At 40.3% G+C, this 72,089-nt stretch overlaps 1 protein-coding gene across 2 annotated transcripts; it reads left to right on the forward strand.

The window, feature by feature from the left end:
• Positions 1-5,027: 5,027 nt before the first annotated feature.
• Positions 5,028-49,510, forward strand: n4bp1 (nedd4 binding protein 1). 2 transcript variants are annotated; one of them, XM_061722333.1, is made up of 12 exons: positions 5,028-5,561; positions 15,165-15,392; positions 15,502-15,675; positions 19,350-19,846; positions 26,516-26,864; positions 27,753-28,088; positions 30,474-30,709; positions 37,172-37,302; positions 39,263-39,359; positions 40,005-40,112; positions 45,222-45,323; positions 46,195-49,509. In XM_061722333.1, exons 1-12 carry the CDS (start codon positions 5,247-5,249, stop codon positions 46,538-46,540), a joined length of 2,919 nt encoding a protein of 972 aa, XP_061578317.1. In that variant the 5' UTR covers positions 5,028-5,246; the 3' UTR covers positions 46,541-49,509. The 2 variants fall into 2 exon arrangements, with proteins under 2 accessions (XP_061578317.1, XP_061578318.1); XM_061722334.1 differs by lacking the exon at positions 15,502-15,675 and having other exon boundaries at positions 46,195-49,510.
• The last annotated feature ends 22,579 nt before the right edge of the window (positions 49,511-72,089 follow it).

Below are 72,089 nucleotides of genomic sequence, written 5' to 3' on the forward strand. Positions count from 1 at the left end.
AGCAATCTTTTTTTTTATTGAATAATTGTGAAACGAATATACCTCCATTGAGTTTCCATCTGAGTCATCAGTTACAGCTCTGAACCACTAGAGGGAGCTGCTGTCTAACCGGTCCTGCACCTGGACTGATCTCAGGGGCCCGACTATCTCTAGCCGGTATCTCTCAACCTCACGCACAAGCTCCAGCTCCTTCCCCCCCAGCGAGGTGACATTCCATGTCCCCACTGTTAAGTTTTAGTCCGGGGATTGGGTCGTCGAGGCCCCTCCACGACTGCTACCCAGTCCACCATGCACCGGCCTCTCATGGTCCTCCCTGCGGGTGGTGTGCCCACAGGAAGGCGGGCCCACGTCGCCGTTTCGGGCTGAGCCCGGCCGGGTCCCACGGGCAAAGACCCGGCCACCAGGCGCTCGCCTACGAGCCCCAACCCCAGGCCTGGCTCCAGGGCGGGGCCCCGGTGACACCGATCCGGGCGACGTAACGGTCCTTGTTGTTTTCCTCCTCATGAATGGCTTTTGTGAACCGCTCTTAGTCTGGCCCGTCACCCAGGACCTGTTTGCCATGGGAGACCCTACCAGGGGCGTAATGCCCCCGACAACATAGCTCCTAGGATCACTCGGGTACACAAACCCCTCCACCACAGTAAGGTGGCGGTTCAAGGAGGGGTTTTATATATTTATTTTATTTTATTTATTTTTTTTATTTTATTCTTCTTAAACGGTTTCATTGCTGTTATTTCTTTATTTCTTTATTTTTTATTTATTTATTTATTTTTTAATTACTTTATTCACTTTTTTCTTTTTTCCTTCAGACTATGTTGCACTGTCTGATTATTCACGAAGAAGTGGTTTTACTTTGGTGTAAAACCACTTGGCAGGCCGTGGTGTTGACATCAATGTGCAATGTACCCCACTCTTTGTATTTCATTTATTTATTTTTTTTAAATTTTTTTTATGGTTATGTAACCCTTTTGTTTATGGTTTGTTACTGAGTGCAACAAGAACTCAGATATCTCAACACTTTAACAACAAATCCCATTTATTGGAGGTATTTGATTTAGGAATCATTGATCAATGATCAAGCCCCCCCCTTTCCTTTTTTTTTTTTTTGGCTGCGTCAGCTCAATATTTTCACCAGCTTCAAAGGGTTGTATTGATTGTATGCTACCACCTATTTTATAAAAAGACTTTTGAGTTTATTTCTATTTGATTTTGAGATCATAATACTCCTTTTTACTAATGCTTACGGTCACTTTATGTCCGAATGGTCTTTTGGTACCTTTTACTTACTTTGTATATACGGCGCTTACCCTATGTTTCTCTCTGCACTGTTATTCATAGATAACTCTATCTCTAGGCATCTCACTGGGGAGATGCTGTGGGTGGGTCGCTGGGTAGGGGCATGTTTTGCTTTACCGTTTGTGTTCATTTTATTTATTCATTTATTTATTTACCCCTCCCCTTCTCTTTCCTTCCCCATTTTCTCTCTTTACCCCTTTCTTATCCCCCTCCTCTCTCCAGCCCTTCCCGTCCACGACTCAATTTCACATCCAAACTGGCCTTTACAAACTTAATCTTATCTTGCACTATTTACCGTTACACTTTTGCCTAAATGAGTGTTGCATCTAGTGAAAAAACAGTTACATTTATTTCCTGGAATGTCAGGGGGTTGAACGGCCCTGTTAAACGGAACAAAGTTCTCTCACACCTCTCACTTTTAAAGGTCGGAATAGCCTTCCTTCAGGAGACCCATCTTTGTAATTCTGATATCCCTAGGATTCGACGCAGCTGGGTTGGCCAAGTATACCATTCACAGTTTAACATTAAGAGTCGTGGATCTGCCCTCTTGATACACAAAAACATCCCGTTTGTTGTCAAGAAGGTCGAGTCTGATGCTAGAGGCCGCTTTGTTATTGTATTGGGCGAGCTTTTCAGCAGACCAGTCACTCTGGTGAATCTCTACGCGCCTAATTGGGATGATAGTCAATTCTTTATTAAATTGTTCTCTACAATCCCAAATCCCATGCATTAATAATTGGTGGAGACTTCAATTGTGCTATCAACCAAAATCTTGACAGGTCGTCGTACCCCCACCCAAGTCAGCGACAGTTATACAAGCGCTATGTGATCAATATGGCCTCTCTGACCCCTGGAGATTTCTGTTCTCTTCAACCAAAGCCTTTTCTTTTTTCTCTCCGGTCCACCACTCCTTCAGCCGTATTGATTACTTTCTGTTGGATAATAATCTTCTCCCCTTAATTAAAAATTGCTCCAATAATATGTGTGCAGACAAGGTAAAAAAAAAAATTGCTCCTACGATAGTATTGTCATATCAGATCATGCCCCAGTCTCTTTTGAATTGATTATACACCAACCTCCTTCTTTTTCGCCGTGGAGACTTAACCCTCTCTTACTTACGGATGACAAATTCTCCCAATTTCTGACCTCCGAAATCAAAGCCTACCTAGAGTTTAACCACTCACCTGAAATCTCTAGATCAACCTTATGGGAGGCTCTCAAGGCATACATCCGAGGCCAGATTATTTCCTATTCTTCTAATAATAGGAAACATGAGGTCGCTAAACTTAAAGAGCTATCGCAGGCGATTCTTAGATTGGACGAACAATATGCTCGATCACCTGACCCTGAGTTGTATAAGGAGAGGCTGCGCCTTCAGGCGGAATATGATTTACTATCAACTTCCAAAGAGGAAGTTTGCTGCTGAAGAGTCGCCACAAATTTTATGAGTACGGAGAAAAGGCTAGCAAGCTCCTAGCCTCCCAGGCTCGCTCATTCACCTCATCTCGCTTGATTCCTCAAATTAAATCTCCCACAGGCTGTTAACCAACCATAAAGACATAAATGACTGTTTTTCTAAATTCTACATAACCTTATACTCTTCAGAATGTCGGAATAATTCATCCCTAGTTGAATAATTTTTCGACGGCATACAATTACCATCGGTTGATGAAGAACTAAATTCTAAGCTTGATAATCCCCTGACTTTACCAGAAATTCCTGGAGCTATCACGGCTATGCAAAGCAGTCAATCCCCAGGCCCGGACGGATTCTGTGTCGAATTCTTTAAAAAGTTTTCTACGCTACTATCTCCACTACTTCTTGCTATGTTCACTGAGTCTTTTGACTGTGGCCATCTTCCAACAACTTTAACCCAGGCCTCTATTTCCTTACTGGTCAAAAAAGATAAGGATCCGACGCTCTGTAAATCTTATAGGCCCATTTCTCTCCTTAATGTAGATTTCAAGATCCTTGCCAAAGCCCTTGCTCGCCGGTTGGAGACAGTGTTACCCTCTGTAATTTCCACCGATCAATCTGGCTTCATTCAGAAGCGCAACTCCTCTCATAATGTGCAACGACTTTTCAATGTTATTTATACACCTTCCCGGTCTGGCGCTCAAGAAGCAATTGTTTCCTTAGATGCTGAAAAAGCTTTCGACCGGGACGAGTGGACATATCTCTTCACTTCAATGCAGAAATTCGGGTTTTTCCCCTAACTTTGTGCCCTGGGTGAGGCTGCTGTACTCATCTCCGACAGCCTCTGTCTGCTCTAATAATGTTCACTCTCCGTACTTTCAGCTACAGCGGGGCACAAGGCAGGGCTGCCCGCTCTCGCCCCTTTTATTTGTAATCGCCATCGAGCCACTAGCTGCATCCCTATGTCAGTGTCCATACTTCACCGGTATCACTCGGGGCGACACAGAGCATAAGGTCTCATTGTATGCTGACGATTTACTTCTTTACATCTCCAATCCCACTCTGTCTGTTCCACATATCCTCTCTATTCTGCAGAATTTTGGTAAGCGCTCTGGTTACAAACTTAATTTCTCTAAAAGTGAATGCTTCTCCATCAACACACCCGCCAACACTCTGACGGCCTCTATTCCATTAAAGAAACACAAAATGGATTTAAATATTTGGGAATAATGGTCACACGATCTCTCAGCGCGCTCTTCAAACATAACTTTTGCTATATATATATTGTTTTTCGGCACTACCTTGTTCTCTATAGCTGATGTAACATGAATTACTCCTATGTGGCATCAATAAAGTTCTTATTTTTGCCATCTGAGAAAATTAAATATATTATATTTGGCGCCTAACTGTTTCCCAAGTATATTAGTGCGAATGAATAAATGAGACGTAAAACGTACATTTCTTTGTAGAAAGGCGCTTTATGAAAATAAGTCAATTTACTTGTATTAGTTCACAGCGCAGTCTTGCGGCTACAGATATATGCAGGGGTGCACACAAGCCGTTACTTGAGGGCTAGTCTACGGCATGTTTTAGATGTTTCCCTGTCTTCAACACACCTGATTCTAATCACTGGTCGTCATCAACGTGTCATCAAGGTTTACACAACTCTGTTGGTGACACAGCATTGTCTATCAGGGTTGTGTTGAGGCAGAGAAACATCTAAAACGTGCAGTAGACTAGCCCTCGAGTCCCGGCTTGTGTGCACCCCTGGATATACAGTATGTCTATGTTCAGAAGTGTTTGTTTTTTTTTCTTTTTTATTGAAAGACAAGATGCAAACAGCACAATCCACCGCCAGGGGGAGACATACATTAAGCGGCGGAAAATCAGGACACAATGAAACAATGAACCACAAAAATACATTGAAAAGAGCACATAAACGTAAGGTCTTGATGGCCTTTGCATTGGTGGAGAGACTAATGGTTCTAATGTATTGTTTGACCTCATTTTCAAAAATACAAAAAAGAGGCTTTTGATTAGTATACCGGGATTTATGAATAAACCATTTTGTCAAAAGTATAAGATTAATAATATAAAATTGTTTTTTTTTGACAGAAGGATAGTAAATGAAGCCAAATAATACATGTTCAAAGCAAAGGGAGAAATGTGGTTCAATACAAACACTAATCAAATTACAGATATGGACCCATAATGTTGTAGTGAAAGAGCAACTCCAAAATAAAATGTTCAGAAGTGTTCCGGATCTTTGGCGTGACTGCGCCTGCGCTGTGACAGGACTGTCGCGTGTCGATGACATCATTACCGGGACTTTCCGGATACGTCAGGCGGAGCTTCCGAGTTATTAGTTCAGCTTCTCTGTGTTTATGTCGTTAGACGGCGGAAAACGTCCCCGCCGAGCTCCGAGACCCCCCTCAGCGGAGACCATGGTGCCGACGGCCGCTCCCCGGGCCGCTCCCGGGGCAGAGTTCTGAGTGTTTGTGGCCGGGTGGGACGGTCGCAGCGGGAAGTGCGGCATGTCAACAACGCGGCCTCTGCTCGGAATGCGGCGAGTCCCCGAGCTCGCGTACCCGGAGCAGCCGGCGGCCAGGCTCTCCGCGCCGGCCGCCAGGCCGCCGCAGGACGGGCCCCCCACCGTGGACGAGTTCACGGTCCTGGAGGACAAGGAGGAGGAGCTGAAGTGCGCCAGGCCCCGGGTGGAGCAGGTGTTCCAGGTGGCGTTCACCATCATCGGACTGCTGGATCACACGGGGCAGCCGCACGGCAGCCACGCACTCCGGCAGATCTGGCTGCAGCTCCGGGGGAACCGGGAGGACGTGTCCCGGGCCAAGGTGAGCTCCGCTCCGCACTCACTGGCGGTTCACAGACGAGGCAGCCTGGAATTTAGACATGGAGTAGCTACTTTGGAGCAGTGGTCCTCAACCTTTTTTCAGTGATGTACCCACTGGTTGTAAAAAAAAAGGACCTAAAACAGAGCACTGTGGCATCAGTAACTGATTTATTAAACATAAAAATATTGCTGCTACGCTTCAACCACGACTCCATCGTTGGTCCAAGTGATTGACAGGTGAAGCCAGGTGATTGACAGGTTAGGTGGAACCATCCTGGTGTGGGGGATACTCTGGGGTTTTAGGATATTAAGTTGAATAGCCTACTCCTGAAGATAAAATTCATTTTATGAATTTAGACTTGTATTTTCCTCAATTATATATGAAATATTTATTTTTAAAGGATTTTTGTATGGATGCTACTTTTTAAATATATGTATATTTTAAAATCTCACGTACCCCATGGAGTGCCTTCACGTACCCCCCATTTGAGAACCACTGATTTGGAGCACTAGATTCAGTACTGGAGTTGAGGGGGGATGAGGCCCCCTGAAATAAAAACAGTCCAAATCATCCCCCCTGAAATAAAAACGGTCTTAATCATCCCCCCTGAAATAAAAACGGTCCAAATCATCCCCCCTGTAAAACTGCCATCCCCCCTTTCCATCCCTTATGTCATTTCATCAATGAATGTGGTTTTACTGCTATTTCAACATTTAGATTCATCACCAGAAAAATAACTTATTTGACAATTTTCACCTGTTTCAAGTAAAATTTCACTTGAAATAAGTAGGAAAATCTGCCAGTGGGACAAGATTTATCTTCTTATTACAAGCAAAAAAATATTTTTCCACTGGCAAATTTTTCTACTTATTTCAATTGAAAATCTACTTGAAACAGGTGAAAATTGTTGTTTTTTTCCAGTCATGAGTCTTGTTTTAAGTGTAATGAGATTTTTTTTTTACTAAAATGAGACATTTTAACTAGAAATAGTTTAGTTTATTGTTTTGCACAGTTTTAAAAATATACAGGAAATATCAAATATAAATACTATAGGTGCAGGAAGAGGCAAATAGGACAAATATTCTTATTTTGAGTATTTGCAGTGATCCATTTTACTTATCCTGTGAAGGTTCAGAAAACTGTTTTTTTATTGTTGTGTTTTGATGTATTTGATGTAAGCCCAGTGGATATTTAAAGCTTACAGAAGGCTGCATTTAACTGCTGCTATGTCATTCCTGCAGTATTTCTGCAGGTGTTTGCTATTATTTGTAATATATTATTTTTAATCAGCACAACTCGAGTACTGGGTAAAGTCACTAACTGTACCACTCCCTGTTAAAGAGGAACAGGTGCAGTAGTGTTCACTGATTCATCAACAGCTCTGACAGCTGGAGGGAGACTTGACTGAATGAATGTTTATTCCGGTACATTTGTACTTATAAAGGGGCTACTGGATATGATCACTGCAGAAATGTGCAAATTAAAGAGGTGGTTTGACAGAAATAAATGATCTAACGTAAGTAAAACTAAAATCATGTTATTTGGTAATTGTAAAAGGGATACTCAAGTGTAGGGATGGGCGGTATGGACTAAAAAATGTATCACAATAATTTCTGGCATTTATCCCGATAACGATAAGAATGACGATTTTAAAAAAAAAAAAAAAAAAAAAAAAAAAATACCAATTCAACTCCACCTTTTTAACTATAAATCTATCACCACATTCAGTCTTTGGAGCCCCCAAAACAAGTTTTCTTAGCTTATAAAATCCCAAAGTAGAAAAAAATACAACTTGATAAATAAAGAAACAGGAGAAATAAATAAAAGTTCACTGAAAATAAAATCCAATCAGTGATGACTTCTCCTAATATAAATAAAATGTGCAAATTAACCTGTGGTTGGAACATGCCACAAATTAGATACTATTTGCAATTTTTTTTTCGCAATAGTCAAACGTTATATCAAAATCTAACAACCATTTCCTTCTGTTTTTTTGCAGACTCTGCATATAATAGATGATGTTCGTCTCTCTTTTTAAATCCAAACCAGTTCCAGATAACGGAGGTGGAGCCTCGTTTAACAACGAGCTCCTCGCTCTCAGATCCGCCTTCCGCCATGTTTGTTACACAAAAACCTCATCAACGGGAATTTATCGTTTTTAACCCGAGATGACAAATTCTTACCTTGGGGAATTTTTTTGACGGTATATCGTGAACGGTAAAATATCACCCATTCCTACTCAAGTGCAGGTGCAAGTAGAAGGTGTGGATATTGAAATAGTTCATGAAAATAACTAAGTTTCTTGGTGTAATAATAGACGATAAAATAAACTGGAAATCTCACTCAAAACATGTACAAAAAACTATCAAGAAGCATCTCAGTAATCAATAAGGCAAAACATATTCTGGACCACAAATCACTCCACATTCTCTATTGTTAACTGGTTTTACCATATTTAAATTACTGTGCGGAGGTTTGGGGCAATACTTATAAATGTACACTACAATCACTATCAATGCTGCAAAAACGAGCCATAAGAATCATTCATAATGCCGGTTACAAAGATCACACAAATTCACTCTTCTTAAAATCCAAAGCATTAACATTTACTGATCTGGGGCCTCATTTATAAAGCTTGCTTGCGCACAAAACAGGGCTTGAAAGATGCGCACGCCACCTTCTACGCAAAGGTTGGGATTTAAAAAGAACAAACTAACCAAAAAATGTGTGTATCTTTACGGCAACCCTGACCCTCCCGTAGGAACAGTCTGAAGATCTGGGGAACTGGCGACGCAGGCGCTGAGGTGGTGAAATGAAGCCAGATTCATGTCATACTCTTAATGTCATCACATATCAGACTTATAGATCCATGTACACCCAAGCCGGTGTTCTGCCGAGCTGTCCTACCTCGGCAGAAAATACTACCGTACCATCCCCGTTTCTTTTATCTCAGTTTCTTTTTTTTCAAAGGCTTTTTCATGCAAATAGACGATTTAACAGCAGGAAGTCAGAATGGGCTTCACATAGATCTATGTGTACGACGCTTTGACGGAAGAAAAAAAAACGTCAGATCACGCTTCCACATAGATACATGTTGATGTCTATGTGGAAGCGTGGTCTATGTTGTAGGCTCGCTTTTGCAAACCAATTCTGCAGAACAAAACTCTTTTCATAGACATAATATCAACCAGTTATGCTTTACCAAGTATTTACACACCAACTTAGCAACAAATGTCATGACATTTGATTTGCTGTATTGTCATTCCAAGTGTTCAGGTAATTTCAGCTTGACAATGATTTTTTTTTTTATATTTCAGTGATTTAGATTATACAGTAACCCTTGCATGTTTAAATGAAGATGCATGTTAACTCACTACCGTTTCTTGTTGGAAACATTAACAGCTTGTATGCAGACACTCAAAACATATAAAGCTTACGTAGGAAGCAGAGGCTAAATCAGATCACATTAGAGAGTAGAAAACTAGGCTGTGTACGGCTTTCTTTAAAAGAAAATCTAAAGAAAATGATGATCTGGAAAATAAAACTAAAGTATTGTAAGAAGAATTAAGAAAGTGTGTTATTTCATCATACATGCATTTCCAGGTAAAACCAGTGACGGTAAGTAGGTTGTACCTGGACCAGTTGGACCCGTGTAGATTGCATTACATGGCAGTGTATTAGTTGTACGTAGCAATTCCTGGGCTTATTTTTGGACTTTTTAACATTTTATTTTAGAAAAACAGAAGTCTGGAACTGTAAATCAAAGAAAATTCATCACAAAACAGTGATAATAATATAAATTGAGAGAAACTCTAGAAACATGTTGTAAAAACATTTTTAAATGTAGTACTGTTCATTATGACTTTAATCAGAAATGTAAAGTAGAATGTGACTTATCATATTTGATTTCATATTGGTAGCTAAGAAAGTGGCTAGTGAGTGGTATTGTTATGCAGAAATATAAAACCTTGAATTAAATGTATTGCATTTATCTACCTATCAATCAAATCTCTAGAATGGAAAGTTATGACGTGGCTTTGTAAACATCTTCATCAAACATCACTGAAAAGTTTGGAAAATATTTTACTTCAAACTATGTGGTCCAAATACCTTTTTTGGATTATTTGTTTTAGCTTTAATAACCAAATAATTCCTAAATGTGATTCAATTTCATTTAGTTCCCTGTAAATACAAGTGAAAATATGATTCTTTTTTTTTTTTTTTTTGTAATATTTGCATCAGTTTATTTGATTAGTACCGTGACGTCAGCTGACATGGTTGGCTTGGTATTACATATTTGCTGACGTGTATGCAACCTTTCCTGCCAAATAATTTACCTCTGACAATAGAATCTGATATTTTATGGGACTTTTGAACATGGGGATCTCCATATGGGAAGCTGATAACATTGCAATTTTATTGCGGTACGGTACTGTACCTAAAATTTACATAAAGAGATAAAATGATGATTTATAATGTATTTTCCCCCTTTTATATAATTGTGTCATGCAGTTAGGTTGATAAAATCCTCAGGTCTGAACTTGTGAGACAGCGTAGCATCAGTCCTGGACCAAGAGAGTTGTAAGTGAATCATGTTATTGGATGTAGAAGTTGACTTTAAATAGAGTCATCAATTTAAGAGTCATGCGAGTCTGAGATGCTTTTAGAGATTGAATACAGTAGCGCACTTACTCATGTAAAATAGCAGTCAACATTAGAGTCCCAGACTTAGTCAACGTTTCTTTTTTTGCGTGACTTCCCACACAAAAGTGTCTTTCACACTTCTGCATCTTGTATCATTCGAGACTCTTATGTGCACTTTCCCAGCTGCTTCAAGCTCTGCTAGTCACCTGAGTCTGTAATGTGGAAACTCATTTTATTATCAGTCTGGCCTGCTCACGACAAGGACCACACTGAAGTAAGAAATGGGTTCTTACGTGGCCGTTTCAAGTGGAGTCGGTGCTTCCTCTAGTTTGGGAAATCACAGCTGTAATTCCCATGACAGCTTTTATTGTTTCCCTTCCGAAGCTACAACATGTGATTTTGACCAGAATTTACTAGAGTTATTAGCTTTCCCTTTTGATTACTGCGGTTTTATGTTTCACTTGTACAGTTTCTGAATGTCATCAGACAAATAGGTTTAGATTCACTAACAGAGTCGAATTGTTGCCTTAATCCGATCAATTTCAAATTTTTAAAGGGAACCCTGGCTATTAAGACATGTAGGTCTTAAAAGATAAATGTTGGTATCAATTATAACAATGTAGGTAATATAAGTCGTAGGTCGCCATTGTTGTTTACACCGCAATGCATTCTGGGTAGTGACGTCAGACGGTGGCACCTGCTAGCCCCCGTCCACTGTTTTGACACCCAGAAACAGATGAAAACACAGCTAAACAGGTGACGGCGCACCAGAAACACAGATGAAAACACAGCTAAACATTAAGGTGACGGCGCACCTACAAAAAAGTAAAAAAAAAAAAATTAAAAAAAAAGTACAGCACCATAAAGCATGAACTATAAAAACACCATAAAACTCAGATAGACTAACAGACCACACGTTTCAACTAGCAGATAGCCGATGCTACAATAAAAACCCCAGCCAGATCTGGCGTCATTAAATTAAATAAAGATGTTCTTGCCTATTTGACGCAAAGTCTGGGCCTCCCGTTTCGTCAAAGTCCCGGGCCAGTCCCCTCAGCCTCTGGTCTGTCATCAAACGGTGGACCCAGCACCGAGGCCGGTTTTAGGGGGGGGGCAGGGGTGGGCTATGCCCACCCAAACGTGCATCCTGCCCACCGGCGTCTCCATCCCGGCGAGAGCGGAGAGCGGATGGCGGTGCGCTGCAGGCTCTAGAGCCACGGCTACGCCGTCTACTGCGTAGGCTACGCCGTTGACGCCGTAGCCTAATGCACTGGTAAGATGCGAACGACTTTGATCATTTTTGCAGATCTCCCGTGCATCACAGCACACGAGCACAAGTTTTGATCCAGTTTGCCTGAACCGAGACCTTATGGGCTCCCTCGTCAGCCTCCACAGCCGGGAGAGTGCTGCTCATCTATGTTTTAGATACCTGTCCCAGTTAAACTAACGCGGCTTATCTTCCCAGAGCCACCGTTCTACGTCATCGCCCCCAGAATGCATTGCGCAGGTAAAACATGGCGCCTCCCGCAGGTCAAAATATGTGATAAACATTGTAGATTTTTAAAGCAATTAGATTATTTTATGTGTTTCTAACAACATATTTTAGTATAAGAGAACAATTGTGGCTAATTAGGGACTACAAGTCTTAATAACCAGGGTTCCATGTATACACCTTAGCTGGGCCGAATTGAAGCTCTTGAGATCGAGTTTATACAGGACTGTCTGAGAAAATGAGAATATTGTGATAAAGTTCTTTATTTTCTGTAATGCAATTTAAAAAAAAAAAACAAAAAAAAAACAAATAAATAAATAAATAAATGTCATAAATTTTGGATTCATTACATATCAACTGAAATATTGCAAGCCTTTTATTATTTTAATATTGCTGATTATGTCTTACAGTTTAAGATTAAGATTCCCAGAATATTCTAATTTTTTGAGATAGGATATTTGAGTTTTTTTAAGCTGTATGATGATGATAATGAATCCAGAATGTATGACATTTTTGCATTACAGAAAATAAAGGACTTTATCACAATATTCTAATTTTCTGAGACAGTCCTGTATTCCCAGATAGAGATGCACCGATCGATCGGCAACCGATCGGGATCGGCCCGTAATGCCCCCATCGGCTTTGATCGTAGTTCTCAAAATAATAGTCCAAAGTGGGCCGATCAGATGAAGTTTACTACAACAAACCGCCGCCCCGGTGCGTTCCTGTATCTCAGACCCAGGTCTCCCATGGGGGCGTGGCCGGCCTCGCCGGTACAGGAGTTTTACAATGTCCGAAAAGGACAACAAATTTGCAGTTTGCAAAGTCCCCCGAGGAGGAATGTTATTAAAGAATTTCAGCACAATGAAGCTTTCATTTCATTTTATTCTTTATTTCATTCAAAAAAATAAAACAAACAATTCAATACAAATACAAATGTTCATAAATTGTGAATGAAAGGGAGCAGAAAGAAGAAGAATCTTATCTAATCTGCCCCTTTTTCCAAGAAATAAATTCACAAATAACATAAATTTAAAAAAAAAAACAAAAAAAACCAAAGTAAATAAAAAACTAAAATAAAATAACTGCCGTCTATGGGTATGTCAATCAAACTTAGCTAACATATTTCATTATATTTACTTAACATACAGGCTTTAATTGTTCTTTTGAATGTAATGTTTGATTTGGATTCTTTGTTTTCTTTATTCAGATTGTTCCATAAACTGATTCCTTTCACAGAAACACAACGTTCCATCAATTTAGTCCTGAATCTTGTTTTTTTTTTTTAAATCTCTGTTCCTTTTAAGTTATACTTGCTTTCTCTTTTTTCAATTTTTTTCTGAATGTTGATTGGTAAAGTTTTTTTATGAGCTTTAAACATAATTTGCAGAATACTATAGTCTACTAATTCATGAAATTTCAACAATTTTAACTGAATCAGGACCAAAACCTCACGCCACAAGAACAGTTTTTTCCCGTCTGCAGCTGTCCTCGTCAACAAGGCCCCGGTCCCCCCTCCCCCCTTCCCGACTACCAAAAACTACGTAAAAACTCCAATCCTGTAACTTTTGCACAGACTCATCCGGCACTTTAAAATCTCATATTGTACATTTCTGTCTATACTTTTTACCTATCCTAAGTTCCTAAGTCACTTTTGTACAGACTCACCCGGCACTTTAAAACCTCATTTTGTACATTTCCGGTCTACATTCTATTTTACTGTTTATACTTTTTATTGTTTATACATTTAATTTTATTTTATCTCTTATATATTTGTTTTTATATTTGTATTGTGTTGCACCAATCCCCAAAACAAATTCCTCGTGTGAAAACTTGGCAATAAACCCTTTTCTGATTCTGATTCTGAAGGAATAATTGATTTGTTGGATCTCTATATCGTTTTCTACTGATTATTCTCATGGCTCTTTTTTGCAAAATGAAAATTGACTGAATATAAATGTTTTACAGGCATTTCCCCAAACTTCAACACAGTTGGTCAAATATGGAACAATCAGAGTGTTATATAAAATGTACAATGCTTTGTTGTCCAATGAATCCTTTACTTTGTGTAACAGAGCAATTGTTTTTGATATTAGCTGATATGAGCTGATAAGACATTTGAAAGGTTCTCACACGGAGTATATTGAGTCTTCAAAGTTGGCTGCCGCTAAGGCAGAGTAAGAACAGGAGCGCGCAGCAACGCCATTAACTCAGCTGAACGTAACAGAGACCTATAAACGACAGAAAAAAAAGAACTACATCTTAAGGTAATGGATTCATATGCCTTGCTCATCAGCCGCTTTCTGTTGCTGCTTGGATCCGCGGTACGCGCTGGTGCGTCGTAATTATTTCACTGATGCTTTTGCAAAGCTTTTAATAATTAATTTTTATTTTAAGATTTAATTCATTTTTCCACAGGAAAACTAAGGTTTATAGTTTACAACTTGTATCAACTCTAAGAGAGTGACATGTCTACTGTTGTCTGTGTAGGTGCACATGTTGTGTTGTACATTATTGCCACAAGAAAGCTTAAGCTAGTAAACTACACTTATGGCACTTTTCCACTAGTACCTACTCAGCCCGACTCGACTCACCGTGCCCTCGTTTATTTTCGATACCCCGATGAGAAGTAGGAGGTTGGAGTGAAGCTGCTGTGACGTATTTGATTGTGTGATCTAAACGAAGAAGACAACACTAAAGATGTAGAACCTGGAGGAGAAGATAGATGTGCTGCTGGGTCTGTGGCTTGTGTTCAATATCAAGTTAAAAAATGAGAGTGAAAGAAGCTTCAAGCAGCGATGCTTTTTAATGTTTTTAGTTTGTCTCGGCGCTGCTGAAAAGTCAGCTGGAGCCGTGAGCAGCTATGAAGTGACAGATCTCCTGGTAGATCTGGTCGTTCCTTATCACCCGTCTAGATCCCTTTTTAATTCTCTCCTCAGCACCAGGTTTATGAACATCTGCACCTCAGAGTTGGATCATGAAACAGACTTTTGCTGCCATTGCCTGTTGAATAAAATGAACCAGAAGCTGCCATCATGTTGAAATCTTTGCAGATCCCAGAAATACAAAGGAAATTAATTTGACTTACCTGTTCATTGGTTTTTAGAAAAGTTTAAACAAATGTGGAATTGGATGCCAGCACCAACCCTCAAAAACTACAGGAGAGAAACATTTATTTATTACACAAGTAACACTGGGGTTTAAAGATTGTGTGTGTGTGTGTGTGTGTGTGTGTGTGTGTGTGTGTGTGTGTGTGTGTGTGTGTGTGTGTGTGTGTGTGTGTGTGTGTGTGTGTGTGTGTGTGTGTGTGTGTGTGTGTGTGTGTGTGTGTGTGTGTGTGTGTGTGTGTGTGTGTGTGTGTGTGTAAAATATAGATTGTTGGGTTGCAACAAACAGGACAGTTAAAGAAAGTACTGTAGCTGTTTAGTTTAGTGTTTGCTGACGTGTGATTGTCCTCTGTCTTGCAGGAGTATATTCGTGGACTGTGTGACCCAGAACTCCGGAAAGAAGAGCGTTACCCCGTGGACATGCATTGTATCTTTGCTGGGGCCCGAGGACTCTTCTTGGACCGGCTCATAAGGGACACAAGTGCTGAAGTTCTAATGACAGAGCCGGGTCGTCTGCGGCTGTTGGGTCGAGCTGAGCCTGTTGTGATGGCTCAGAGCAGAGTTCAGCAGTTTGTAGCACTTTTTCAAGTAAGGGTTCTGCATTTTCTGCATCCATTAAATGAGTTATAAAATCATGAAGACTGGTTAACAGTTGTAGCGTGCTGTACAGTAGTGTATTTGTGTGTACTGTGTCCAGGAGAAGAGAAGTTTACCAAGTGACAGAGAATCAACAGTGAAACGAGCGTTCAAGTGCTTTGTGGAGGAAAGGGATGATAAATACACTATGGAACTTCTGCTCCTGCCCAGTGCTCTGAAGGAGGAGTTACTGGGGCTAGTCCACAGCCCTACCAGCACAAACACATCTCCTCTGGTTGGTGTTCACCTTTTTAAACATGATTTGTAACAGTTTACGTAACCATACTGTGGTGGAAGCTGAAAGAACTGCCGTGAGTGGTCAAGAGGTGCTTCCAGATGACTGGATAACTACAGCTACTGTGATGAGGGACATGGGCAGGAGAGTCATTGGTGTGTCTTCTGGGAGGAAGGTAGTCTAGGAGACTTGCTGGTGGAATGAGGAATTGTATACAGAGAAAGAAGTTAGCTTAGAAGAAGTGGGACAGTGAGGGGACTGAAGAGACGAGACAGGAGTAGAGGGACATACAGCATAAGGTGAATATAGAGGTGGTAAAGGGCATATGATGACTTGTATGCTAGGTTAGACGGTAAGGAGGGAGAACGGAGAGCTCTGCCAGGAACATAAGGCACTATCAGGTCTTGCAAACAATGCGGAGCTAAGCCGTGTATTAGAAGCTATATAAATAAAATTTAATTGAATAGAGACTGATCTGTACAAGTTGGTGAAGCAGAGAGACATAGGAAGGATGTGCAGCAGGTTAGGGTGATGAAGCATTAAGAGGGAAATGTATTGACAGGAGCCAGAAATGTGATAGCAAGATGGAAAGAATACTTTGGGGAGTTGATCATTGAGGAAAATGAGAGTGAACAAACAGTAGAAGAGGTGACTGTTGTGCACCATAAAGTACCAATGATTAGTAAAGGTGAGGTTAGGAGGGCATTGAAGAGGATGGAGAGTGGAAAGGCAGTTGGTCCTGATGATGTACCTATGGAGGTATGGAAGTGTCTAGAAGACGTGGTGAGTTTTTGACTCTACTTGACTTGTTCAACAAGATTTTAGAGATCGAGAGGATGCCTGAGGAATGGAGGCGAAGTGTGATGGTTCCATACAATGAAGCTGTGGGAAAGAGTCATAGAAGCTAGACTAACGGCATAAGTGAGCATTTGTGAACAGCAATGTGGCTTTATGCCAAGAATGAGTACTACAGATGGAGTATTTGCTTTGAGAATGTTGTTGGCGAAGTGCAGCAGGTAGCTTTGTAGATCTAGAAAAAAGCTTATGACAGGGTGCGGAGAGTGGAACTGTATGAGAAAGTCTGGAGTGGTACAGAAGTATGTTAGAGTAGTGCAGGACATGTATGGAGCTGCAAGACTGTGGTGAAGTGTGCCGTAGGTGTGACAGAGGAGTTCAAGGTGGAGGTTGGACTGCACCAAGGATCGACCATGAGCCCCTTCTTGTTTTCCATGGTGATGGACAAACTGACAGATGAAGTCAGAGAGGAATCTCCAAGGACCATGACTGCGTTTCCATGCATCAATAACCCTTTTAAAACCTGAATATTGGCAATAACCCGAATTTGCACGGCCATGTAAACACCAATAACCCCTTTGAATAACCCGAATTTGCTCATATTCGGGTTTTTAAAAACCTGAATATGACCCCTGGTTTACTCCTTTTAAAACCCGAATATTCGGTCATGTAAACGCCAAACGGAACATGAATTTGTTTTCTGCACATGCTCTGTTCACAAGGAATCCTGGTCTTTTGAGTCCAGGAAGTTCTTATAAACACGGAGAAACGCAAAACCCCGCCACACTTTTGGAGTGAGGAGGAGACTAATCACTTTATAAATGTAATGAAGGATATGAACATTTTGGCATTTGTAGATGGTAGAAAGTACCGGGATAGCCAGATTTAAAAGAAGGTGGGCGAAAAGTTGCGCGAAGCAGCATTCGTTTTGAATTTGGATACAGGAAGAAGAAGCGGAAATGACGGGAATTGCGTCATGATGTTCTCCGCGCGTCGCTGGTTTGATCCAGATATCCCGAATGATTAATTACCATGTAAACGGAATATTCCCAATGTTTCAGTAACTGGAATATTAGCAATAACCCGAATTTTGACTGCATGTAAACGTAGTCCATGATGTTTTCAGATGACATTGTGATCTGAAGTGGGAACACAAGTGGGGGAACCCCTAGAGAGGTGGAAGTATGCACTGGAAAGAAGAGGGATGAAGGTTAGCTGCAGCAAGACGGGGTACATGTGCATGAATGAGAGGTGCACAAGTGGAACAGTGAGGTTACAGGGAGCTGAGATAAAGAAGGTGGAGGAATTGAAGTACTTGGGGTCAAAAGTCCAGAGCAACAGGGGATGTGGAAAAGAGGTCAAAAAATGTGTGCAAGCAGGTTGTAATCGGTGGAGAAAAAGTCGACAAGACATTGGTGAGACCAGTAGATGGTAGAAAGTACCGGGATAGCCAGATTTAAAAGAAGGTGGGCGAAAAGTTGCGCGAAGCAGCATTCGTTTTGAATTTGGATACAGGAAGAAGAAGCGGAAATGACGGGAATTGCGTCATGATGTTCTCCGCGCGTCGCTGGTTTGATCCAGATATCCCGAATGATTAATTACCATGTAAACGGAATATTCCCAATGTTTCAGTAACTGGAATATTAGCAATAACCCGAATTTTGACTGCATGTAAACGTAGTCCATGATGTTTGCAGATGACATTGTGATCTGAAGTGGGAACACAAGTGGGGGAACCCCTAGAGAGGTGGAAGTATGCACTGGAAAGAAGAGGGATGAAGGTTAGCTGCAGCAAGACGGGGTACATGTGCATGAATGAGAGGTGCACAAGTGGAACAGTGAGGTTACAGGGAGCTGAGATAAAGAAGGTGGAGGAATTGAAGTACTTGGGGTCAAAAGTCCAGAGCAACAGGGGATGTGGAAAAGAGGTCAAAAAATGTGTGCAAGCAGGTTGTAATCGGTGGAGAAAAAGTCGACAAGACATTGGTGAGACCAGTAAGGTTGTTTGGTTTGGAGACAGTAGCACTGAGGTAGGCAAAGCTGGAGGGAGTGGAAATAAAAATGTTGAAGTTCTCTTTGGGAGTGACTGGGATGGATAGGATCGGGACGGCACATTATATTTTTAAAGATAAAGTCATAGAGGCTAGATTGAGATGGTTTGGACATGTACAGAGGAGGGATAGTAAGTTTATTCAGGAAAAGGAGGATAAAGTGGGAAGTGTCAGGCAGGAGGAAGACTAAAGTGGAGATGTGTGGATGTAGTGAAGGAGGACATGAGGTTGGTTGGTGTGAGAGAACAGGATGCAGAGGCTGGATGGAGACGGATGACTTGCTGTGGCAACAGCTGAAAAGAAGAAGTGACTGGGTGGTCCAGTGCCTGTTGCACTCAAAGTATAAAGATTTATGATATTTATGTTACATATTAGTTGGTCTCAAATGAGAAAGGAGTAGTTTTAGTAAATAATCTAATGATTATCTTATAAACTTTCTTCCTGCTGCATTTATTTTCTACCTGTTTGTGTTGTTCCCAGAAACATTATTCTGATGATATACCACTGTTATGTTTCTTCGGCTTTGGCCATAAATATATTAGATTTTAAAAAAACAAATCTGTTGATTAATAAAGGATAAAGGTTTAGATTTGAAACGATAATATTTGGACAGAATTAAATAAGTCACAAAGCAGCAGTAAAATTGAATTACAAGTGAGATCATTTTGGCACTCGTTTAGTAGCCTAAAGAGAAAATGAGAAGACTTTATTTCCAGTAACAAGAAGCAAATGGGGAAGTACTGAATCAACCATGACTAGAGCTAATGTTCATGTTTTCTAACCATGGTGATATCTGTTTGTGTCTGTTCCCACGCCTGGTTCCACTAGGCCCTACATCCCAACATGGCCGAGGTGGAGCAGGACCGCTCCCAGAGCAGCACCCCTGTAACGGAGCTCTCCAACCGAATCCTGGACACCAGCTTTGAAGAGAAAGCCTACACGGCAGCGTCCGTAGGCGCGGCTGGCAAAGCGGGAGGTGGGATCGGCTCGGGTCCAGAGACTGTGCTACTCAACGGCACTCGGCCTTCACACAAACGGCGCTCGTCCGAGAGCGAGACTCGGGACACAAAGAGACAGTACTCCCTGGAGCGGAAAGAGGAGTCGCCCGAGAGAGCCCGGGAGCGCCAGAGGGAGAGGGACGGCCACGGCCGAGGGCCCGGGAGCAGCTACCGATCCAAAACCCCTTCGGCTTCTTCAACCTTCTCCTCGGCGAAGGCCAACACCGTGGGCGGTCCGATCATGCTGGAGTCTAGCGAGGCCGCTCTGGACGAGGGAGAGGCAGTCAGCCCGGAAACCAACCTCCGCTGCTTAGTCAACTTTTTTAGGTAAAGTGCAGAATTGCGGGAAATGTTTTGCAAATAAATCTGCCTCACTGCTATCGCTCACATGATTCTGGGATGCTGTGTGTAATCATACAGTGATGTGGGACTGAGCTAGAGGGCTGCGTTGGGATCGGGTCCCGCGGGACCCAACAAAAATCTGGCGGGAGCGGGCGGTTTGAACTTTGCAGTGGGCGGGAGCGGGCGGCTAAAAAACACACTGCGGTATCGGGATGTAGCCTAGCGACAAGATGGAAATCAATGACGTGGAAAATAAACCTCAAACAAGGTCTTTACAAAACAAAGACAAAGGCCCAGTCCCAATCCCCCCACTACCCCTACTTTTCAGCACTACCCCTAAATTTTGCGCATTCTCGGGAGGGTAATGGTGTCCCAATTCCTCTTTTCATCTAGGGGGAGTGCACATATCGAGGGCTAGTGTGTATGAATCTAGCCCTTCACAGCGAGGGATTTCAGATGCTCACTAGTTGACCGAGGGCTAGAGCAATTTCCCAGAATGCTTTTCGTCGTCATTTGCGGACTGAATTCAAAAAAAAACATGGCGGACATTTCTTATTTTTTTAGTGAATAAAATCAATATTTTGACTTAGTTTCTGCATAAAAATGCGTTTTGATTACATTTCTAGCGAGAAATATATATTTTACTTTCATAATATTCACTCAGTGAATGTACATAATCACTCGTTTGCCCGTTGTTGCGAAATCTTTTTCAAACCTCGCCAGAATAAAAGGCTGATTTATGGTTCCGCGTCACACCAACGCGTAACCTACGCCTACGGCGTAGGTTACGCGGCGACGCGCGCCGTACGCCGTACCCTACGCCATAGGCTCTGCGTCGATTTAACGCGGACCCATAAATCAGCTCCGGAGCCGGCAGCCGGCTGTACTCATCCTGAAATTTTCGGAGCAAATTTCTTAACAGGCGTAACTGTTAAATTTCATCTATTAAACCAACATTTATCTTCCTAAATGATTAATTTCAGCCAGCGGTATTTCTCCACAGAGCTGCAGGTTTCTCCCCGGGACGACAGCGCAGGTTGACCCGGCCGTGAGCGGCTGCTGCTCCGAGCCGGCGGCTCTTCTCCGAAAACATCGGGTCAAATTTCTTAACAGGCGTTATTTGGATAAACTGAGCCCAGGTTGGGGATCTTGAAGGTTACTTTTACGTCTGAAGAAATATTAAAACGTAATAAAGTGGCATATTAACAGCGCTACAGCTGAAATTAAAACAGCTTTTAGCTCTGGGCTTCCTGATATGGTGTGACGTATGTGCAAACGTAACTACGCAGTCGCTTACGTACCCGAACGTAAACCACGCAGTGACGTACCACGCAAAATTTAGGGGTGATCAATTATCCATCAAGCTCCACAATGATCATGTTAACATTAAATCCGATAGATTTGTCCAGGACATTTCTCTTGCGGGACGGGAGACGACACTAAATCAATGCATCTCTATTATTGTGCGGACAATGAATTCTCAGAGTTTTCTGGATGCGGGCGGGAGTGGAACACACACATTGCAGATGCGGGCGGTCATGGTTAGACATTCAGCGGGTGCGACGTGAAGAAAATAGTCCCGCTATAGCAGGGCTCTAGACTGAGCTGCCTTCGTTCAGTCGTTTTCACACACATCTACAGGGTAAGGGTGGGCGATAGGACGATATTAGATTGTAAAGGATTACAACGTGAAGACAATCTTTCACACTGGAGAGATCGCGGGATCGTCTACGGCACATTCTAGATATTGCAGTTCCGTGCTGATGCACGGACTCGCCTAATATATCGACGACGACGTCCACCTGACCGACCAATTGTAGCGAAAAACGAGCAGCGACGTGCTTTCCTCCCCGCCTCCTTGCTGTGTGTGTAGTGGTAGCGCATGGAGAGCGATGGCTGAAGCCAAACGGAGTTGGTCCCAAAAAAATATTCAACCTCAGTTACATGGAATTGGTTTGGATTTTCCGCAAGTGATCAAGCTCAGTTTGCTGAAGTTTGCACGGAAACCGCTCGCACGTCGAGTGGAAACATACGGTGGCCGAGACCCGCCATTGCTGAACATAAAAGTAACGCTGCAAACAGAAACAAATGCTGCAGCAAATAAAATAAACGCTTAGCAAATAAAAGAAACGCTGCAAACAAAAAGAAATGCCGCTACAAATAAAATAAAAAAAACAACGCAAATAAAAAAGCCACAACGGAAGTGAATTACCAGGGACTATTTTTGCCGATGCACCGGTGTTTTTATGTGAAATTACACGTAGCGACGTTGAACACTAACCTTTTCACTTATTTTCTCGTTCGTTGTTCTTCTTATTCCTCGCTCTTCTTCTTTTTTCCTTTTCACTCATGTCCTCTTCGTCTTCTTCTTCTCCTCTCACATAAAAAACACCGGTGCGGCGTTTCTTTATATTTGCAGCTGCGTTTCTTTTATTTGCAGCTGTGTTTGTTTTTATTTGCAGCGTTTATGTTATTTGCAGCAGCGTTTTTTTTTATTTGCAGCATTTCTTTAATTTTCAGCAATGGCGGGTCTCGGCCACCGTAGAAATACAACAAATCAGTTTTGTCCCCTGAAGAGGAAGCACCCCAGCAGTATGCTGAGAGCCAAACAGCTGCTAGCGTGAGACCAAAACAGACAATCGAAGTTGAAATGTGATATTTTTTCCATATCGACCATCGCTACTATATATTGCCCCAGTTGATATATATATATATATATATATATGTACGTACGTACTGTTAGGCGGTTTAAAAAAATGTATCTAATTAACAGGATTTATAATTAATAGCATTTTAATCTCATATCTGCTAAAGGTCCCCAAATAAAGAATTTGAATTCTAGGACATTCAAAAATTGCAGTGCATGACTAATCAATTGAATACACTAAGGGCCCGATTTACTAAGATCCTAAATAAAGAGTACTAAATTGCGTGTGCACTGAAAAAGTTTGCGCGTGCTGTTGTTGTGTGTTTTGCGGGTGATCAACTAAGATTACGTGCGCAATTGATAACAGGTGCAAACCTCAGTATTTAAATGATCCTAAGCCTTTATTTGTTATCATTTTGATGGTTGAATTGTTTATTGATTTCATAAAATATTCAAATTTTTGGAGATTTTTTATTTGGGGTTTTCATAAACTGTGAGCCATAATCACCAAAATTATAACAAATAAAGGCTTGAAATATCTCACTTTGAATGTAGTGGGAAATAAGATATTTGTTTCACCTTTAGTTGAATTTACTACGAATGAAGTTTTGCAATATATTCAACTTTTCCGACCTTCACATGTAGATTATGACATCAATAAATAAGAGCATAATATATGTCCGTATTGGTTCAATACGGAACGCAACTTTTAATTCAAGGGATGGGTGGCGAACCTAGTCACCTCGGCTGGCGCCTAGCAGCTGACTTAGAACTGGCGCGCACCAGGGGAACCCGACTGTTTAATTAAAACAAAGCATCGCAAAGGGGGTGTTGACGCGATGTGATTTCGTAAAACCTTTCTCTCAACAATAACATCATCATCTCTTTGTCTGCACTAACACCATCATTGATTGTGAATGAAACAGTCCAGGATGCCTTCATCACCTTGGCCAAAGCCTTGCCAAGTGCAGTGAGATCAGAGCAGCTGGTCAACTGGATGAAGAAGTGCAGATTACCAGGTCGACTCAGATCTAGAACCAGGTCGACTCAGATCTAGAACCAGGTTGACTCAGATCTAGAACCAGGTCGACTCAGATCTAGAACCAGGTCGACTCAGCTCTAGAACCAGGTCGACTCAGATCTAGAACCAGGTTGACTCAGATCTAGAACCAGGTTGACTCAGATCTAGAACCAGGTCGACTCAGATCTAGAACCAGGTCGACTCAGATCTAGAACCAGGTCGACTCAGCTCTAGAACCAGGTCGACTCAGATCTAGAACCAGGTTGACTCAGATCTAGAACCAGGTTGACTCAGATCTAGAACCAGGTCGACTCAGATCTAGAACCAGGTCGACTCAGATCTAGAACCAGGTTGACTCAGATCTAGAACCAGGTTGACTCAGATCTAGAACCAGGTCGACTCAGATCTAGAACCAGGTCGACTCAGATCTAGAACCAGGTCGACTCAGATCTAGAACCAGGTTGACTCAGATCTAGAACCAGGTCGACTCAGATCTAGAACCAGGTCGACTCAGATCTAGAACCAGGTCGACTCAGATCTAGAACCAGGTCGACTCAGAACTAGAACCAGGTTGACTCAGATCTAGAACCAGGTTGACTCAGAACTAGGAGAACAGGCCTAAGGCTTTAATGAGAGTACTACACAAATTGATGTGGACTATAAATTAAAAGCAAACTGACAATAATAAAACTGCTCAAAATCACCTTCCTTCTATAAAATGCTATTGGTCTCGAGTATTTAAATAGTATTGGTTAAAGTCTTCTTACACCTTTTTAACTTATTTAACTTATTATTATTTAACTTATTAACTTATACTTTAAACCTTTGGGAAGCGACCACACTGCAGAAAAGGGGCCGTTCTTAAAGGGGACCTATTATGGCATCTAATACCTATTTAAACAGGCGTTGAATGTCTTAAAAACAAGCTTTTGATAGTTTTTGCTAAATAAATTAGAAATTCAGCCTCTAAACCATGTCTTTATCTTCCCATTCTCTAACCTCATTATCTATGTGGGATTCTGAGTGGGCGGGGCTATGATAATGAGGGTCTGTGCTGATTGGCTGCCTGAATGACGTGACACACCGCTACGAATAAATGGAGGAAGCTCCGGCCGGCAGAGTTAGTAGTGGGCGTGGTATCACGCATCGGAGGCCAACCTATGTAAATCTGCTTCCCAAAGTTCCGTCTTTGGGGAGCAGATTCTGAACGGCTCGTAGATCCACATCACACTGGACGGCTCATCCGGGCGGCTGTACAGACACTGCAGAATCTGGTCTCTTTCCTCCTTCTCGGAGTTGGCAGGCTGAGGGGAGACCACTTTATATATGTTAAAGACAGAAAAAAAACTGGTTTTCACAATAGGTGCAGTGCATAGATGGAGGGGGAATATGAACTGGCCTGAAAAAAAAATTTCAGTCAAAAACATTTTTTTCTTTAATCCCTGGGTTTGCGTGTGATGTCAAGTTTGCACACGTTTTTACGCACACAAACCTTTAGTAAATCAGGCCCTAAGAAGAGAAGATTTGAAATCCACGTTTTTATTGGTGAAGTGTGTTTCATAAATGAAATTCAAAAGAAAAAGCTCAAGCACATCAGCAAACTAATTAGGCCAAGTGTATAATTCAAAAATGCAATGCAAATACAGTTAAATAAAATACGCTCAAATAGGCTCAAATAGGCACTCTCAATTGAAAATGAAAACTAAAGCTGACTCAATACAGCGATTCAAGTACTAGTAGCTGTAACGTTTACAGGGGAACTTGTCCGGACATGTTTAGCGTTGATAGGAAAATAATTTTTTATCAAATGTACAAATCACCGCGTTCTTGTTGATAGTCCCGTCTTCTTTCTTCTTATACGTAAACTTGCCGTTCAAAGGCCCAGCAAAGATTTGCTGAGTCGCTCCCCTGAGTCGTCCATGTCTGTCACCTGCTTTGTCTGGGCATGGAATGGAGCATTAAATCCGACTCCTTTAAGTTCAAAATAGTGCTTAAGCATAGACCACTCACCAGAAGAGGAATCCTCTCGACTGTTAGCTCCATCTACGATCCCCTTGGAATGTTGAGCCCTGTAGTTTTAACAGTGAAGAAGATCCTGAGAGACCTCTGCAGGAGAGGCTTAGGCTGGGATGATGCTGTACCCGAGTCAGTCTCTAAGGAATGGTTGGAGTGGTTGCAGCAGCTGCATCTTTTCAACAAATTTGAAGGCAGCAGATGCATGAAGCCAACAGGCTTTGGAGAAGTTACTTCAGCTCAGTTGCATCATTTCTGTGACGCAAGTGACCATGGATATGGAACAGTGACTTACCTGCTGTGAAATCCAGGAACAGGGAAGTACACAGTGCTTTTGTGATGGGAAAGGCTCGGGTAGCTCCTTTGGAAATGTGTCACAATCCCCAGGACGGAGCTTATCGCGGCAACTATGGCCAGCCGCATTGACATGTTGTGGAGGAAAGAGTTACAGATGGATCTTTTGAACTCTGTGTTCTGGACAGACAGCACATCTGTTTTTGAAGTACATTGGGAACGAAACTTCCCGGTTTAAAGTCTTTGTTGCAAACCGGGTTGCTCAAATACTCAAAGTTTCCTGTTGTGCTCAATGGAGGTACGTGGACACCAGCAGTAATCCAGCCGATATAGCCTCCAGGGGAGTAAAGGTTAATGTGTTCATCGCAGATACTGGGTGTCAGGGCCTCACTTTCTGTCGCGCCCCGAGAGTGAATGGCCTGTTTACCCGGATGACATATGTAGGAACTTGTGCATTCCCATTGAAATGTACATGTTTCAAGCAATTCTTGTGTCATTGCAAAGCAGCATTAGTGAAATGGAAACCAAAATAAAGTTCCTCTGGACCATGGATCTTGTCCTCTTTACAATTGTCTGGCATTAAGGAAAATAGGTAACTCCTTTTAACATAAAAAACCCTTTTGTGACTAAATGAATAACCTCTTTTTTTTTTTTTTACTTTTTTTTTTTCCCTTTTAAGAACCATGGGCTACCAGCAGGAAGTGGTGGAGCGTGTTGTCAAGGCAACAGGACAGACTGAAGATACTTTCCTCCTCCTGGAGAAAATAGTTGAGGAAACCAAGCGCTGTGAGGAGGGGAAGGAAAGTGGGGGAAAAGGGAGACCGTTGAACTCTGTGCCGACCTCGGACGCCCCTTCGTCATCGTCCTTCTCCTCCACGGTCTCTCGCTTCAGAGAGAAGGAGTTTGGCCGGTCGTTGGTGGATCCGGGCAGATCTAAAGAGAACATTAAGCCCGGCCAGCACGGCGGCAACAGCAACGGGCTGGGACACCGGCGGCAGTGCAGCAGCAGCGAGACCAGCACGCAGCAGGTATTTATCCAGTTTAGCTGTAAAAAAAGCTAAAACTAAATCATCTTTCTCCTTGTGTCATTTATACATGACACGCAATTGTTTTTCTACATTAACCAGTTTAAAAACAAATATATAAAAACATGATTTTGACAAGGTACAAAGAGGAGGGGGTTTAGCGGCTTTAGGGGCCTGTAATGCAATTACAAAAACAAAATTACAATTACAAAAACAAAAATGTCATACATTGTGGATTCATTACAAATCAACTGAAATATTGCAAGCCTTTTCTTATTTTAATATTGCTGATCATGGCTTACAGCTTAAGAAAACTCAAATATCCTATCTCAAAAAATTAGAATATTCTGGGAATCTTAATCTTAAACTGTAAGCCATAATCAGCAATATTAAAATAATAAAAGGCGTGTAATATTTCAGTTGATTTGTAATGAATCCAGAATGTATGACGTTTTTGTTTAGAAAACAAAGAACTTTATCACAATATTCAAATTTTCTTGTGTGTCTGTCTGTCTGTCTGTGTAAATCGATATAGAGCAGATGGAGTTAATATAGAGATAGTATGGTGTAAATAAGTATATTTATCTGTGTGTATAAATATATAGAAATACTCAACTATGTGTATGTATGTATGTATGTATGTATAGGTAAGCGTGTGAGTATAATTAGTTATTATAAATACTTATAAATGATAAGTTTACACTTCTTCCTACTCCTTTTTGAACATGCAATTAAGATATATGTGTTAAAGTATGAAATTCTTTGTTTTGTTGTTTTTTTTGTTTTCTTATCTTCTCTTTAATTGTTGTCTTTTTACATCTACAAAATAAAAATCTAATTGTTTGCCATCTGATGTCCTAACTTTTTCTATTTAAATACTTCTCATTTCAGGCCATTACGATCAAGAGGAGCTCCAGCGCTCAGGGCGGAGCGGGGAATTACGAGGTCATTACCATCGACGATGACGACGACGCCATCCCTGTCGATGCCAAAACGACCGACGGTAGAACGTCGCGGATAATGATGGCGGCTCACCTGGACTCCCAGTCCGGGTCTAGAACGGACTTCCTGGCCCGGGGAGGGGGCGGCGTCCCGCAGAAGGATTACCTGTCTCGGTGTGGAGCTCAGACTTTGGGAGGAGCAGTGAAAGTGGAGAGTTTGACGGCGCTGCGCAGCACACCCCAGTGGCTCACGGCAACTAATCCTTCCCTGGCTTCCACCCCCACTGTAGGTATTTAAGCATCATCCCAACATGTTTCTCAGTAGGATTTGTGAGTTTCACAGTGAAGAAGATCCTATGTAGTGTTTGCAGATTGATATAGTCATGAACAAAAAGTTATAAATCATCTGATCATAGTTCTAATACCTATGATCAGTAGGTCTAATACAGGACTGTCTCAGAAAATTAGAAGTCCTTTATTTTCTGTAATGCAAAAATGTCATACATTGTGGATTCATTACAAATCAACTGAAATATTTCAGCCTTTTATTATTTTAATATTGCTGATCATGGCTTACAGCTTAAGAAAACTCAAATATCCTATCTCAAAAAATTAGAATATTCTGGGAATCTTAAAGGAGCATGAGGCTCCTTTTAAGAAATGAGACTCTCTAGCGCCAACCTTCACCACAACGGCCGTCTGGGGTACTGCAGCCAACAGCGAAGCCGGCACGGGAGAACGGGGAGAACGTGCATGCAGCGTCATGTGACGTCACATCCGCAGGACAGCGCGGGAAATTCGGCCCCAGCACTGCAGCACATTTTGAAGCACACAGCCTGTTCAAGGCAACGGAGAGATACACTAGAGGGCTCATTCTTTTTGGTTTGGAACGCGTCATCTGACCCTATTACTAGAAAACTTACAACGTTTACGAATTTCTTTCATAAATCCTGCCTCAAGCTCCTTTAAGCTGTAAGCCATAATCAGCAATATTAAAATAATAAAAGGCTTGCAATATTTCAGTTGATTTGTAATTTAGACATAAGAATCGATTTTTAGGAATTAATATGATAATCGATTTAGAATCGGAAAATCTGATTTTTTTCAAAACAGGCCTGTTCATATAACAGTTGGTTGTCAGATGAAGAAATGTGGCTAATGCTGCATGTACTGAATGGCAGCACCTTTTTGTTTAGATGGGATTAACTTTATTGTAATTGTAGGCTTTTCTGTACACTGATCACTGACCGTGGCGCTATCTAAGTGTTACAGTAGAATCTAAATTGACTCATGGTTCATTTCACCTTAGTTTTCACTTGGTGGCATTATGATTCTCTCTCTTCACTCTCCATTCTATCTCATCCAAGTTGTTTAGTCTTTAAATGGCGGTCTTGGCGTCTGGGTATCTTTCTTTCTTTTCTTGCACTGAACAACAACTACAACATTTCCATTTGTAAACGTTGATTTATGACTGGTGCTCTATGGGGCTCATGGGGCGACGTTCAGACACTGAATAAAGGTTTCCATGCAGAAAGTTCAACTTTATGGCTGGGTTGATGGCAGTGTTAGGGACCTTTCACACCTGTCCCGTTTGGAGCAGTTGTTCCGAAACAGGGAGCGCTTCCCCCTAAAGATCGGTTGGTTTGGTACATGTGAACACAGCAATCGCGCTCGGATGCGGGACAAAACAAGCGAGCTGAGATCTCCTAGGAGAGGTGGTCTCGGCTTGCTGCCGTTCCTTTCCTCAAAACTCACCCGAAAGAACAGCGAGGTGTTTTCTGTAGCCACCGAGTTGCTAGACCCCAACCGGTGAGGGGATTCTCAGTCCTCCGGACGTCAGGCCCTCTTCTCAACCTTCCTTGATGGGGGAGTACGAGGTTTTCCTGAGAGCCCAAACTCTCGTTGCATGCACTTTAGTCACCTTCGGTCCAGAAGAAAAAAAAAATCTGTTCACAGATGGGGTCCTTTTGTGGTCGCCAGATTGTGGTGGCAAAAATTGTTATTCGTTCAATAAAGTGTTCAAAAAAGAATGTCTTGACACGTCAGCTGTCTTTCTTGAGTTTTAATAAAAGGCATTCATGAATGGAGTCACACAGTGCAAACTGATCAGAAGAGCAGTCTGTGAGTGAGTGAACTGAAGATGTTTAGAGACACGCTATCTTATTCAGCAAGGCTTTGAACGAAAGACAAAATATATGGCACCCTGACAATCATGCCTGGCTCCACCACCTGATAGTGAGAGTGGTAAATTCCAAAGGCACTGTGTCAAAGGAGATCCTTCAGGTCCTGACCTCGGGCCTGCTCTTCCTGCCCCTGATAAGGACACATAAATTGTCAGCATAGGAATGTTCACTTGAATAACATGATTGTGCATTAGTCTTAAAGCATACAAGACAAAATATATGTTATACCAAAATTTCCCATTACACGGTTGCCTTGTGAACAGAAACGCCAAAAACAAAACAACTGTATGGATTTAGCCCCTGAATCGGAACAAAACAAACGGGCCACAGGTCTGAAAGCACCCTTAGTTTCACCAGCACAGTTCAATTAAACTGGTTTTGTTTTATTTGATGCTCACAGATTCATTTTTAGCAAGTTTTAACTGTTGATTCCTCCCACTGAATAAATAAAATGTTTGAAATATCAGTTTGTGTTTGCTTTCCCCCAGGCGGCTCAGCCCATCAGCCGACCGGCGGCCTCTCCCTATCAGACCATCAGCCACGTGGGTTTCCAGGGGGGCGTGGTCCGGACACCTCCCTCCAGCGACCCCCCCGTTCCCCCGGTAACGGGGATGGCTCGTTTCCACCAGTCACTGAGGACTCCCTTCACCCTCAATCTGCCCAATGAGCCAGGAAATCCCGAGCTCAGACACATCATCATAGACGGCAGCAACGTGGCCATGGCGTGAGTTTACCAAGACACAGGACAAACTAATTAACTCTAATAATAATAATAATAATAACAACAATAAACTTTGCATTTCATACTAGCGGTGTAACAGTACACAATCACCATTGGGTCCGTACCTCGGTTTTGAGGTCAAGGTTCGGTTAATTTTCGGTACAGTAAGGGAACAAAAAACATAAACTTTTGCAAACATTTACATTTGATTTATAAAAATGAAACATTAAAAAAAAAAATATATTTTTTTTTTGTGTGTGTGTGTGTGTGTGTGTATATATGTATATTTTATTTATATATATACACACACACACACACACACACACACACACACACACACACACACACACAAAAATATATATATATATATAGTGGGAAGGTGTCTCAGTTGGTAGAGCGTTCACCCATGAACCTGAAGGTCAGTGGTTCCAACCCTAGTTCCGCCTGTGTCCACCAAAGTGTCCTTGGGCAAGACACTGAATCCCCCAGTTGCCCCCGGTTGTTAGGCCAGCGCCGTTGTGTGGCAGCTCCGCCGACAACCGGTGTGTGAATGAGTGAGTGTGTGGGTGAATGTCTGCAGTGTAATGCGCTTTGGGGCTGTAGGAGTACAGCTGGAAAGCGCTATATAAGTGTAAGCCATTTACCATATATAGAAAATTTTAATATTGTGATTTTCTGTAATGCAATTAAAAAAACAAAAATGTCACACATTCTGGATTCATTACAAATCAACTGAAATATTGCAAGCCTTTTATTATTTTAATATTGCTGATCATTGCTTACAGTTTAAGATTAAGATTCCCAGAATATTCAAATTTTTTGAGATAGGATATTTGAGTTTTCTTAAACTGTAAGCCATGATCAGCAATATTAAAATAATATAAGGCTTGCAATATTTCAGATGATTTGTAATGAATCCAGAATGTATGACATTTTTGTTTTTGTAATTGCATTACAGAAAATCACAATATTCTAATTTTCTGAGACGGTCCATACCGTTTCCTCTGAGTCTGATTCAGCATCTTTATTTGAAGGAAACTGAGGCTGTAAATAATTTAATGAAACATAGGAACTGTTTTCATGGTGTCACTTCCCACACCTGTAGTAAAATGCAACAGGTTTTTCCCTTCACTAATGAAACTGCCGTCCTTCCCATCATTATTGTCATCAGTTCGGGTCACACACGAGCGTATCATATACAGTGCGTAGGCCTCAGCTGCAACCCTCGTGTTGTGGGTGCACCAACACTTTGGCCCACGCATTCACATCACGCGTTACTCATTGCCCGTGTGTATGACTGTGTGTATGACTGTGCATGTGCCCGGCAGAGTGACAGCAGTTTTAGGGGCATCGTGTTGATGCGTGGGTTCATGGTACGGAGGCGTTTATGAGAAGAAAAGGCCTTTTCGAGAGAAAAAACTCAGTATTGGTGTATTTCACTAATACAGAAATTATAAGGATTTCAAGTGCATCACATAGAGAAGGAAGGAGGGAAGTGGTTCATTGTATTCTTTTCTCCTTACTCTTTCCTGGAGTTTTATCGTAGTTTCATCTCAGATTACCCTGACCTCTTGACCTCTCACTTGTGCAACCACTTCTTTTTCAAGTTCTTTCTTTCTTCTGCCTCCAACTTTACCAGAAGTGATTTCATCTCTGACTCAGTATTTCCTGCGCAAGGAGAAAATACTTTCATTTTACTGAATTTACAAGCCCAATTACTCAAAAGTTTATCAACATTCATTCATTCAAAAAAAAAAAGCAATTATTAGCATATAAAATATGGATTATTTCATTGAGAGCCTCTTAATGTTAAAGACAAAAGTACAGGTCTGTGCAAAAGTCTGAGTCCCCTGGTCTTATTGTTTTATCACATTCTGAATAATCATATGCATGCATTTTTTTTTTTTTACTCTTAAGAATCGAACAAAAAATAGTACTATTAGGGCCCGATTTACTAAGATCCTAAATAAAGAGTACTAAATTGCGTGTGCACTGAAAAAGTTTGCACGTGCTGTTGTTGTGTGTTTTGCGGATGATCAACTAAGAATGCTTGCGCAATTGATAACAGGTGCAAACCTCAGTATTTAAATGAGGTGTTGCGCGTCTTACGGTTTGCGGCGCAAACTTTGCGCCATGGAGAGTCTGGATGGAAAGCAGGATATAGTCGCAAGCGCAAAATGAAATTTGACGAGTTGGAGTTATAGATATATTAGTGGAAGAGGCAAATTGTTGTGCCGTATTCAGCACCCCTGCCGTGAAAAGCACCCCCTCGTATATTCAATGATAAGTAGACCAAGAAAAAAAACAACACACTGACACTTCAATATATTTATATATATATATACACACTCACACAAACACATACTTAGGAGTTTTAACTAGAAGTTCAATATATATTATATATATTGACAAATATTATGGAAGACAACACAGTAAGCAGGCTATTAATTAATGACATCAATAACCATTTACCCGATTTTTGTTATGTGTGACTGTGATTGTGGGAAAGTATGACTATTGTGGAATCCATGAGCGCATTTAAACATGAATCATTAACACAAAACTGGACGCTAATACTGCACAACACCGGGGTATGACAACTGCAGAACATGTATAGGCGCACAATGAGAAACACTTTTTTCTCCATGAAAACACGTGATTTATTTATTATCACAAATAAAAAAATAAATGTGCCTCCAGTGGCAACCTTTTGCTGAATAATACTCTATTTAACATTTAAATAAAATATTTCTCCTTTTGCATGTGGAGATTAGCACCTTCCTTTTGAACGTATTAAATACAGACGCAATCACAATCCACGCAATTACTTTCAGGCTTGGTAAATCTCATTGCGCGTGGTAAATGGACCAATTTGCATCTTCCCCTCCCAGTATTTAGTGATTTCTGGTGGGTACGCACCATATTGATTATTCATCAGGGCAAAAGTACTAAATGGATTGCGTGTGCTATTTTGCGCATTTGAGAGACGCAGTCCTCTTTGCACGCTGTTAGTAGATCAGCTGGCACTTTGGTTTGCGGGTGCTGTCAAGTTTGCACACGTTTTTACACACGCAAACCTTTAGTAAATCGGGCCATTAGAGTTACTCTTAAGAATCGAACAAAAAATAGTACTATTAGAGTTAGACCAATGACTCATTTGGCTGATAATAATCAGCATCAGCCATTTAAAAAAATTACACCATGTTAAGAATAAAATTGATTGATTGATTTTTATTTTATTTTGTACATGTAAAAGACAATAATTAAAAGAGAAGATAAGAAAACAAAACAAACAAAAAAAAATAAAACAAAGAATTTCATCCTTTAACACTTATCTTAATTTACATGTGAAAAAAGGAGTAAGAAGAAGTGTAAACTTATTTAATCCTACCCCCATTCACTAATCATTTATTAACAAGTATTTATAATAACTAACTAACTATACTATAATTATACTCTCACACTGTACTCACACACACCTATACATAACAAAACATTGTTCCGGTGGATGTTTGTTTGGAGAAGACGACCAGACCTTTTTGTCGCTCTCAGCAGTTCTGGTTTAATCTAGTGACCGAGGCTAAATTTTCCCTAACAACCACTTTATTCTGTTTTGGTTGAAATGGAGACAGTTTCATGTATTTTCTTTTTGAGTATTAAAGAGATTTTAAAAATATATGAAAAATATGTATGTACTAAAATGATTGATTAAAAACCAGGTCTAGAAGGTGCCCGAGACTTTTGCACAATACTTTGATGAACCTCTGGTCTCTTCCAATTGTGAATAATGTTACTTGGCATTCAATTCAGTTGTATTTATATAGCACATAACACATTATGCACTTTGAGAAAAAAGTCGTAATGTTGAGGAAAAAAGTCAAAATTCCGTGCATAAAGTTGAAATTTTGACTTTATTCTCGAAATTTCAACTTTATTCTTGAAATTGTACTTCAACATTCAACATTATTCTCAAAATTTCTACTTTTTTCTCGAAATTATATTTCAACATTAATCTCGACATTTCGACTTTTTTCTCGAAGTGCACAATAAAAAAAAATCTTCCCCTCTCAAATATTTTTTCTCCTGCATGGCCCTGATACTCTTCCATAGATACAGTAGCAGGAATAACTTTCCTTTAGGAAGGACACAAGATTTGATAAATTTCCCGCATGTTTGCATGCGACTTTCTTCTCCAAAGGTTGGCTAATCTTTTTCTGCTCTGTATTAAGAAGGGGATGAAGGAATCTACTTCCCTGCCGAGCCCTAACTTATCCTGGATCCTGTTAACAGGAATTCAGTTTTTTATTTTAGTTCTGGCTCTGGGCCACTTGTGGTTAACGGTGTAGGTTCAAAGAGCGACTACCGTGGGATCCTGAGAGAAGGTTGCAAGTTATATGAAATAATTCTGGGCTTTTGAGGTATTTCCCCTCATCAGGCTGGCGTTACGCACAGCGATTTCAGAGATTGCATAATCTCAGTAGTGTCACTTTCTCTTTCAGCAGTTGCTGGAGCTTCCTGTGTGTTTGCATTTTGGCATTAAGCTGAAAATGAGTGCGTTTTTTGTTCGTAGATCAGTATCAACTCCATCAAAAGATGAATTCAGCTCAGTCTTATCAGATTTGATGTTGGAAAGTTTTCTCTGACTCCTACGATGATGAAAGACACTCATCATGCTCTTGTCATAATGTGCAAATGTGCCATAATTCAGCTAATGACATCATTATTTGTTCCAGAGGTCGGCTGATGAGGATGATGATGATTAGTATTATTAGTTTGATTTGTGTTTTTGTACATGTAAAAGACAACAATTAAAAGAGAAGATAAGAAAACAAAACAAACAAAAAAAAGCAAAGAATTTCATCCTTTAACACTAAATATCTTAATTACGGTACATGTGCAAAAAGGAGTAGGCAGAAGTATAAACTTATTTAACCCTACCCCCGTTCACTAATAATTTATTATTAAGTATTTATAATAACTAACTATACTATAATTATACTCACACACACACACACACACACACACACACACACACACAGACACACATACATATTTCTTAGTTTGGTCAGGTCTGCGTCTCTTTGCCGTAGACTTGAACCGTCTCATCACCAAGCAGTAAAAGTTTTTTGCCGTGCGTCTGCTTTACCGCATCTCTCAAGAGGCCAAATCTGTGCAGCTGATAGTAATCCAGCATGCAGGGAAACACCAGTGGACACCAAACACAAGCTCACAACCAGGAAGGACCAATGGAAGAGAGCATAAGAAGCGTTCAAGTATTTTAAATTAAAAGGTGTCATCATGTACTAACAGAGCTCATTGCAGATAGATGCAACAGATGTTTGCATTTGCGGTTACAGAAACATTTCCGTAACCACAGTTTGCTCAAAATATCTTTTACGATGTAACATTTACCCTTTTTTTTTTTTTTGTCCAACATTTGTGGCGCTTTGACAGTTACCACGCAATTGGTTCCTGAGATCACTGGTGATGTTGGGGTTGTTGAAGGTGACGGCTGCTCTCAGGGAGATTCTCATCTCTGCTGCTCGTGTTTTTCTGTGGGCTTCTCCTCTATCTAGCAGCGTGTTGTACTACAGCAGTCTGACGTGCGTTTGCAGATCAAACACGTCACCACAAAACATCTAGGTCAGCTGATGACTTGCATTGTGCCTTTTGGAGGATTTGGTTTTCGTCTTTTACATTTTTTTTTAAGTTACTTGAAAATAAAACGGGTGACTCAGAAAAGCTTTATCTTAAACATAGACATCTAGCTAGGGTGTAATAGTTTCTCAACTGAATTAATTTTTTCTTTCTTTTTTAAATATGATGACAAAACTTTCTGCAGTGTTTTTTCCGTTTATTGGTTGTGCAATGTTAAATACAGCGTTACCTTACAAAGTAGGATTTTCCTTTTAATCCCAGGTTGAGGTGCAAGTGTACGGAAGCGTAAAAATATCAGTATCACGTCATAACGTGAAAAGTTTGTTAGAACAATAAATTCACTGTTATAACGTGAAAAGTTTATTGTTAGAACAATAAACATTTCACGGTATGTGATATTTTTCACGTTATAAAGTTACAATATACAAACTTATCACGTTATAACGTGATCATTTATTGTTAGAACAATAAATGATCACGTTATTACAATATACAAACGTATCACGTTATAACGTGTTAAATAGTATATTGTTCTAACAATAAATGATCACGTTAACGTGATAAGTTTGTATATTATAATGTGAAAAATATCACGTTAGAACTTGAAATGTTTGTTGTTCTAAAATAAACTTTTCACGTTATAACGTGATACTGATATTTTTTTCTTTTTCTGAGGTGGCAGCACTACTGTTGCGTACAAGTGAATTCTTTTATTTTATTGTTTTTTCTTTTCTGTTCAGTAATATGAAGCTTGAAACCTCCAGGTTGCTTCCCCGTCTGACTGCTCTCTGTTCCCTCTCCCACCAGTCACGGTCTCCATCGCTTCTTCTCCTGCCGGGGCATCGCCCTGGCGGTGCAGACGTTCTGGAGGAGAGGCCACCGGGAGATCACCGTGTTCGTCCCTCAGTGGCGGCAGAAGAGAGACCGACTCACAACAGGTACGTGGACGTCACATCCAGTACTTGAGTTGTAAAAAAAAAAATCAGGGGGGTTGGTGGATTTTATCATATGGGGACAGATAATTTGTGCTGATTACAAATAATATCATATATTACAAATAATAGCAGTGACCAAAACACCTGCAGAAATACTGCAGGAATGACATAGCAGCAGTTAAATGCAGCCTTCTGTAAGCTTTAAATATCCACTGGGCTTACATCAAATACATCAAAACACAACAATAAAAAACACTTTTCTGAACTTATCAATATGACTCTGTCCTTCACAGGATAAGTAAAATGGATCACTGCAAAAACTCCAAATCTTAACAAGAATATTTGTCTTATTTCTAGTTAAAATGTCTCATTTTAGTAAAAAAAATCTCATTACACTTAAAACAAGACTCATCACCAGAAAAAACAACAATTTCCACCTGTTTCAAGTAGATTTTCACTTGAAATAAGTAGAAAAATCTGCCAGTGGAACAAGATTTTTTTTGCTTGTAATGAGAAGATAAATCTTGTCCCACTGGCAGATTTTTCTACTTATTTCAAGTGAAAATTTACTTGAAACAGGTGAAAATTGTCAAATAACTTATTTTTCTGGTGATGACTCTAAATGTTGAAATAGCAGTAAAACCACATTCATTGATGAAATGACATAATAATAAGGGATGGAAAGGGGGGATGGCAGTTTTACAGGGGGGATGATTTGGACCGTTTTTATTTCAGGTGGGGGTGATTTGGACCGTTTTTATTTCGGGGGGGGGGGTGATTTGGACTGTTTTTATTTCAGGTGGGGGTGATTTGGACCGTTTTTATTTCAGGTGGGGGTGATTTGGACCGTTTTTATTTCAGGTGGGGGTGATTTGGACCGTTTTTATTTCAGGTGGGGGTGATTTGGACCGTTTTTATTTCGGGGGGGGATGATTTGGACCGTTTTTATTTCAGGTGGGGGTGATTTGGACCGTTTTTATTTCAGGTGGGGATGATTTGGACCGTTTTTATTTCGGGGGGATGCCAGCCCCCCTCAACTGCAGTACTGCTCACATCCATGCTGATATGTTGGGACACGTTGGGACACGTGGGCTCATTTACTTTCCATAATGAGTTCTGTGCTCCAGCATTTGGCTGGAGTTTGTGCAAAATAATGGCACTTTTCCACTAGCACCTACTCAGCTCTACTCATCTCAACTCAGCCTGGTTTGTTTTCCACTACAATTCAGCACCTGGAGCAGAAGTAGGAGGTTGGAGTGAAGCTGCTGTGACGTATTTGATTGTGGGATCTAAACAAAGATGACAACACTAAAGATGTAGAACCTGGAGGAGATGATAGATGTGCTGCTGGGTCTGTGGCTTGTGTTCCATATCAAGTTAAAAAATGAGTGATTCTCTCCTCAGCACCAGGTTTATGAACATCTGCACCTCAGAGTTGAACCACAACAGACTTCTGCTGCCATTGTCTGTTGAATAAAATGAACCAAAAACCGTCAGTCTCTTTCTCTGATTTCACCTCCTGACTCAGACGTCTGACTCCAACCCCCCGACCAATCTGTGTCCTGTAGTGTGATGATGTCAGATACAACTGACTCAGCAGCTTAGAACCTCAGCAGAATAGATACAGAAAAGTATCTACTCTGCACGTTAGACCCCTAGTGGAGAAGAACCAAACCGAGTGGAGGAGAGTCGAGCTGAGTAGGGACTAGTGGAAAAGCACCAAAATATGAAGGACAATGCTTCATCACATGCATTGAAGCTCCACTGTGTGGCTACCCTTCCATGGAGATTTACAGTGCAGGGAACAGTACACCTATCTGAAGAGTGTCTGGGAGCCTGTGCTGTGTTTACATTTGTGTGTGTGTGTGTGTGTGTGTGTATATATATATATATATATATATATATATATATATATATATATATATATAAAAACTGAGAATGTTGGTGTTTTCTGTCATTCCAGAGCAACATTTTCTAAACCAGTTAGAGGACCTCCGGCTGCTGTCCTTCACTCCTTCCAGAGAAGTTTGTGGACAGAGGATTTCCTCCCACGACGACAGGTACACACCTCTCATTGCAACTGCATTGAAGCGGTTTTAAAAAATGTACATGGGTAAGTGGCGACACAAGAGATTCAGTTGTAGACCTGCAGAACAACCCGGAGCCCCTTCCCTCCAACCTGCCCAGCCAAGTGGAAGCTGGGAGGAAGCAGGAGTCATGGTTGTCCATGAACTGACCACTGGGGACTGGCTCAAGTACGGAAGAGTATCAGGGCCATGCAGGGGAAAATGATTTGAGAAGTTTTTTTTTTTTATTATGCACTTCGAGAAAAAAGTCAATGTCGAGGAAAAAAGTCAAAATTTCGCCTTTTTTCTCAACATTTCAACTTTTTTCTCGAAGTGCATAATGAAAAAAAAATCTTCCTCCTCTAAAATAGTATTGCTCCAGAAAGCCTGTGGGGGGGGTCACAGAGGGTTTGTCCAGTCACTTTAGCTCCTGCGTTGTGTTTTTATAATAAACAGATTCCTGCTAAATCAGCTAAATGTAATGATTTAGGCCAAATCTGGCAGATGACTTTTTGTATGCTCAGATAGTGAAACCATCCAAACTGAGAAGCATTCCTGTCTCAGCACCTCGGGGGGGTGGATGTCAGCTGTAATGTCCAATCTTTGAACTCAGGGAAACTCCCATTTTCCTCCCGTCAGGTTCCTGCTCCACCTGGCAGAGAAAACGGACGGGATCATCGTAACCAACGACAACCTGAGGGACTTTGTGGACACGTCTGACACCTGGAGGAGGATCATCCAGGGGAGGTGATTATCTGGAACGTTTCCTCAGCTCACTAATGTCACATCATCTTCTATCCACATTGTTGATTTGCTTTTCACACAAAGATCCCAACGTGCTCAAGAGGAGAAAGTTGCATCATAAAATGCATATACAGGACTGTCTCAGAAAATTTGAATATTGTGATAAAGTTCTTTATTTTCTGTAATGCAATTTAAAAAAAAAAATAAATAAATAAATAAAAATAAAATAATGTCATACATTCTGGGTTAATTACAAATCAACTGAAATATTGCAAGCCTTTTATTATTTTAATATTGCTGATTATGGTTTACAGTTTAAGATTAAGATTCCAAGAATATTCTAATTCTTTGAGATAGGATATTTGAGTTTTCTTAAGCTGTAAGCCATGATCAGCAATATTAAAATAATAAAAGGCTGAAATATTTCAGTTGATTTGTAATGAATCCAGAATGTAGGACATTTTTTGTTTTTGTAACTGCATTACAGAAAATCACCATATTCTAATTTTCTGAGACAGTCCTGTACATGCATTTTAAAAATAGTGTTCACTTGTTTGATGTTGTTTTTTTTAGTTTTTTTATTTTGCCTTTATACACCACCACACTGGATTTGAAATAAAGTCATCAAGACGTGATTCAAATACTAGACTTTCAACTGTGAATTGAATTTTTTTTTTATTTGAAATTTTTATTTCCAACATGAAACAGTAGTAAAAATAAAACTATAATAATCAATTATAAACAAATGTAAATAATAAAAAAGACAAAAATATAAATAAAAAAAAGAATCCATCATAATTAACATGCTCGAAAAACTGTAATTGAAGAGGTTTCACCATCAGATGCAACGACATCCAACCACAGACCTTGTAAAAGAACAGCTTTTACACTGCCAATGGCCATTTTCATCGGAATTAGGTGTTTACATGGTAATTTTTACTCATTTTACATTGGATTTAATTTTAATTCTGAATTTAAGAGGAATTAAACTTCCTGTGTAAACACAATGAGTGGTACTAAGTTTGATCTCAGTGTGAAAGCTGTTCTTTTACCAGGTCTGTGGTTGGATGTCGTTGCATCTGATGGTGAAGGTTGGAACCACACCACTCATTTGTCCCTTCTGGTTTACCGTAGTTGAGTTTTACCGTAGTTGAGTTTTACCGTAGTTGAGTTTTACCGTAGTTCAGGGTCCTCTGCTCCAGTCCTGCATGTTTCCCTGCTCCAACAGACAATAAATTACCTCCCTTCACAAGTTTTAGTGGCCCGATGATTTATTTTAGACGGGCAAGTGAAAGAAGGGAAACATTTAAAGCATGCAGGAACAGCTGTAGAGACGGGCACAATCTGGGTTGTTGATTCTCCTTGTTTTCCAGCAGTGAGACTCTACTGACAGCTGGTCCTGGTTCTGTTTCACTCTGCACTGCCGTGCGTTTCATACCTGAGAACCCGGCGCAACAATTCCTGCAGTAAAGCAGAATCTGCTGCGCTGACAGCAGGGAGACGTCAGGAGGAGGTTGAGGTTTTAGTCCGTTTGATTGCAGTGAGTTTCTGCAGGAGGGTCGGGTCACATCAGTACGGAAGAGAATTAGGGCCATGCAGGAGAAAAAAGAAAAATAATTTTTTTTCATTGTGTACTTGGAGAAAAAAGTCAATGTCGAGAAAAAAGTCGAAATTTCGCCTTTTTTCTCAACATTTCAACTTTAGTCACGTAATTTTGACTTTTTTCTGAACATTTTGACTTTTTTCTCGAAATTGTACTTCAACATTAATCTCGACATTTCAACTTTTTTCTCAACATTTCGACTTTTTTCTCGAATTGCACAATAAAAAAAATCTTCCCTTATCAAATATTTTTTCTCCTGCATGTTGAAGTACAGTTTCGAGAAAAAAGTTGATATGTCGAGAATAATGTTGTAATACAATTTCGAGAAAAAAAGTTGAAATTTTGCCTTTTTTCCTCAACATTTCAACTTTTCGACTTTTTGTCGAGATGTCGAGATTAATGTTGAAATACAATTTCAAGAAAAAAGGCGGGTCGTCCAATGATTGGAAGGTTGGCGGTTGGAATCCCGCTCCGTCCCAGTTGCTGTCGTAGTGTCCTTGGGCAAGACACCAATGAATAATGGTCTAAGTGTAGCACTTTGAGATTCATTGAATGTAAAGTGCGTTACAAGTTAAATTCATTATTATTATTATTATTATTATTATTATAATGGAAAACAAATCTTCCTCCTCTAAAATATTATTTTTATTTTTCTCCTGCCTGGCCCTAATACTCTTCCGTAATTGGTCCCATTTCTTCTTTTTGCAATTTTAAAGATCTACTTAGAACCTTCATCCAGCAGTGCAAAATGCAAATTCTTGCAATTTCTTGAATGGTGGTGAGATGTTGATCAGGAGTGAGTGTCGCCCTGCTGCAGAGGACAGAGTGAAGGGTCCTGTCCGTACTATTGTGTTAGATCACATCGCCCTCTGCTGGTTGCTGCATCTCACATGGAGATTCAAAAAGAAAAACGGTGTCGGCGAGAGGCTCAAGCCCCGAATGTTTTTCCAAAAGCTGAAAAAACATATCATATCAGAGCCGGGCCCTTTGCAGCAAACCCGTCTCATTATCATAGCATACACATGCCCAACAACGGGCGCTTACAAGCATTACCAGATGTAAGAGGAGAATATAGCCTATTAGAGATTGTTAAAGATAATTCTCAAATTTGTTAAAATAATAAGATTTTTCGGAATAACTATGTTTTCTTGCAGCAGGGTAACGTATAATTTAATGTCAACCCCTGTGACTCGCGTTTGATTGTATTTATCAGCACGACAGATAGCGGAAACCCACTTCATATAATGACATGACAAAGTCCTTCAAAAAAAAAAAACTTCAAGAACAACAAAAACAAAGCCTAATAAAACGGATACATTTGGATTTCAGACATTGTAGGAGTTCAGCACCACGGTGCCTCCAGATCTCTGAAATCACCGTCTCACATCAACTTCAACTAATGACAGGGTAGTAAAACTGGCACGGCGGCCCATAAATTCACAAAAAAGTTAAAATTCAATTTGAAGTATTGTGGCCTATTCAGCACTACCTGAAGGAACTCGGCGAGCCTTGGGCTCTGTGAACTCACCGTGGGGGCCGGGGATGAATCTCTGCTAACAACGTCGGCTTCATCTCCCACAGGAGGAGGATTAGGGTGAACAAAATATGCTTGGGCAATTTTTCCTTTTCTTGCTCCTTTTTTCTTTTTCTTTGCGTTTTATGGCTCCACTTTTGTGTTTCTATCTCCCGCTCTTGTTTAGGCTGTAGGATTACTGCTCTGTTGAAAAGTGATGGATGATGACGATGATAGACGGATGTTGATGACCAACCATTTTACCCAGAATACATTTGGAGATTCGCTTGCAGTTTTTGTTTTTATGTTAACTGAGTGTGAAAATCTCAGCACAACATATTATACAATGTTTATACCTAATATGAACCGAGTGGTTCCACAAAAAAAAAAATCGAATCCTATTGTTAAGATTCAGAATCGATTAACAAGATTAGATTCCGATATTGATTTGGGTTAGTTTTATTAAAACTGTTTTTTGAGCTGTTGCATGAATTATATGACTGTAGTTCTGCAACATATTTATACTAGTATTATATTGAGATTCAACAGCAAGTATTGCAGCTAATGATGCTGTAAGGACCAATCAGCTCCCAGAATCCTGATAGAACTGCTTTCAGAAACACGTGGGTCAGAATTACCAAACAGATCCAGGGCTGCAAATCAGTTTTAATTTTCCCCACATTCCGTTTAAATTTTTTTCCATTTTCCGTCCATTTCGGTTTTTAATTTTTGTTTCGTTTTTAGCATTTTATGCAGATGTAACCCCAAGGCAGTATATAAAGTAATGAAATATAGACAATTTATGCAATTATAACTGAAAACTTTAATGTTTTCATACCTTTAAACATATTTAAAGCCAAAAACATGGCACCAGTTATTCTCGTGTCCAACAAAACATTCCTTTTTTGGGCATAAACAAAAAAAAATACCAAAAGTTGTAATGCAATGCTGAAAAAAAAAAAAAACGATCTTTAGAAATATGAATCGATGTTTAGGAATTAATATGAGAATTGATTGAGAATCGGAAAATCGATTTTTTTTTTTTTTTTTTTTTTTAACACCGGCCTAGTGTCGGCTCTACTTTGCTGTCACTACTGCTGCAATCCTTTGGTGAGGTTTTATGATCGATGTGCATAAATGATACTTAAAACCTCATTTTAAGACCTTTATAAAGACTAGATGATCTATTATGTCCTGTTAACATTAAACCTTACAATTCAAAGTCATGTGACTGTACGTGGATGCTGTTTATTTTAAATACACGTGTATTACAGATCTGTTTTTGCAATGATAGACGGAAGTTACCTCACCTCATGAGATTTGTAAGAGTAGTATACTTGCTTTGTCAAGTTGCCTGTTTTTTTGTTATTTATTTTCAAAGCATTTTTCCATTTCTGAATAGTTTTTTTTGTTTGTTTGTTTTTTTTACAAAGAACTACACATTTGTTCCTGTGAAACGAATCGCGTGCTTCTGCTTCGGAGTAGAAGTTATCGTGTTTTTCATTTGTTCTTGGACTTTTTGTTGTGTTTTTTTTTCTTCCTCAAATGATCTCAAAAGATCTTAGAGAATTCATAAAAGTTCACTCAGGTCACTACATGATTTTTAAGAACTGATGAAAATTGCTCTGGGACTTTTGTTTTCATTCCTACTTTCCATTTCTTCAGGTTAGTATTTTTTGTGCTTAGTGCAGCTTCTGTGTTTTTATGATGGGAAATCCTGACATGCAGATGTTGAGTAAAGTAACAGCAGCTTGATCTGCTGTTGATGCTTAGTTTACTACTAAAAATGTGTAAGTCAGTGAAATATTAGTATTTTTTATGGTGTTTTATGGTTATTTGTCTAAAAATCCTCAGAATTAGCCGTTTTTGTTTTCTTTTTTCTATCTTGTGAGTCAGTTTCCCTTTAGAGGTTAATAATATATTCTATATCCTATCTGAGAGGCGTTGAGAATAAATTCAGGTTTTCTCTCCTGTTTTCTTGTCCTCCGCCCAACAGGCTCCTTCAGTTCACATTTGTGGAGGATCACTTCATGATCCCCGACGACCCTCTGGGGAAAAACGGCCCTCACTTGGACTTCTTCCTGCGGAAAGACCACAGGTGTGTGTTTTCCAGAGTGTACAGGCATCAAACATGTATTATTCACTGTGTTTCCATGCATCAATAACCCTTTTAAAACCCGAATATTGGCAATAACCCGAATTTGCACGGCCATGTAAACACCAATAACCCCTTTGAATAACCCGAATTTGCTCATATTGGGGTTTTGTTTTCTGCACATGCTCTGTTCACAAGGAATCCTGGTCTTTTGAGTCCAGGAAGTTCTTATAAACACGGAGAAACACAAGACCAGGAGGAGACTAATCACTTCATAAATGTAATGAAGGATATGAACATTTCTGCATTTGTAGACGGTAGAAAGTACCGGGATAGACAGATTTAAAAGAAGGTGAGAGAAAAGTTGCGTGAAGCAGCATTTGTTTTGAATTTGGATACAGGAAGAAGAAGCAGAAATTACACTAATTGCGTCATGACGTTCTCCGTGCGTCGCTGGTTTGATCCAGATATCCTGAATGATTAATTACCATGTAAACGGAATATTCCCAATGTTTCAGTAACCGGAATATTAGCAATAACCTGAATTTTGACTGCATGTAAACGTAGTCAGTGATGACAGAGTTGTTGTTTTCATCCTCTTCACAACTCACCATCTGTCTGGAGGAGATAAAGGCGTGGATGGAGCACATCACCCTTCACCAGACCCAATCATCATCCATAACCAGCATCAACATTCCCCTCTTTTCATCTGTCACCAACCTTGGTGTCAAAATGGACCCCCATCGCTGCTTGCAGCTTTAATTATTTCCGTTTCCTTTTTAATTATCAAACTGTAGCACTTTGAGATTCTCAGTAATGTAAAGTGCATTATAAATAAAATGTCTTATTGAACTTCTCCGTGTGTTTCCTCCAGGAGGGCTCCGGCCACCCCCCCTCCACTGAGGCCCCCGGACTTCCGTCCGGCGTCCCATCAGCAGCAGCAGCAGCAGCCGGTCTACGTGCAGGCCCTGCACTCGGCCCCCAAGACCCCCACGTCCCTGACGCCCCACCCCCCCGGGGCCCTGCACTGGCCCCCGCCCCGCCGCTCGCCCTCCCCGTCGCCCTCGCCCCCGCCCCAGCGCTGCCCGGCCGAGACGGCGGAGCTGAAGAGGAAGCTGTACGACATCTTCCCCGAGCAGAAGCAGCGCATCGACCGCATCCTCAGAGACAACCCCTACATGAGAGACCTGAACGCCCTGTCCGGCCTGCTGCTCGGATAAATCACACATCAGCATTCATGTGTCCGCACACAAATATTTATTTACTATGTCATCCTGTTTGGACGACATGCACACTTTTTTATCATTTTGTTATTCTTCACAGAGACTGATCATCCAGCTAGCTGCTATTTGTGAGATTTCGCTTTTTCTTTCTCCCCCTTTGCTCCAAAGTGTGAACAAAGTTCCACGTTTGTCAATCAGCTACGTCTGTAATGGTTGGATTAAATCTGGAGTTCCTGGCAAAGCTCTAGAGTTTCCATTGGGGGGATCCAGCTCTTCTGTCTTCAAAACTTTGATCCCCGTCAGACTCTCGCCCTCCGAGCTTTTTCTTGATTCGACCTCGGGCACAAAGCGTTTTGTTAACGGCTCATGCAGAGTTTTTTTTTTTTACATTTTCTAGCAGGCCAACTTGTACACTGGTGATGTTCTGCATCAGGATCAATTCGGTGTCATTGTGGTAAAAAAGAAAAGAAAAGCGTGGGAAGTTATTCCGTCAGTTGGAACTTAATAACTCCGACTAGAGGAGACTGTTCAGTTCTAGTTCAGGATCAGTTCTAGTGAAGAAAGAAAGCAGTGACGAAGCACGAAGAGAGTTTTTCTAATCAAAGTTTTATTTTAGAAGCAGGAAGCTTTAGTTTTTTGCAGCCAACTGGAATGCTAGAGGGACATTTTGAGGCTGTATAAATAGGCAGTAAAACATGTATTTTTCTGTTTATTTTATCTGCAGCTTCTGATTCTGTGTATATCGACCTGAACTTGTCCTGTAAAAAAATCCACTCTTCTAATTAAAGTAACACTGCCTATCTGTCTCCCTCAAAATGTCACATTTCTTTGGGGGTTGGGTGAATTCATGTGATGATTTAAAGTCCCAGGGTCTAAAATGTGTGATTTATTATTAGAAATTCAAGAGAGAGTTGATAATTTTGTTTTCATTAGTATAGAATTGTGTGGAAATAAGAATTGCCTTGGATAGTTGGTATAAAGTTGGCTATTACAGGAGCTCAGAGGGGACAAACCAAACTGCTGATTCTTTTTTTTGTTTTGTTAAAGCTTATAACTGTTTTTCTGACAAAGTTAAAGGGGAAGACTGATTGATTGATTGAAGAATTTATTAGAAGAATTGCATAGGATCAGGTACAGTTTCATGACAGTACAGATTCGCTGATACAAAGTCAACTAAAAGGCTTATTATTCCAAGAAAGCATTACACTTGTTTACATTGGAGACCTTTTTTAAACTCATATGACATTGAATGACATACAGGTAAGAAGCAGTACTTTGTAGGGAAGATTGTAAAAAAAAAAAGAAAAGGGGGGAATTACTGTTATTTTGCACCGAGAGAGACTAAAAGGTGATTATTCCCAGTTAAGAGTAGCAGCCTCCTGTAGGTGCTTTTTAGGGCAGACTTGAAGGAGATTAGGGATTTCTCTCTTTTACGGCTGTCTGTAAGGAATTCCACATGTTGGTAGTATAGGATGCAAACGAATTTAAACCTTTCTTGGAGTTAACCCCGGGCTGAAAGTGATTTGAGCTGCCTCTAGAGTTATGGTGGTGAAAATCTTTTACATTTTGAAAGTATTTAGACAAGTACAAGGGTATTTTGTAGGAGTAATGTATCTTGTACACCAAAATCAATGCAAGAAACTGTACTCTGTCGGTTACCAGGATCATCCCACGCTGAGCATATGGTTTGCTGTTAGGTGAGTCCGAGATGGAAGATTGAGCAGAAGCCTTATCAGTTTGTTCTGAGCTGTCTGGAGCTTGGTTTTCAGAGCCTTAGAGGCGTCACGGTACCAGACATGAACTCCATAATCAAAGTGAGGTTGAATGAGTGCCCTTGCCAAAATCTTCAGTGTGTCTCTACCAACTAGAGGGGCGATCCTATACAAGAATCGGGTTCGTTGGTTGACTTTTTTCACTACCCTAGCAGTCATTTTTTCACTGGAGAGATTTGCTTCTAGGATGCAGCCCAGATAGGTGATTTCAGTTTTGTTTGTGATAACATTGTCACCCACTTTGATTATGAAGTTATCAACCTTGCTGAGTTTAGGAATTGACCCAAAGAGGATGGATTCTGTTTTGCCCAAGTGTATGGATAGTTTGTTGTCATTGAGCCAGGTACACTGAAGTGTGAGTTTTATTCCAGCTGATTTCACCACATCCCTCACACTGGACCTTCTGATACCACAGTGGTATTTAGTTTGATCTCAGTGTGAAAGCTGTTCTTTTACCAGGTCTGTGGTTGGATGTCGTTGCATCTGATGGTGAAGGTTGGAACCACACCACTCATTTGTCCCTTCTGTTTTACCGTAGTTCAGTTTTCCCGTAGTTCAGTTTTACCGTAGTTCAGTTTTCCCGTAGTTCAGTTTTCCCGTAGTTCAGTTTTCCCGTAGTTCAGTTTTACCGTAGTTCAGTTTTCCCGTAGTTCAGTTTTCCCGTAGTTCAGTTTTACCGTAGTTCAGTTTTCCCGTAGTTCAGTTTTCCCGTAGTTCAGTTTTCCCGTAGTTCTGTTTTCCCGTAGTTCAGTTTTCCCGTAGTTCAGTTTTACCGTAGTTCAGTTTTCCCGTAGTTCAGTTTTCCCGTAGTTCTGTTTTCCCGTAGTTCAGTTTTACCGTAGTTCTGTTTTCCCGTAGTCCAGGGCTCCTCATGTTTCTCATGTTTCCCTGCTCCCACAGACCTAATAAATGACCTTCCCAAGTTTGTTAGTGGCCCGATAATTTATTTTAGACGGGAAAGTGAAAGAAGGGAAACATTTAAATCAGGGGTCTTCAACCAGGGGTCCGTGACCCCTAGGGGGGCCACAGAGGAACTGCAGGGGGTCCTCACACTTAAAAAGAAATAAAGGCAATTTTAACCAAAATAATTTGTGAGAGTTGAAAAATATAAAATACATTTTATATATACAGGACTGTCTCAGAAAATTAGAATATTGTGATAAAGTTCTTTATTTTCTGTAATGCAATTAAAAAAACAAAAATGTCATACATTCTGGATTCATTACAAATCAACGGAAATATTGCAAGCCTTTTATTATTTTAATATTGCTGATCATGTCTTACAGCTTAAGATTAAGATTCCCAGAATATTCTAATTTTTGAGATAGGATATGATCAGCATGATCAGCAATATTAAAATAATAAAAGGCTTGCAATATTTCAGTTGATTTGTAATGAATCCAGAATGGATGACATTTTTGTTTTTGTAATTGCATTACAGAAAATCACAATATTCTAATTTTCTGAGACAGTCCTGTATATTATATATGATTGAGAAAACTCCATTAACAGGCGATAATAATCTACTTTTGACAATAACTATTTAGTCTACAACTCTACATAAATGATTCCCATGACGTGAGTCATGTGACTAATGTCAACTTTAGAGCGGAAATATGAGCTAGCTAGCTGTTTAAGAAAAGAAAATTTGTTGTTAAATTGACTTGGCTATTTCATATTTAATGCTAGTTAGACCTGATGGATAAATTAGTGACAATAACGAAGCCTAAAGCTGGAGATTGTAACGTTCCAGCTCGGCCTAACGTTACTCCTTCCACGTCTGACGAGGACAAAGTTTCATCAACCGTAAACACATGTAGCTAATAACCCAGTCAGGAACTGGTTAATAAGGTGATAGAAGCAGAATAAAACACATTCAAAAGTTATTAGAAGCCAGGCTTAAAATGTGACACGTTAAACAAAAGGGAAAAAATAAGAATTCCAAGCAGGACCTGCTCTGTTTTTCTCTCATCCAAGGGTCCCTGGGCTAAAGGGATGGAGACCCCTGATTTACTGATTTTAAGCATGCAGGAACAGCTGTAGAGACGGGCACAATCTGGGTTGTTGATTCTCCTTGTTTTCCAGCAGTGAGACTCTACTGACAGCTGGTCCTGGTTCTGTTTCACTCTGCACTGCCGTGCGTTTCATACCTGAGAACCCGGCGCAACAATTCCTGCAGTAAAGCAGAATCTGCTGCGCTGACAGCAGGGAGACGTCAGGAGGAGGTTGAGGTTTTAGTCCGTTTGATTGCAGTGAGTTTCTGCAGGAGGGTCGGGTCACATCAGTACGGAAGAGAATTAGGGCCATGCAGGAGAAAAAATACTTGAGGGGGGAAGAATTTTTTTCTATTGTGCACTTCGAGAAAAAAGTGGAAATGTCAGCTTTTTCTCAACATTTCAACTTTATTCACGAAATTTTGACTTTTTTCTCAACATTTCGACTTTTTTCTCGAAATTGTACTTCAATATTATTCTCTACATTTTGACTTTTTTAACATTTCAACTTTTTTCTCGAAATTATACTTCAACATTATTCTCTACATTTCGACTTTTTTCTCATCATTTTGACTTTTTTCTCGAAATTTTGACTTTTTTCTCAACATTTCGACTTTTTTCTCGAAATTGTACTTCAACATTATTCTCTATTTCGACTTTTTTAACATTTCGACTTTTTTCTCGAAATTGTACTTTTTTGTCGACATTTTGACTTTTTTCTCAACATTTTGACTTTTTTCTCGAAATTGTACTTCAACATTATTCTCTATTTCGACTTTTTTCTCAACATTTTGACTTTTTTCCCCACATTTTGACTTTTTTCCCCACATTTTGACTTTTTTCTCAACATTTTGACTTTTTTCTCAAAGTGCATAATGAAAAAAAAAGTCTTCCTCTAAAATATGATTTTTATTTTTCTCCTGCCTGGCCCTAATACTCTTCCGTACGTCAGTGATTAACTCTGATAGTCGATATGAGGCTTGGCCTGTAGGCAGCGCAAGAATCAGCTCATTATCAAATAAAAACAACAAAAATTTGGATTCACCTAAAGTTGATTTACATTTTAATCCATGCACCAAATGTTTTTCTCAATCTTGCAAAGATAAAAGATTGATCCCATGTCTGTTGAATGCACTGGACATGAATCAATGGTGATGAACCTGCTGTAAAGCTGCGGCATTTTTTAGAAACATTACAGAGAATGTGGGCTGCAACTGTAATCTTGAACATACATTTGAGTTTTGTAAAATAAAACTCATCTTGTAAAAAAATAGGTTTTGCACATAAACTTGACAAAGTTTTGTTCATACTTAGAGGATCGTGTTGTACTGAAGGATGTTATTTCTTGTATTAAAAATCTGTGTATACTTATTTCCTTTTTGTAAATATACACATTTTTGGCTAAAGTGCGCATATGGTTTTATGTATGTGAAAAAATAAATAAATGCAGCATTCCCCATGATAACTTTTTCACATTTGTACTTTAAAGGTTAAAACAGAAAAAAATCTATACAAAGTATCCCCTTCCATAGGATTAAGAGGTTACATTTCACCAGCCTTTGATTAGTTGATAGCTGAGGTTACACTTGTGTAGACAGTTTTTCATGAATATGCTTTCTTATTATTTTAAATCAAAGTTTTCTGTGAACACATTGATAGCACCATTGAAGTGCAAGTTCATCATGCTGAAAATAATAGATTTCCTACGTTCAATTGAGCAAGACACCATTTTTAAAGGCATTTAGGGCCAGGCAGGAGAAAAATAAAAATAATATTTTAGAGGAGGAAGATTTTTTTTCATTATGCACTTTGAGAAAAAAAGTCGAGATGTCGAGAAAAAAGTCAAAGTGTCGAGATTAATGTTGAAGTACAATTTTGAAAAAAAAAACCCGAAATGTTAAGAAAAAAGTCAAAATTTCCTGAATAAAGTTGAAATGTTGAGAAAAAGGTGAAATTTTCGACTTTATTGTTGAAATTTCGACTTTATTCTTGAAATTGTATTTTAACAGTAATCTCGACATTTTGACTTTTTTCTCGAAGTGCACAATAAAAAAAAATCTTCCCTCTCAAATCTTTTTTCTCTTGCATGTTCCTAATACTCCTCGTATCATAGCGAGTCTTAATATTAGACAAATTTAGCCCCAGACAATGACCTTTTTCACGCTGCTAAATAACAACAAAAAACACATCAGTGCTACTGACAGCAGCTTATGGATCCATCTTTAGAATCAATAAATCAATAACTTTTATCGCTGTGGAGGAGTTTTCTTTAGGACATTTAAGTTCTTTGACTTTTTTGCACACTCACTTTTGCTCCTATAAATTTTCAATTATTATAATTTTCTCGTGCTGACGGAGCAACTTGAGCATCTTGAGATTATTTACTGAGCTTTTTTCCATGAAATCTATGATTTCTGAAATATTTTCCACGCTGGTTTGAATGCTTTCATGGCTGGAAGATTTCTGCTGCTGCTTCTGGCACCTTTTAACATTTGTCATGATGACCAATCGAAAACGGTAAAAAAGAAGTTTACAGCAAACGTGGGAAAAGCAGATTGAGCTCAAATGCAGATGAGTTGGAATTGAGAAACCAAGGCTGTAGCTCAGAGAAAAATGGTGAAGAAATAAGTGGAGGTTTTCACCATTTCTTTTTTCCCCCTTTATCATCAAAACCAGAAATCTGTTGAGGGATATGTGTTATTGTGAAGGTAAGATGTTGCCCATATAACCTCAACAAATGGGGATTGTTTTCAGTTGTGCGGCACAAAACTGATAATACGAATCATTTTCTGCCACAGCATTTTTCGTTTGTTTGGTTGTTTTTGGCTGTAAAGCTGTAGTTAAGGGGAAAGCTTATTCATCCTCATTAGCTTTGACTACCTGTCTGTATTTAAGTTAGAAGTGTAAAAAAAGACATCATTTTTATTCTTTATTTCATCCATTAAAAGAAAAACAAAACAGTTCAATATAATTACAACAAATGTCTTTCCTTGAATGAAAGGGAACAGAAAGAAGACTAAGCTTATTTTACCTGTCCCTTTTTCCTAAGAAATCAAATTTCAATTAATGTAATAATTAAAAAAAACAAATTACAAATTACGCAATAAAAAAACACTTTTCAATAAATGTAATAAAAAAACAAAGCAAAAACAAAACTACAACAAAGTTATAAAATAACACATAAATAGCTGTCGTCAAACACGGATAGTCGTATTCTTTTTGATTCAGAGAAAAAAAAATATGACAATGGTGCTAAAAAGAGAGAGAGAGAGAGAAAAAGGAAAACCCACCTAACTTAACAATTATGATATTTCTTCATCAAACTGGCTTTTATTATTCTTTTAAATGTAATGTTTGATTTGCATTCTTTGGCTTCTGTATCCAGATTGTTCCATAAACTGATACATTTTACAGAAACACAACGTTCCATTAATTTTGTCCTGAATTTTGTTTTTTTTAAAGATCTCTGTTCCTTTCAAGTTATACTTATTTTCTCTGTTTTTCAATTTTTTTCTGTATATTGATTGGCAACATTTTCTTATGAACTTTCCACATAATTTGCAGAATTCTGTGGTTCCACTAATTCAAGAAATTTTAACTGAAGGAATAATGGATTTGAAGGACGACTATATTGTTTTCTACTAATTATTCTTATGGCTTTTTTTTGTCAAATGAAAATAGACTGAATATATTTTTTGCAAGTATTTCCCCAAACTTCAATGCCAGATATGGAACAATCAGAGTGTTATATCAAATATACAATGCCTTGTTATCCAGTGAATCTTTTACTTTGTGTAACAGAGCTACCTGTTATCAATTATTATTATTATTATTATTATTGGGTAGGTAGACACTGGACTAGCAACTATTCTATTGCCATCACAAGTTCTCATCTCAAGATCTGTCTTCTAAAAAAGCTCACTTGAAAAACCACAGAAGCCTTTCAGAACAGCCTGTTTCCTATGGAATGGTGAAACAGTCAAAATTAAATAAATAATTAATTAATTCAATCATTTAATAGATGTACAATGAAATAAATACAATTGGTAATACATTTATATATAAATGATTTAATATGCAATTAAATAATTAAATGTGTCACTAAATAATTGCATTTTGAATATTTCATTGGATATATATGTCATTATTTCATTCCATATTTAATTATTTCATGGTTCCTGCATTGGCTGAAGCACATCATGAATCTATTTACAGGACTGTCTCAGAAAATTAGAATATTGTGATAAAGTTCTTTATTTTTTCTGTAATGCAATTAAAAAAACAAAAATGTCATACATTCTGGATTCATTACAAATCAACTGAAATATTGCAAGCCTTTTATTATTTTAATATTGCTGATCATGGCTTACAGTTTAAGAAAACTCAAAAATCCTATCTCAAAAAATTAGAATATTCTGGGAATCTTAATCTTAAACTGTAAGCCATAATCAGCAATATTAAAATATTTCAATTGAATTGTAATGAATCCAGAATGTATGACATTTTTGTTTTTGTAATTGCATTACAGAAGACTTGGGTAGTGACCGAAAGGACAAGATCGCGGATACAAGCGGCCGAGATGAGTTTCCTCCGCAGGGTGGCTGGACGCTCCCTTAGAGATGAGTTTCCTCCGCAGGGTGGCTGGACGCTCCCTTAGAGATGAGTTTCCTCCGCAGGGTGGCTGGACGCTCCCTTAGAGATGAGTTTCCTCCGCAGGGTGGCTGGACTCTCCCTTAGAGATAGGGTGAGGAGTTCGGTCACCCGGGAGGAGCTCGGAGTCGAGCCGCTGCTCCTTCACATTGAGAGGAGTCAACTGAGGTGGCTTGGGCATCTGTATCGGATGCCTCCTGGACGCCTCCCTAGGGAGGTGTTCCAGGCATGTCCCTCCTCCCTAGGGAGGTGTTCCAGGCATGTCCCACCGGGAGGAGACCCCGGGGAAGACCCAGGACACGCTGGAGAGACTTTGTCTCTCGGCTGGCCTGGGAACGCCTCGGACTCCCCCCGGAAGAGCTGGAGGAAGTGTCTGGGGTGAGGGAAGTCTGGGCATCCCTGCTGAGGCTGCTGCCCCCGCGACCCGGTAACGGATAAAGCGGGAGAAGATGAGTGAGTGAGTGTGAGCATTACAGAAAATAAAGAACTTTATCACAATATTCTAATTTTCTGAGACAGTCGTGTATACCGGTATGTCATTATTTCATTCCATATTTAATTATTTCATGGTTCCTGCATTGGCTGAAGCACATCATGAATTTATTTAAACCAATGGTGTCCAAAGTGGGTCCTGGAGGGCCGGTGTCCTGCAGGTTTTGGATGTTTCCCTGCTTCAGCACACAGATAAAAGTATAACTGTGTCACCAACAGAGCTGTCCAGACCTTGATGATGACAAACTGGTGACGACCGTTAATTTGAATCAGGTGTGTTGAAGCAAGGAGACATGTAAAACCTGCAGGACACCGGCCCTCCAGGACCCACTTTGGACACCCGTGGACTAATGTATATCCAATGAAAAACACCGGAAAAATAAATTATTTGACAATTTTCACCTGATTCAAGTAAATTTTCACTTGAAATAAGTAGAAAACTCTGCCAGTGGGACAAGATTTATCTTCTCATTACAAGCAAAAAAATCTTGTTCCACTGGCAGTGATTCCAGTGATGAGTCTTGTTTTAAGTGTAATGAGATTTTTTTTACTAAAATGAGACATTTTAACTAGAAATAAGTCAAATATTCTTAAGATTGTGAGTTTTTGCAGTGATCCATGTTACTTATCCTGTGAAGGACAGAGTCATATTGATAAGTTCAGAAAAGTGTTTTTTATTGTTGTGTTTTGATGTATTTGATGTGAGCCCAGTGGATATTTAAAGCTTACAGAAGGCTGCATTTAACTGCTGCTATGTCATTCCTGCAGTATTTCTGCAGCTGTTTTGGTCACTGCTATTATTTGTAATATATTATATTATTTGTAATCAGCACAAATTATCTGTCCCCATATGATAAAATCCACCACCCCCCTGATTGTTTTTTACAACTCCAGTACTGCTAATGACCACGCGCCTCACAGTAAGTGGAGTTAGAGGAATCTTTCAAACACTAACTTATGCTCCTTATGACAGTCATGTTTTCAGTTTAAATCAATTCTTCTGACAGCTGTTCATAAATCACCAAAATTCAACAGTCGCTTTCTTTGGGAAAAAACCAGGATCCCGTTTGGAAATCGGTGGAGACAGCTTTGATTTATCTCGTCAAGTTAAATGAGGCTTAATACAAAAATTAAATCAAGCCTTATGGTTTTGCTCTGCAAACTTCTGGGGGAAGACTTTAATCTGAACAAGCGTGTCACTGCATTAACTTCCCCAGCGTTGGTGTGATGAGTGGTGGACGCTTCACTGCTGCGCCTCGTCCACTAGGAGGCGCTACGCCTCAAACTAATCAACAATAGGGTTTTTTTTGTTTTGTTTTAACATTTGCAAAAAGTACAACGATTACAAAACTTCACATTATGCAATTTCAAGTTGAATTAAAACATATAAAGAGTATAAATCAAATAAAAAACAACAAAAAGCACAACACATTATAACCAGCCAGGGGGATGAAATTATAACAGAAAGCCAAAACATTTACATACATTTATGGTTTTAATTGCTTTTGAATTAGAAGAAAACTTAATACAGTCCAGATACTGATTGAATTCACAATGAAAAGTAATTAAAAGAGGGTTTTTTGTGTAAGAATTTGGATTTGTGGACGTGGAATTTTGCAATCAACAAATGAATAATAAATGTTTCTTTTGGCTTTGTTCTAATCGTTACATGGTCAAAAACACCAAAAACATCCTTCCAAAATCATTTGAAATCAGTTTCAATGCTTTCAGACACAACATTACACATATCACTCCAAACAGTTTGAACAATGGGACACAGCCAGAATAAGTGAGTACATTTTGAATCGATATTTCTTTTGAATCTTTTTACAATGTGATCATTTGTAGGATAGAATTTATGAATGGACTTAAATTAAATTTCTTTAACTTTGTTTATCACCAGGTATTGGTTGGGTGAGAGCCAGACCTTCTTCCAGTTAATATTTTTGACATATTTATTCCAATATGGGATCACGTATGGAACTGCAGAGATATATCAACTGTCGTATCAATCAAAGGTAACAATGCTAATTGTCGGGTTTCCATTCTAACATGCACACTCCAGATGGGATTGCTCCAAAAACGTTTGCATAGTCTCCAGGTGATAAAGGGATATTATATTTATTATATTCTTCTAAGAACTCAATGTAAGAATAGAGACAACCAATCTTGTCAAACAATTGAGCCACAAATCATGAACCTGCAGAGATTCAGCCTGCAGCTCCAACGCAGGCCTGCACGGGGCCCTAGGGGGCCTAGGGGGCCCAGGGCCGGCCCAGGCCTGCACGGGGCCCTAGGGGGCCTAGGGGGCCCAGGGCCGGCCCAGGCCTGCACGGGGCCCTAGGGGGCCTAGGGGGCCCAGGGCCGGCCCAGGCCTGCACGGGGCCCTAGGGGGCCCAGGGCCGGCCCAGGCCTCCACGGGGCCCTAGGGGGCCCAGGGCCGGCCCAGGCCTGCACGGGGCCCTAGGGGGCCCAGGGCGGGCCCAGGCCTGCACGGGGCCCTAGGGGGCCTAGGGGGCCCAGGGCCGGCCGAGGCCTGCACGGGGCCCTAGGGGGCCCAGGGCCGGCCCAGGCCTCCACGGGGCCCTAGGGGGCCCAGGGCCGGCCCAGGCCTCCACGGGGCCCTAGGGGGCCCTCTATTACTGCCAATAATACTGATTATTGATCATTCACACACCCACTATAAAGTTATTTCATGTTCTTCCCTGTCTTTACAAATACACTTGTAAAACTATATGGAAGAACTTTTTGTTGTAGTTAGATTGTTAGATTGTAAGACGATTTACACACTGGATGACTCTGATTTATAGGGCTCTTCTTGGCTCGGTTCCTGGTTATTTATGCTTATATTAAAAGCCATTAGGCTTTAAGATCAAAGGACATTTTGCAACTGGCTGTTCCTCGTGTTCGGACTGATTTGGGGAAAAATTAATACTTTGCAGAGTCAGAAGCAACAGATAAAAGGTCAAAGGTCCCAGTTGCAGCAGAGTTGTTTCCATCATCAGGTCAAAGGTCACAGTTGCAGCAGAGTTGTTTCCATCATCAGGTCAAAGGTCAAAGGTCCCAGTTGCAGCAGAGTTGTTTCCATCATCAGGTCAAAGGTCACAGTTGCAGCAGTGTTGTTTCCATCATCAGGTCAAAGGTCAAAGGTCACAGTTGCAGCAGAGTTGTTTCCATCATCAGGTCAAAGGTCACAGTTGCAGCAGAGTTGTTTCCATCATCAGGTCAAAGGTCAAAGGTCCCAGTTGCAGCAGAGTTGTTTCCATCATCAGGTCAAAGGTCAAAGGTCCCAGTTGCAGCAGAGTTGTTTCCATCATCAGGTCAAAGGTCAAAGGTCACAGTTGCAGCAGAGTTGTTTCCATCATCAGGTCAAAGGTCACAGTTGCAGCAGTGTTGTTTCCATCATCAGGTCAAAGGTCACAGTTGCAGCAGTGTTGTTTCCATCATCAGGTCAAAGGTCAAAGGTCACAGTTGCAGCAGAGTTGTTTCCATCATCAGGTCAAAGGTCACAGTTGCAGCAGAGTTGTTTCCATCATCAGGTCAAAGGTCACAGTTGCAGCAGAGTTGTTTCCATCATCAGGTCAAAGGTCAAAGGTCACAGTTGCAGCAGAGTTGTTTCCATCATCAGGTCAAAGGTCACAGTTGCAGCAGAGTTGTTTCCATCATCAGGTCAAAGGTCAAAGGTCACAGTTGCAGCAGTGTTGTTTTCATCATCCTATTGTCAGCCTGGCAGGTTTTTACCATCTATGGGTTTTAATCTGAAATGGGAGAAAATTCAGCTACAAGAGCGGCCTGGGGTTGATTTACACTTAATATTTAAAGTGATACAGTACTAAGTGTGATACTGAGTGTAATCTACAGTGTAGGCTAATAAAAGAAACAAAATAATCAAATAGAACCATTTACTGTAAACTCGTTATGTACAGGACTGTCTCAGAGAATTAGAATATTGTGATAAAGTTCTTTATTTTCTGTAATGCAATTAAAAAAACAAAAATGTCATACATTCTGGATTCATTACAAATCAACTGAAATATTGCAAGCCTTTTATTATTTTAATATTGCTGATCATGGCTTACAGTAAGAAAACTCAAATATCCTATCTCAAAAAATTAGAATAATACCCGGGGGGCAAGTGTTTTCTTAGTGTGCTGCATTTGCCCTGCTATAAAAGGTAATCCACCAGAAATAATACATATGACCCAGTAGGAACACAACCTATATGGACTACCTGGCCAATTTTTTGCTGGAAATTCAATATGGCCGCCTTAATATTGGCCACTTATCAAAACATAGCTTGGTGATAACTTTTGAACCAAATGGGCTAGAAATGCAAACTTGGTGTCTGTTTCATGGTTTCAGAGCATGAGAAAACCATTGGAATACTTATTTTTATGATTGGGTGTATGTGGACCTTTAATTTGCATATTTCCAACACGGACACCCCTGAAAAGGAGCTTTTCTATGGATTTTTATAGTGACAGCTAACTGTTATGGCAAATAATCTGCTTTTAAGCAATGTGAACTTGAATTTGGTCAGTTTGAGCTTTCATTTCTATGTTGTCAATGTCAATATGGCTGCAGTCATAATAAATAATGTATGGTATTACGGGCAAAATGGGTCTATACAAAACCACTCACTGCAGCTGGCTTTGCAGAGCTGAAGTCAATGCTCCACCTCCACTCATCCAGCCCACACCATGAGTCTGGTTTAAGGCTGTGTAACCCGCGATGCAGAGATGGTAGTCAAGGTCATGGCAGCAGTGGAGACTAACCCGTTTACAGTGACAACACCATCCATAATCAACATATCTACGGGACAGTGTGCTGATTGTACAGTCAAGGATGACTTGATCCGTGTCAAAGAACTGGGTCTGAAGGCATTGTGTGAGTCACTGTCCAGTGATCAGAAAAAGACAAGTATAATGAAGCTCAACACTTTCCACACGCAAAACACCAAATCCAAAAAGTGTAAGGGAAAATCTTCAGCACCTGGCAAGAGCAATGAAATAACTGCCCTCCTGCGCATGACCCAAATCATAGCCAGTGGTGGAGAACTCAACATCGTTGACTTTATAGGCAACCACGAGTGCAGTGACTTCCCCCCTTGCCTCTTTCAGGAAGATGGCAGGATGCGAACAGGTACCAAGGCACGCCTTGTGAATGTCCTGAAAGAAGAGACCAATGTTGCATGCTGCCCTGACCTGCCTAAAGAACACCGAAAAACAGCAGTAGTTGTTGATGCCATGTATGCCATACGCCATTGGTCTTTCCTGAAAGCTGAAACGTTTGGAACAATCGCTGGGCGATACCATAGTCTGCTACTGAATGATGTGCCTGCCGGCACAGAGATTATTCACTTCTGCTTTAACCGGTACAGTGGACCAAGTCTTAAGACACCTGAGCAAGAGTACAGATATGCTCGACCAAAACCTGCCAAAGAATATCAGGTCAGCAAGCATTACACAGCTTTAGGGACCTTTAGGGTCCGGAGCCGGGTCCGACACCTGCCCTGGTCCAACTGGACCCTGAAAGTCGTGATTCTTCTTCAGAGCGTCTAGAAACCTGGTTTTCTGCAGGTTCTAATAAACATGGGCTTTAAAACTTCTATTAAAGCAACAATTCTACTTCCTGTTAGTGCATGTAAACGTACTGAGTGTGTACTACATACTGCATACTACATACTACATACTGCATACTACATACTGCATACTACATACTACATACTGCATACTGCATACTGCATACTACATACTGCATACTACATACTGCATACTGCATACTGCATACTACATACTGCATACTACATACTGCATACTGCATACTGCATACTACATACTGCATACTGCATACTACATACTGCATACTACATACTGCATACTACATACTACATACTGCATACTACATACTGCATACTACATACTGCATACTACATACTGCATACTACATACTACATACTGCATACTGCATACTACATACTGCATACTACATACTGCATACTGCATACTGCATACTACATACTGCATACTACATACTGCATACTACATACTGCATACTACATACTACATACTGCATACAGCATATTACATACTGCATACTACATACTGCATACTACATACTGCATACTACATACTGCATACTGCATACTACATACTACATACTGCATACTGCATACTGCATACTACATACTGCATACTACATACTACATACTGCATACTACATACCTATACTACGCACTGCATCTTACATTCCGCATATCACATATTGCATACTACATACTGCATACTACATACTACATACTGCATACTGCATACTACATACCGTATACTACATACTGCATACTACATACTGCATACTACATACCGTATACTACATACTGCATACTACATACCGTATACTATATACTGCATACTACATACTGCATACTATATATTGCATACTACATACCGTATACTACATATTGCATACTACATACCGTATACTACATACTGATACTACATATTGCATACTACATACCGTATACTACATATTGCATATTACATACCGTATACTACATACTGCATACTACATACCGTATACTACATACTGCATACTACATATTGCATACTACATACCGTATACTACATACTGCATACTACATACTGCATCTTACATACCGTATACTACATATTGCATACTACATACTGCATACTACATACCGTATACTACATACTGCATACTACATACTGCATCTTACATACCGTATACTACATATTGCATACTTCATATGACATACTACATACTACATACTGCATACTACATACCGTATACTACGTACTGCATCTTACATACCGCATATTACATATTGCATACTACATACTGCATACTTCATACCATAGACTACATACTGTATACTACATACCGTATACTACATACTGCATACTACATACCGCATACTACATACTGCATACTATATACCGTATACTACATACTGCATACTATATACCGTATACTACATACTGCATACTATATACCGTATACTACATACCGTACACTACATACTGTATATTACATACTTCATACTACATACTACATACTGTACACTACATACTGCATACTACATACCACATATTACATACTGCATACAACATACCGTACACTACATACTGTATATTACATACTTCATACTACATACTACATACTGTACACTACATACTGCATACTACATACCACATATTACATACTGCATACTACATACCACATATTACATACTGCATACTACATACCGTACACTACATACTGCATACTACATACCGTACACTACATACTGCATACTATATACCGTATACTACATACTGCATACTATATACCGTATACTACATACCGTACACTACATACTGTATATTACATACTTCATACTACATACTACATACTGTACACTACATACTGCATACTACATACCATATACTACATACTGTATATTACATACTTCATACTACATACTACATACTGTACACTACATACTGCATACTACATACCATATACTACATACTTACATAAAGGCAAACCTCAAGAAGTGTCACATAAACCTTAAATCTTGGGAAGACAAGGCAACAGACAGGACGACCTGGAGAAACCTTGTCCGTGAGGGTGCTGCACAATACAACGACGACCTCCACCATGCTGCACAAGACAAGCGCAGACGCAGAAAGGAGAGAGCCTCCACCAAACAGGCCCAACCCAGACCCACCACCACCACATTCCCCTGTCCACACTGCACCAGAGTAATCGGGTCCAGGATCGGCCTCTACGCCCACCTGAAGACCCACAAGGACCAGGAAGGAGGACAGTCATACTCGACTACGAGTGACCGCCGATGATGACTACATACTGCATAATACATACTACTGAAAGATATTCGTGTTCGTTTGTCTGGAGAACCAAGAAAGACTAGTGGAATAAAGTTACAGGTTAATACAACTTTTAATCATGTCAAGCACAAGGTTTTTTCCGGCCGGAGATACATTTGTCTCCGGCCGGGGTACACTTCTTCAGACCGCGTGGGTCCGAGAGAAATGCACTCTGTTTTCATGAGTCTAGTTGATTTTATACTGAAAAGGAGGATGTTCTTTGCAAATGATTTTCATTGGTTGAGGGGACGGGAAAAGACCCCCAAAAGGTGTCACTTCTATCTCCTTTGTTATTTCTCTCACCTGGGGTGCCACCCCAGGTGGCAGATAAACCCCCCCAATGCTAAACATCTGTTTCTCCCCCAATGTCTCCTCTCAACAATGGTATGTATATTGTACTCAACTTCCAGTCTACCAGTAACACCAGGAGGTGGCTCTGTGTCTTACTGCATACAACGTTACTTTGAATATAAAGAGAAAGCCCACCAGTGTTGGAAAATGCTTTGAGCTTTTAACAATTTTCATGAAATCCTAACAATTTCCACTCAAAACATGATTAATTCATGTTTTTCAAATCAACCATGTAAAAATGTCCACTGGGATATAAAAATATATGTGTTGTTTTTGTACCCCCCTTTTCATATAAAATCGATCAACCTGCTTAGCTGTATAGACAAAACAGAGTCCCAATCCTGCAATATTAAACATGACCACCAGATGTGAAGATACAAGCAGAGCAACAGAAGAAAAAACCCACAAATATCAAGAACCATACATACAGATTAATATACAAATACATTCAACAACAATCATAAATTTAAAGCTGTGGAAGTCTGAATATTCATGTTGTAAACCATTGTACATCTCATAATGGATGAGCATTTCACAAATAAACCAAATAAATCAGTATAACCATGTGTAAAGTCCGTTATACATCCCAGTCAAAAATGGGGAAATCCAGGTGTCCAGGTTTACGACAACAAAAAAATGATCCATTGTTCTTCTGGAGACGAAAGCACACCCACTTCATGATCCCTGTATGTCTCAAAAAACAGAACGGACAGGTTGTACAGTAATAACTGTCTATAATCTTAGTTGAGCCTTGCCCCTTTGTAACAACTTTAAACAACAGATGTTAGTTATTAGAAAAATGGCATGCAAGTAGTTTGTATTCCTCTGACGTATTAACATTGTCTACTATCATTGTCTACTATCCCCCCATTTTTTTTTTTTTTTTTTTTTTTTCTTATTCTTTCAACAGGCATGGGCACACTTTGGACAGATAACCATCTTTTCAAACTAATCCCCCGAAAAACATAAAATAAAATAAAAAAAATCGTAAAATAATATCCAACCAGCTCTATGAAAAAGTATGTAAAACCGATGACCCATTGGAACAAAACAGTAGGAAATGAGTGTGTGCAGTATACCCATAATCACCCCAATACTGCAACACCAGGCATCCGCAGAAAACCTCGGCCTTTCAGCACCACAGGCTGTTCCCAGAGCTGTAAGCAGATAGACCTTCGCCAGTGTCCAAGCATAGTTTCGACAGATACAGTTGCACCTTTTTAGAAGAAGACCCGGTCGTTATCCATCAGTCTTTTCTTTGTCAGAGTCTTGTGCGAAAGCCCACCTCGTATTCAGATGAAGTTCATATCATCAGCCGACACAGCTTTGTCGTCTCTGACCTGAAGACGGACAGTGCTGCACATTGAAGCAGCGTAGGAGATGGATCTGAAGTTGATTTCTGTGGTTTTGTACCAGGGGTAACTTTCCAGTCAAGGTCCCACAGAAACCAGTGCAGCTCTACTTAGCACACTGCACACACCACACCTCTCTGGGTCATCAATCCTCCACCCTCTTTTTTTTTTTTTTTTTTTTTACTAAAATCAAAAAAAAAAAAACATACTAAATCATGTTCTATGATCACAAAACTTCCATTACCACCACACCTTTCCATTTACCAAAACATTAAGAGAACAAATCTCCAAGAATATTCTGAATACACTGTAGACACACTGTAAGGAGGCTTCTCCTCCCTGACTTGAAGGAACTTTCTGGCTCCTTAAATTAGGGGGGGGGGGGGGGCTCTTGGGGGTCATTGTTAGTCACCTCTCTGGCTTTCTAAATGTTGGTGGGGGCACTTCCCACCCACTGTGACGTTTCCCAAAACAAAACAAAAGAGGACTGATTGTCAGTCCTGGAGGGAAAAAAAAAGGGGGGGGGGGGGGGGGCTCGCAGGGGGAGAGAGCGCAAATTAATGACAGACATACATTATACATGACAAGCAAAACAATAATAGACAACAAAATTCTGTTATTTGACATTTCTTTTCATTTAAGTGTGTCCTTATGTGTTCAAACTTTACTTATGATCTGAAGTAATCGAATCTCTGACTACTTTAAATACTTTTAACACAAGTAGAATGTTTTAAGACATGAGAGTCGCTTGTTACGGGTAGTCTAAGGCAATCCAATAACTAAGGCAGAAAACTGCTAATCTCTGTATATGGGCCCAGGATTGCTTAGACTTCCAGAAACAAAACCTCCTGTCTGCTCATCGGCGTGGTTAACCACTGCAAACGTCATTCCAGATGAGGTCCCAAAATTATCTGAACTTCAGAATCATAAACAAAGTTACCCAGCCGTGCACGGACTTGACACACTATATTCATCAATACGTTAAGAAATTAATATTATTATTCCCTATGGTATCACGTGTACACACATGTGTATTTATATTCTGATTCCACTATAGTCTACTCCTACTAAGCAGAGTCGAATACAGAATCGATTCAAAGAGCCGGATTCACACTTCGACCACACATCGATCATTTTAGTACACGTGGTATGTCCAGCTGCAAATGGATTAATTTCCCTGGATGGAGCTGTCTGATAAGAAGTTTCAACACGAAGTCACTCCGTGTGCTTAATCATTGAGGGTAACCCGACTCTCCACCAGCTTTATTTAACAGCTGGATACATCACCCTAGTAACATACCCTTTGTTAACTACACCAATCCCAAAAAATAAATCCCCGACAGTGTATCCGATCTGTTCAGGAGCAGGAATTCTGTTCTCATATAAAATGAGTTCATACACTGAACCATCAAATCAAATCGGATAAACAACCACCCACAAAAACAAACAATTATTTATTTATCTTACTAACTACTAACAGCTGACCGAATTAAACCCGGATTTTTAAGTGCTTCTCTGACTTCCCCAAATTTAAACAGAAGGATTTACACACATACAAACGCAGGCGCGCCAGCAGTGATAATACAGCGGGCGTCTCACACCACGTTAATACAGAAAAATACAGCGTTTACAGGAATTCCACCTGGGGACTCTGACCCGCATTATAAAACTTAACTAAACTAAAACAGAAAAATACAGCGTTTACAGGACTCTGACCTGAGGAACTCCAACCCACAACTTAACTAACTAAAACAGAAAAATACAGCGTTTACAGGACTCTGACCTGATGGACTCCAACCAACAACTTAACTAACTAAAACAGAAAAATACAGCGTTTACAGGACTCTGACCTGATGGACTCCAACCAACAACTTAACTAAAACAGAAAAATTAACGTTGTGCATGACATATCAAAAGACAAAACCTATTTTTAATCTTTATGAGCTTGGGAAGAATTCAATCAGACAACTAATATTAATTTGATAAATCCAATGTGCAGAATTCCTACTCATCAGCGGTTTCTGCTTACCTTATTTTGACTAGTCAGGTTTTGGTTGTCTGCATGAAAACTTCCTCCAGGTCTCCTCTCCAGAATTCCACAGTCAGGAAACAACCAGATCACGTTTCAGGGTCACCATTGAAAGAATCCTCGTGTTCGTTTGTCTGGAGAACCAAGAAAGACTAGTGGAAAGAATCACAGGTTAACAACTTTTAATCATGTCAAGCACAAGGTTTTTCCGGCCGGAGATACATTTGTCTCCGGCCGGAGGTGCACCTCTGTCAGACCACGGTGGGTCGGAGAGAAATGCACTCTGTTTTCATGAGTCTAGTTGATTTTATACTGAAAAGGAGGATGTTCTTTGCAAATGATTTTCATTGGTTGAGGGGACGGGAAAAGACCCCCAAAAGGTGTCACTTCTATCTCCTTTGTTATTTCTCTCACCTGGGGTGCCACCCCAGGTGGCAGATAAACCCCCCCAATGCTAAACATCTGTTTCTCCCCCAATGTCTCCTCTCAACAATGGTATGTATATTGTACTCAACTTCCAGTCTACCAGTAACACCAGGAGGTGGCTCTGTGTCTTACTGCATACAACGTTACTTTGAATATAAAGAGAAAGCCCACTAGTGTCGGAAAATGCTTTGAGCTTTTAACAATTTTCATGAAATCCTAACACTACATACTGTATACTACATACCAGCCCGGGTCCGACACCAGGTCCGACACCGGGTCCGACACCAGCCCGGGTCCGGCACCGGGTCCAGAACCGGGTCCCACACCGGGTCCCACACCAGAACCGGGTCCGACACCAGCCCGGGTCCGGCCTCGTTCGGACCAGACACAAGTCGAGCTAAAGCAGGACGGAAGTCGGACTGTTACGTCTCCTGCAGAAAACGACGTGGCCTTTATTGACAATTGGGAAACGTTCTGGGGAAAGCCCGGTCTGATTAGAAGAGACGGCATTCATCCCACCCGGGATGGTGCTGCTCTTGTCTCTAGTAATTTGGCCTGTTTCATTAGACCCTCTCCCTGACTCCCTGCTGCTTCTCGAGGACCAACGCCTGCCAACAAAACTATAAGATTACATGATGTAACTGGTAACTCTAACCAGGTGCCTAGCAAAATAGAAGTAGTTGCAGTTCCCCGCCCTCCACTAGTTCACCAGGTGCGGCGTTATAGAGGCGTTAACCAAAATAATCTTGTAAAAATTAAAACCAATGCACATTTGGTACCAATAAGAGACCGAAAAATTAGATGCGGACTACTAAATATACGATCGTTAAGCTCCAAGTCTCTGTTAGTAAACGATATAATTACAGAGAGCAGGAGTGATATTTTCTGCTTAACAGAAACATGGTTACAGGATGAAGAGTATGTTAGTTTGAATGAATCAACTCCGCCCGGCTACTTTAATCATCACATTCCTAGAAGCACGGGCCGGGGCGGAGGAGTCGCAGCAATTTATAACTCCGGTCTCCAAACAAAAATTGAACCTAAGTGCAATCATAATACGTTTGAAAGCCTCACGCTTAGTCTGAAATTTCCGAGCTGGAAATCAGAGAAGCCAGTTGTGTTAGTGGTAGTGTATCGGCCCCCTGCTGGTGCTTATCTAGAGTTTTTGTCTGAATTTTCAGATTTCCTTTCTGGATTATTGATCAGTACAGATAAATTCATCAAAGTGGGTGATTTTAATATTCATATGGATGTTGAAAGCGATAATCTTAAATTAGTTTTCAATTCTCTTCTAGAATCAATGGGTATCTCACAAAAAGTGGACGGGCCGACGCATTGTTTTGGTCATACTCTCGATCTCGTTCTCACCTACGGTGTTGAAACTGATGGTCTGTTGGTGTCACCTGTTAACTCCCTTTTATCCGACCATTATTTAATAACGTTGGAATTGAATGTTGTTGATGTTGAAGTGCAGGGCAGGAGGTATTATTTTAGCAGATGTTTGTCTGATGAAGCTATTGCTAAATTTAAGGAGACAATTGCTCGTCTTGCGACAGTGGAAAATAGTGAAGCCTCTACTGCAGCAATAGAGGCCAGTGACCTGGGTTCTACCTCTGATGTTGATGTTGATTTTCTTGTTAGTAACACTGCTGATCTGTTGCACTCAGCTTTAGATGAAGTTGCTCCTTTGAAAAGGAGGGTTTCTAGCCACAGGAGCTTAACTCCCTGGTACAATTCAGATATTCGCATGTTGAAACAAAGCGTGCGTAAAATAGAAAGGAAGTGGCACTCTTGTAAGTCTGTAGACTCTTATCGTGAATGGAAAGATATTCTAATAGTATATAAAAAAGCCATTCGCAAAGCAAGAACAGCTTATTATTCAACGTTGATAGAGGATAACAAAAGTAACCCACGTTTTCTGTTCAGCACTGTAGCCAGGCTGACAAAGAGTCACAGCTCTGTGGAGCCGTGTATTCCTGCAGCTCTCAGTAGTGAGGACTTTATGAGCTTCTTTAACAGTAAAATCACGAGAATTAGAGAAGAAATCAACCAGCCGGTTGTGGGCGTTTCTTCAGCTTTAGCGACTTCCCTAGGCTCTGACTTGTCTCTAGACTGTTTTGATCCTATAGACCTCCCTGAGCTGACCTCACTCGTTAATAGAGCTAAGTCTACCACATGTATGTTAGACCCCACCCCGACTCGACTATTCAAAAATGTTTTTTCTCTTATTGGTGTGACAATACTGGACCAAATCAACCTATCCCTAAGCTTAGGATATGTACCACAGGTTTTCAAAGTGGCAGTAATTAAACCTTTACTTAAAAAACCTTCTCTTGACCCAGACACCTTAGCTAATTATAGGCCAATTTCTAACCTTCCATTTGTATCTAAAATTCTGGAAAAGGCAGTTTCAAGCCAGTTATGTGACTATTTGTATAGAAATGATCTGTTTGAAGTCTTTCAGTCAGGGTTCAGAATGCATCATAGCACAGAGACAGCACTGGTTCGAGTTACGAATGACCTTCTTATGGCCTCAGATAAGGGATTAGTTTCCATACTGGTTCTACTGGACCTCAGTGCTGCTTTTGACACTGTAGATCATGGCATTTTACTGCACAGGTTAGAGCATGTTGTTGGGATTAAAGGGACAGCTCTACGTTGGTTTAAATCATACCTATCTGACAGGTTCCAGTTTGTTCATGTACATGAGGTTTCTTCAGAACAGTCGAGGGTCTGTTATGGTGTTCCGCAGGGTTCAGTGCTAGGGCCAATCTTGTTTAGTTTATACATGCAGCTCTTGGGAAGTATAATCCAGAATCACGGCATACACTTTCATTGTTATGCTGATGATACGCAGCTCTACTTGTCTATGAAGCCGGATGAAACAGAACCGTTAGTTAAACTTCAGGCATGTCTTAGGGACAAGGACTGGATGTCCAGAAATTTTTTGCTTCTAAATTCAGATAAAACAGAGGTTATCATTCTTGGTCCAGAGCATCTTAGGAAGGGATTAGATGGTGTTGCGATGGCTTCCAGTGCAACTGTGAGAAACCTTGGTGTTGTTTTCGATCAGGATTTGTCGTTTAAACCATATGTTAATCAGGTTTGTAAAATAGCATTTTTCCATCTCCGTAATATTGCAAAAATTAGGAAAATCCTCTCGCAGAGGGATGCAGAAAAACTAGTTCATGCGTTTGTATCTTCTAGACTGGATTACTGTAATGTGTTGTTAGCAGGATGTCCAAGTATTTTGCTGAATAGGCTCCAGCTAATCCAGAATGCAGCAGCACGAGTACTGACAGGAATTAGCAGGAGAGACCACGTCTCTCCAGTGTTAGCGTCGCTCCATTGGCTACCTGTAAAATTCAGAATTCAATTTAAAATTTTATTACTTGCATATAAAGCCCAAAACGGCTTAGCTCCGCAGTATTTACAAGATTTGATAGTGCCTTATGTTCCTGGCCGAGCTCTCCGCTCCCAGGGTGCAGGTTTACTCGTAGTTCCTAGAGTATCTAAATGTAGATTTGGAGGGCGGGCGTTCTGCTATCAGGCACCATTACTTTGGAACCAACTTCCAATCTGGGTTAAGGAGGCTGACACCACCTCCACCTTTAAAACTAAACTTAAAACCTTTCTGTTTAGTAAAGCTTATAGTTAGTGTTTAGTAAACCTCTAGCTGGTGTTGGTAAATCTCTAGGTAGTGTAAAGTCTAGTGTGTTAGAGTCAGTAGTCATAGTTGCAGCTATAGAACAAAACTATAATAGTTAGTCTCAAATATAGCTTCGCGGTAGATATGCTGCTATAGGCTTATGCTGCAGGGGGGACCGACATGATCCGCTGGGCGGTGCCTCTCACCCTTCTTCTCCTCTCCTTTTCCCTGCCTCTCTTCTCCATTACCATTTTTATTTATTATAAATATCTCATAGCTATCATTTTTGTCCATCGTTCCTGTAGTTTCTTGTGCCGGCCCCCCTTTTTTCTCTTTTGTGTATGTTTGCAGGCCGGAGCCTCAGGAGCTGCGTTCTGGCCTGTGTTCCCGGCCCTCCCCCCCCTCTGGTCATCCCATTGCTTCTTCCACCTGCCTACGTGGATGTCTGCTGTTGCTGCTTCCGCCTGCCTGCCCCCCCCCCCCCCCTCTGGTCATCCCGCTACTCCTTCCACATGACTGTTGTGTGCTGCTGACGCCCCCCCCCCCCCCACCTCTGGTCATCCCGCTGCTGCTTCCACCTGCCTGCTGTGTGCTGTCGACGTCCCTGACCCCCCCAGTCTGGCCTTCGGCAGGAGGGTCCCCCCTTATGAGCCTGGTCCTGCTCAAGGTTTCTTCCCTCCTAAAGGGGAGTTTTTCCTTGCCACTGTTTGGCTTAAGGCTTTTCTCCCACTAAGGGAGTTTTTACCTGCCATTGTTTATATAATAATTGCTCGGGGGTTTATGTTTATGTTTATGTTTATGTTCATGTTCTGGATCTCTGGAAAGCGTCTAGAGACAACATCTGTTGTATTAGACGCTATATAAATAAAATTGAATTGAATTGAATTGAATTGCAGGTCGGGAAGTTCCGACCCAGTGGGTCTGCTCTCACTGCCGGGACCA

Source organism: Cololabis saira, chromosome 5 (assembly GCF_033807715.1).
Source record: "Cololabis saira isolate AMF1-May2022 chromosome 5, fColSai1.1, whole genome shotgun sequence".
Taxonomy (NCBI): domain Eukaryota; kingdom Metazoa; phylum Chordata; class Actinopteri; order Beloniformes; family Belonidae; genus Cololabis; species Cololabis saira.

Coding starts and splice junctions, on each gene's coding strand:
- n4bp1 (XM_061722333.1), top strand. CDS start 5,247: ATGTCAACAACGCGGCCTCTGCTCGGAATGCGGCGAGTCCCCGAGCTC. Junction 40,113..45,221: donor AGGAGGATCATCCAGGGGAG/GTGATTATCTGG, acceptor TCCGCCCAACAG/GCTCCTTCAGTTCACATTTG. Junction 45,324..46,194: donor TTCCTGCGGAAAGACCACAG/GTGTGTGTTTTC, acceptor TGTTTCCTCCAG/GAGGGCTCCGGCCACCCCCC.